The 71,594-nt window shown below is 37.1% G+C and overlaps 6 protein-coding genes and 2 long non-coding RNA genes across 10 annotated transcripts; 4 read left to right on the forward strand and 4 right to left on the reverse strand.

The window, feature by feature from the left end:
- The first annotated feature begins 11,175 nt into the window (after positions 1–11,175).
- LOC110874808 lies at positions 11,176–12,551 on the forward strand. The gene is made up of 5 exons (XR_002556232.2): positions 11,176–11,504; positions 11,584–11,849; positions 11,966–12,153; positions 12,276–12,333; positions 12,419–12,551. It is a non-coding gene; the product is annotated as an uncharacterized LOC110874808 (long non-coding RNA).
- Positions 12,552–12,635: 84 nt separating this feature from the next.
- LOC110876560 (lysine-specific demethylase JMJ706) lies at positions 12,636–15,595 on the forward strand. 2 transcript variants are annotated; one of them, XM_035977757.1, is made up of 6 exons: positions 12,636–13,132; positions 13,229–13,282; positions 14,170–14,447; positions 14,530–14,922; positions 15,002–15,108; positions 15,254–15,595. In XM_035977757.1, the coding sequence occupies exons 1-5, from the start codon at positions 13,071–13,073 to the stop codon at positions 15,073–15,075; spliced, it is 861 nt and encodes a 286-aa protein (XP_035833650.1). In that variant the 5' UTR covers positions 12,636–13,070; the 3' UTR covers positions 15,076–15,108; positions 15,254–15,595. The 2 variants fall into 2 exon arrangements, with proteins under 2 accessions (XP_035833650.1, XP_035833651.1); XM_035977758.1 differs by lacking the exon at positions 13,229–13,282.
- A 2,420-nt stretch (positions 15,596–18,015) lies between these two features.
- LOC110876559 lies at positions 18,016–26,165 on the reverse strand. Its single transcript, XM_035977093.1, has 3 exons — positions 24,821–26,165; positions 23,806–23,853; positions 18,016–19,060 (listed from the first exon to the last, which is right to left on the reverse strand). The coding sequence occupies exons 1-3, from the start codon at positions 25,833–25,835 to the stop codon at positions 18,264–18,266; spliced, it is 1,860 nt and encodes a 619-aa protein (XP_035832986.1). The 5' UTR covers positions 25,836–26,165; the 3' UTR covers positions 18,016–18,263.
- Positions 26,166–27,859: 1,694 nt separating this feature from the next.
- Positions 27,860–29,983, reverse strand: LOC110874807 (ethylene-responsive transcription factor ERN2). Its single transcript, XM_022123225.2, has one exon. It carries the CDS (start codon positions 29,330–29,332, stop codon positions 28,154–28,156), a length of 1,179 nt encoding a protein of 392 aa, XP_021978917.1. The 5' UTR covers positions 29,333–29,983; the 3' UTR covers positions 27,860–28,153.
- Positions 29,984–30,920: 937 nt separating this feature from the next.
- Positions 30,921–39,452, reverse strand: LOC110879125 (CSC1-like protein HYP1). Of its 2 annotated transcripts, XM_022127539.2 has the most exons (11): positions 39,166–39,443; positions 38,680–38,781; positions 37,931–38,251; positions 37,690–37,842; positions 37,494–37,557; positions 37,192–37,401; positions 36,893–37,081; positions 35,502–35,800; positions 35,142–35,418; positions 31,492–32,001; positions 30,921–31,412 (listed from the first exon to the last, which is right to left on the reverse strand). In XM_022127539.2, the coding sequence occupies exons 3-11, from the start codon at positions 38,209–38,211 to the stop codon at positions 31,263–31,265; spliced, it is 2,133 nt and encodes a 710-aa protein (XP_021983231.1). In that variant the 5' UTR covers positions 38,212–38,251; positions 38,680–38,781; positions 39,166–39,443; the 3' UTR covers positions 30,921–31,262. The 2 variants fall into 2 exon arrangements, with proteins under 2 accessions (XP_021983231.1, XP_021983230.1); XM_022127538.2 differs by lacking the exon at positions 38,680–38,781 and having other exon boundaries at positions 39,166–39,452.
- Positions 39,453–39,997: 545 nt separating this feature from the next.
- On the forward strand, positions 39,998–42,728 carry LOC110874805. The gene is made up of 3 exons (XR_004867638.1): positions 39,998–40,341; positions 41,514–41,579; positions 42,182–42,728. It is a non-coding gene; the product is annotated as an uncharacterized LOC110874805 (long non-coding RNA).
- A 1,373-nt stretch (positions 42,729–44,101) lies between these two features.
- Positions 44,102–45,247, forward strand: LOC110876558. The gene has a single exon (XM_022124726.1). It carries the CDS (start codon positions 44,102–44,104, stop codon positions 45,245–45,247), a length of 1,146 nt encoding a protein of 381 aa, XP_021980418.1.
- A 16,802-nt stretch (positions 45,248–62,049) lies between these two features.
- LOC110879124 (pectinesterase 31) lies at positions 62,050–64,792 on the reverse strand. The gene is made up of 6 exons (XM_022127537.2): positions 64,356–64,792; positions 63,357–63,461; positions 63,200–63,277; positions 62,923–63,110; positions 62,649–62,822; positions 62,050–62,564 (listed from the first exon to the last, which is right to left on the reverse strand). The coding sequence occupies exons 1-6, from the start codon at positions 64,593–64,595 to the stop codon at positions 62,402–62,404; spliced, it is 948 nt and encodes a 315-aa protein (XP_021983229.1). The 5' UTR covers positions 64,596–64,792; the 3' UTR covers positions 62,050–62,401.
- Positions 64,793–71,594: the final 6,802 nt, after the last annotated feature.

Here is a 71,594-nt window from a genome sequence, read left to right on the forward strand (position 1 = left end):
GCACTTAATTTCCTAAACACGTACGAAATTTTATCACAGAGGTAGTCAGAAAACAGAAACCTATAACCACAAGTCGAGTGTCGTTCGTTTTGCGTATCGGATAGCATCACATTGTATCGTCTAACTTAGTTGTATAGCGTAGCATGACACACTGGTTTCGTTTAGATCACATCAACAGGGATTTGAATCGAGATAGGATAGCAACAAAGGTCACGCAGATTGATAACAAATGGAGTAACCAACGAATCTTAAAACACGTAAACAGGTAAATCATATAAAATCAACGAAGCAACACTCAAAATCGGAAAATGGATTGTCTGCGGCTACTAGACTTTGACTAACCATGGCAATTTAACTATTCACAGTTGACTTGTCGTCACTTTCGACTCTAGGGGACATGTTTCTGCCTCGATTCTTGGGCATTATGCATGCGCATTCTAGGCCATACTCGTGAGTTCAGGTCATTGGAGTCCGTCAATTGCCTTGGCGAGATAGAATAAAGTCGGAATAACTGCCAAGGTTAGGGTTTCACCCCTAGCTCAGCAATTTCTTCCTTGTTTTAGGAAAATTTAGAGGAAAGTTTTCATCAAATTGCGGGTTTCAGCCCTAATTTGGTATAATTCTCCCCCGTTCGTTGATAGAAAATTGTACAAAATAATTGGCAAAAATTTGTAATTTAGGCAGGAATTCGCGGGTTTCACTCCTAATCCCGTCCAAATCACAAAATTTGGCTCGGAGTTCGGATGTGATGATAGAATAGAAGGAAACAACATAAAATAAGCACATAAACTTGGTCTCTTGGTTCCTAACTATAGTCTAGGTCTCTATGACAGCGATCCGGACTAGATCGTGTCTAACCTAATTCCCTATAGTTATGGCTCTGATACCAATCTGTCACACCCCAACCGATAGCGGAATCATCGGGGCGCGGCACTGAGCGAAACAGATTGTTCAGAAGTTTCCACAACAACTATCATACAATTCAGTTATATAACACGTCCCATACCGTGTCCCAAATAATAACAAGTTATCATAGAAATCAACTAAACAATATGGGAACTGTTCCGACAACTCAAATTCTTAGTTATTACAGACCGAATTAAATATTGTTTTAAGACTTCTAGACGACTAAATGTAGGTCTTACTGACTACAGGTGCCAGTACAAGATCTACAGATAATTATGACCCTGGAGCAGGTATATGGACACTGTCCTAAGGTCACAGGCTCCTAGAAGCTTATTATTGCCTCGCTTCCCTAGCACGCTAGTAGCTTAAACACCTGTCACATACGTTAAAATAAAAGTCAATACATATAATGTAAAGGTGAGTACACAAGTTTGATATAGCATATAGAGTTCGAATAGTTTACGCATAACCAAGCACGTACACAAGGGCAAACGATGCATGTAAATTATCAACATGGGACCATCGATACCAATGACTTCAAGTTGACTGTCCGAGACAGTTCGCGATACATGATTACCACCGTAATCCATGCAAGTAATTGTCCTTAGCAACCCCCGTGTGAACGGGTGCTGAGTCCAAACTATAGTACTATGTTGCTAAAGCAGGTAGATAGCACTCCACGTGTAAACATAATAAACAGCAATCATTTAGACAAGTAATACATGCAAGTAGGTTAGCGTTCAAATAGTTTGTGTTGTTTGTGAATTTGATAGATTACGTATGTAACACCCAAAAGTGCTGAAAGCAAAAAGGGATCGAGTATACTCACAGTGGTTGATCGGGGATTGAGAGGAGCACTGAGAATAGGTTAGCCTGAATAGTTCGATAACACAACGATGAGTAACGCGGAAAAGTAAACAATGTACTTGGATCGAGTAGGCCATTCGATCGGACAGCAGTTCGATCGAGTGGGTTGTTCGATTGGTTTGAAAGTCCGTTCGAACATCCATTCGATCGGCCGGCTGGCTCGATCGGCTGGTTCCTTCAAGTGGATTGTTTCTTCCTTTGATGTGAAGGATGTGTTTGTGTATGATGGTTTGTACTACCTTTCAAGTTGGCCGATCGAACAGCTGTTCGATCGGTTAGCCCAACCGATCGGTTAGCATTGCATTGTTTTCAAATATGTCACTCGATCGGTTGGCATGCTCGATCGGGTGACATTCCAATGTTTCGAAAAGTCTAAGTGTTTTTGAAGTATAGTATCTCATGATTCGAGCAGTAATGTTCAATCGAGTGGCGTAGTCGATCGAACAGTACCTCGTCAATACTACACTTTTGTGAGTTGGTGGGTCTAAGTGCTAGTCGATCGGTTAGCCTAACCGATCGGCTGGCGTAGTCGTTCGGTTGGGCTGTTCGATCGAACAGCCTAGCCGTTCGGCCAGCTTCTCGATTCGGTGAACCTATCACTTACACTTGGTTATTCCCGTTAATTGTTGATGTTTTAGAGATATTTTGACTACGAGTTGAACCACAAAAACTGAAGTCCCCACTTAGCCTACTGACTCGAGCAGGAATCACCCAAACTCGGTCAGAGACGGTTTGGAACCCAAGTTTAACGTTTAACCCGAAATCGGTATATCTCTCGGTAGAACCCGAATCTTGAACCATGTGTTTGTTTAGATTGATTTGTAAATCGGTTCAAGTCTCGTCTTCACCTTTTTGAGTGTAAAAGAGTTGAAAGATAGATGAAAACCCATCTTCCAATCCTTTTCCACCGTGAAATGTTAAGATCTTTGGAAGATTTTAGGTTATTTATGTGGAAATCAGTTAGATCTAAGTTATTCATGGTGGAATGATGCCAAAACTTAGTGTTCTTGAAGAACACATGATGACATCACCCAAGAACACCTAGATCTTGGTGATTTCATGGATGAAATTCAGATTTTGAAAGGTAGAAAGATGGAGAATCGATTAATGAACAAAAACGTACAAGGATTAGAGCGAAATACTTACTGGTTTGAGAGAAATCTGAGATTTAGTGAGAAGAAGAGGCTGGTCGGTCAGAGCTTTTCCAAAAGTGGAAAGTTTGACAAGGACAGCCCTATTTATAGGCTTCCAAAAGAGGAAAGGGTCAGCTGATCGAACAGCATCCCTGATCGAGCAGCTGCCCGATCGAACAGCCTGTTCGATCGGCTAGCCTGTTCGATCAGGTTGCCCTGTTCGATCGGCTTGCCTGGTTTTGAGTGTTTCGCGACGATTTTTGATATTTCGACTTCGATGAACGATGATTTGAGAATGATAGAATTCCTAATCAAATTACTTTTAGTCTCAACTACTATATCTAACATACGAGCATCCTTACAACCATTTCGGGTTCGATTTCCATTGAGTTTGATTCACCTTTGAGTCTTGATTGATTTGATTGATTCACCACACACTTTAACATAAAAGTAAACATGCACAAGTAACACATAAGGCACACACACACGTATAAAAGCATTAAAATTATCCACACTTGAGTTCGATGATTGATTTGATTAGCTTGATTATTGGTTGACTAGCTTTATTGCATTGTTACTTCCTATCATTCACAGTCGGTCGTTGATTCACAGTTCGATTATTGGTCGATTAGTTTGATTATACAACACTTACTCCAAATAATACGAAAATCAAAATGAAACTAAAAGGAAATTAATCTTTATTAATCTTTAATTCCAATAACAGTCAACACTTGACTTTGACTTTGACTTTTGGAAAACACGGGGTGTTACAACAACAGCTTAGACGCTATTACATGTAAGCCATGTTTTTACATTTTCATGTAACCTATCGGGCCGCAGGCCATTTGCAAATAAATAAACGAGCAATTCAATGCAATATTTTTTGTTACTACTATTACAAATGTGTGTTCCACTTTGCGGTATCCGCAAAAACAATTTGGCAAAATCTTTATTCGCGATACCCACGCAAAGTGCTAACCACACACAAATATTGTAATAAGCCTGCAAAAGGCAGAATATTAAGTGTCTATCCAGCTGGATAGACTAGTTTTTACAAAACATACACAATTTCTAAACCCTAATAAGGTAAACAATGGAATTGACGCATACTCATACGACAACGGTATGGAGTATACTCAACCCCATTCCCAATGGGTAGAGTCCGGACAAGTTTTTACTAAACTTACACAATTCCTAAACCCTAATAAGGTAAACAATGGAATTGACGCATATTCATACGACAAACGGTATGGAGTATACTCAACCCCATTCACAATGGGTAGAGTCCCGCATACACACGTTCAATCATACAAAAAGTAAAAACACTTGTACAAATTGAACAACAAACTTTATATTCAAAAAATTCAGGCACCCACGCGGTGCATAATGGATTTACATAAAGTTTCCAACATATACAAGAGGAAAACAAAAAAGGGGCACACAGGCCAGCCTAAACCCTATTTTTACCCACTGGTACCCGCGCCATCGTGGCCGCCACCAGCAGGATTCTCCTCTTCCGCATCGGCATATAGCATCCGCAACCGGTCCACATAATCCGCGGCCTCTAAACATTCGTCCAGTCTCTCTACACAAGAGAGAGACGTATCATAAAAGGAGGCAACAGCCGCATCAAGAAGCGCTTCAGTGTCCACGTCACGGAACCCGGACCGTTGGTCAGTGTAGCCGCCTTTGGACATGATGTTTATATGACCGACACAGCGACTATAACCAGCTTTGAAACCAGCATCACGAGCACGCTGCTTGATCAAATCTATGCCAGTTGCGGTTTCAGGAGCATCCATGATGGCCTGAACAATCTGCAACAAAAGAATAATAAGGTCATCATGTGGTCAACTTTTGATACAAAGTCACGAAATACTTACATGTGCAATGCCATGACTCCGCATCTACTCACGATCAGCCTCAAGTTGGTGGAACGAAGAAGTCAGAGCATCTCTGGCCTCAACGGCCACATTAGCCCGCTCTTCCGCTAAAGTCACGCGGGCTGTAAGGTCTTTAACCGCGACCTCCCGGGTCTAAACCTCAACCTTTCAAAAGCAAGAAACAGTTTACAAGACATCAGTAAACATTCTCAAAAGGCAGAAAGAAAAATAAACCCAGAAAAAACAACTTATACCTGGAGGCTCACAACAGTTTGGTTTAGTCGAGTGCGGTCAGCATTCGCCTCATCGAGGGCATTAGCAACACGAGCCCCCGCTTTCTTGACCTCTTCAAGAGCCTTCGCGGTCCGGGCCTCATCTTCCTTAGCCCTGCCTGCAACTGCCTCAGCCGCTGCCTTCTCCTTGGCCAAAGCAGCATTTGCGGCCTTCAGATTGGCCAACTCCTGGCGAGCACGAAACAGATTTTCATTCTGTTTAGCCCAAGATTCTTTCCATGTCTTGCGCTCAGCAGAAAGGGTTTCTTTCCAGCTTTTACGCTCCTCAGAAAGTAACTTGGCAAGAGTACGCACCTGTTTAAGCTCGGCAATCGCAGCCCATTCCTCAGTCTGCTTATGCTTCTCAAAAGCAGCCTTGTCTTTTTCAAGCTGCTCCGCACCTGCGCGAGCAGCCCTAACCAACTTCTCAGCCTCCGCCCGCATCCGTGCAGCTTCTTCCTCCCTCCGGCTCAACAACTTATAGTCTTCCATAATGGCATTTGCCACTATGGAACTCCCCACAAGCATGGTGGAGAGTTGGTTGATGCGAAGTTCAGGTGATGCGGCACGAGCGCGATCAACTTCAAACGGGGTGCCTAGACCACCCAAAATTTCCTTGCATGAAGAAGGATTATTGGAAATATCATCCCCCCGCAAAACAGTCCAGGGGGTCGATGATAACTCGTACTCCGCTCCGGGGTGTACGTGCGGTAATAGTACTCCAACTCCGACTCTCCAGGCTGAATTGGAGGTCCTTCATAACCCGCACCCCCGGATGCAGAACCAGAAACCTTCTCCGCAGTTGGAGATTTCTGCGGCTCAGCATCCGACTTCTGCTTCCTAGCATCCGAAAACCTCAAGTCCAACCCATCGCCATCAGTTGGGCTGATCAGGTTGTTGGAGAAATCCACAGTATCAAAAATCTGGGAAGCAGTCTTCTCCACCGACTTCTCCACCTCCACGGTGGGATCAGGAATCACCTCAACAAAAGGTGCCGCAGGCTCCTTTGGCACCCCCGCATCCACAACTGCGGTATACGAGGGAGACAAAGGAGCATCAAAGAAAGAAAATCCTGCATCTTGTGGTTCTGCAATGTAAAGAAAGCAATAACTATTAATCAACGAGTTGTGCATGCAAAACACTGAAAACAGTTATACTCACCAGCAGCAACCGCAGGTTTCTTTTGCGCCGGAGCAGCCCCTTTAAACTGCAGCTTCCGACGCTTTAATTCACCACCACCAGCAGCCTTTTGCTCTGGTTCTCTCTTCTTACCAACAACGGGGGGCACGCAGCGGTTCCACCCGCAGCCACACCATCACTAGAACACCCAAACCCTCAAGGGTATCAGATACTACCACGTAATCGGTATATCTGCGATAACAAGATCGATAGGTACCTGCGGCCTGAACCCTCAGTTTTCTCCTTACCACGACCCCGCGTGGTTTTCTTCACCTGCTTCCTCTCCACATGTCTTTGGGATGCGCTTTTCAAACTTACCCAAGTCCGCAAGGATAGCTGCATTGGAGAAATCAAGCAAACAAATTACAAGGGTGAACTTGGAAAACAAGTACAACTTAGAAAATACCTTTTTCGCCTTCTGGCACAGGTGCCTTCAACACATCACGTTTGGGTACGCGGAAGTTGCCAACAATTTCTAGATTAAAACCTTCTCGTAGGTTAACCGGAATCAACTCAACTTTGCCCTCGAAATCGGGCTCAAACATCCAACACAGACCAACCGCAGTCTCTGATACAACACATGCATATTACTACAAGGATAATGCAGCAAGGAAAACGAGAAAGAATAACAGGCTTACCACCACTCTTTTCCCGCAGAACGGCTCTTGCCTTCCTGTCCGGCCTAGAAAGCATCATCCGCAACACCCACAGCTGGTTGTTGTCTAACTTCTTGAGTTCAATAGGCCACAACCTAGAGAACCAGTCCACAGTCTTCGCGGTGGCCACAGGAATATCCTCATCAGTGACACCAATGTTGACATCCCGGAAAGTCATATTGGCGTATACCGTGCAGGCTTTAACGTAGAAGAACTTCATCTTCCAATGAGTCACACCCTTGGGAGGTGTCATCAACTTTAAACTCCCATGACGTTGAGTAAAATAAAAAAACCGGTGTTCACCGTCAACTGGTAAAACCGCCGAAAATTCTCAACAGTGATGGCCAAGCCATGGGCACGAAAGGTATACTCAAAGTTCCTGATTCGGAACATACCAAATGGACTAAGTTGGGAGATATGGAGATGGTAGTACTCCAACACCTCCGCAACAAACACCGTCACCGGCAACCAAAGGTTGCCTTCGGTGAAAAAATCTGCCCACAAGGTAATATAACCGGCCGGAGCATCGGCACCGGTGTCCCCATCTTGTGGGCCATTTGTACGGTGGTCATTAAGTTCTGAAAACCACCCCTCGACCACTTCAACACCGGTAACCCACCACCGAGAACATCACCGTCATCATCTTCGTCTTCATCAGCCGCCACTACCGGCTGTTCAGGGTTCTCACCCTCCACATTGTGTGGGTTCGATGGTTCAGCCATCAGAAATATAGAAGATGAACACTAAAAACTCAAAATAAACTCACCGGAAGTTCAGGAAATCTCTTCGGAGAAGACAAAGGAAATATTTCTCTCACCGGAAAAATTTTTGAAATTTCGAGCAAATAAGGGGAAACCACGAACGGTTTCCCCTTATATACTCATCGCAATTAATGCGGAGGGAGAAAACGAATCATCACGTTCAAAAAGGACCAATTATGCGGCAACACGTGTACATCAACAGTTCCGCTGACGGTTATCACGCGCGCGTGGCCGCCCACGCGCCTGACAAGAGAGACGTTTACACTCCTTGCTACAGTGCATTTAATGCCTCGGGCAGTGCAAATGTCTTTTCATTTCAGCACATGCCTGAAAAATCTCAACAACTTCCACCAACTCACACGTGTGGTCAGCCACGTATGCAACAAAAACCGACTACATTATCCAAATTATCAGCGGCATGCGGTTTTTTCTGGTATACCGCACCATAACCCATACCGCATGTCGTTTTTTTTACATACCCCATAAAATAGCCAAAAAATTATATCTTTCCATAGTTAAGGGGTATAAACATGTCCGCACATACCCACGAGCACACGTGGAAATGAAACACACGAGCCCTTTCAGGTGTGTCAGATACTCAGAACCAGCGTTGTTCTTTGGACTGAACCGCATCTCAGAAACATGTAAACCGCATTACCTTCATTCTCTTCAAGCTTCAAATCCCTCCTGTCCGGTTCACAACCACAGAGGGTGCATAAACAACTTCTTTAACGAGAAGAAGGAAGGGAATGTACGCGTACACACATCAGCAACCCTGACTCCTGAACCTTCAAGAGCCACATCCGAGCAACACACCCGTTTCAAGCGAATATGGGGTGACAAACCGCAGACACTCATGAGTCGCTGCGGACACAACCATAGCTTCCGCAAACGGTTGCTACGGAAGAGCCACAACTAAGTCTTCACATCGAGGAACGAAACTACTTCAAGAAAAACTCCTCGGTATTGGAGCGTGAATGAAAGTGGCTAAGGAAGAGGTGCAGACGAGATCCCCAGTACTCATACGAGATCTTGTCGAACAACAAGCGGCCGAACAGCGGTAACAAGTCTGCTTATGACTTTGTTACCCTACCTGTACGACGGATAGAATAAACAATGGTGGGCATTACCATGCCTATGACCATGTTTATTTGACCATTATCCAGATTCAGATTGTTCGACCAAACATGGCCAACAATGACGCAAGTACCCAACATTGTTCCCACGTTCGTGGCCAACAATGTCCAGCAAACGAGGTAACCGCAAAGGACGTGCGGTTACTTGAGAGCTAATCAAAAGAACATGAAAACCCCACAAAAGGGATCATCATTTCATGTCCAATTACTGCTGACGACCACACACCACCTCAGAGGTTGGTTCGAAGTTTGTGCAGGACAACTTCAACCACCATCTCAGAGGTTGGATCGAAGTTTGTGGACACTTCCAGCTCGATCTCAGAGGTTGGTTCGACACACCAACAGGTGGCACCCAACCCGGAAGACATCAGAAACGGTAGACCATACTACCGGATCAAAACTTGAGGCTGAGAATTTCGCATCAGACGAAATCTTCTCACCGGTACGGAAGAGGCTTCGCATGACTCTTCCAGATCTCCAGCTTGATTTACGAAGCGCAAAGACCATCTACATGGTCTAGAATCTCCTCCAGACTCCAAACTACCTTCTAGACACCATAGTCTAGTACTCATCCCACATGCAACTTGCATATGGCAGCAACACTAGACTGGGGGGACTTGAAGGGGTATGGTCCCAGATCTCGCGTCAGCATGACCGCGAGTGACCATTACCCTTATCAAAACCCCCACTAGCTAACAACCCACCTATGTCCATGCGGGAATGCACAGACACAAGGGTTGAATCCAAACTGCCCATTGATAGAGGAGGACTTACCTGGGATATGAGAGCGGTAGAGTGATGCGGCATAGCATCACATCTGGTGTATGAAAACGGAAGTACTCACAGCGATGCGACCTGGCACCGCGTCCAGTGAACACTTCTATCAATACAAGGAAGCTGGACAACAGCAACAGTCACCACAGGCGACGATGCGGCTGGCACCGCATCTCGCGTATTTCTTGATCACAAGCAAGGGACGCGGTAACATCAGATGTTACCGCAGGCAGCGATGCGGCTCGCACCGCATCCTACACGCCCAACAAGTGGGACTGACACCACAGTGCAAGTAGCACCAATGACAGTCATCTGTCAGGGCTACGTAAGTAACAGACTGACGTGGCGTAACCTCCACACCCGACAAGCCTGACACACCTGCAAAGGTGCAGCACGTCGTCAGTCTGTCCATCATCCTCCTCCTTCACTCCTCAGCTATAAATACCAACCCCAAATCAGGTTTGAGGTATCTCTTGACAACTCTCTCACTACTACTATCATACTTTGCTTCCCAAGCAGATTACTGATTCTCACGCCGGAGAGTGGTAATAAGGAGCACCCCCACCCCATCCTCCTTGTTACGAGTCACGGTTTGTTTCCTTGTGCAGGAGATCAACCCACCGGTGATCCAGCCAGCGATCCTCGAGAGGAAGGGATTAACCCTTCTTGACGAGATCAGTGAGTTAACCCTGCCCGGTTAACCATTGTTTCATCAGGTACCAATATTTGTTATTATGGTATTTTATCGATGTAAAACATGTGATGATTGCTATTCCATGTCTGTGTACTATACCGAACTATACCGATAGAAGGCCCACACCATAGATTAAAAAGGGAAACAAAGTTGTACATTAATAATGATATACCTACAAACGCATACTATTATAAACAAATCGTAGTATCTACTTAATTTCAAAATTTAGCTATGAATACATTTGGTTTGATGTTTCATTTGACATAACCGAACACTTGCGCACAAAAAGAAAACATGTGTCATATCCTTCATGCAGAACACCCTTTGACATGATTAATCCATGAATTGTGTAGGTATAGGATTTTGTAATCGACTCAGATGGCTTTTTGAATCGTGTAAAGGTCATTTTCATGTATTTTGTGGGTACACGAAATCAATAATCGGATAAGATACAAAGTTTTTTTGCTACCGCATCTCACTTGCTACCAAGCAATAGAAATTTGCTACTGATGTTTAGTCACTTTTTAACACACGAGACACTCCACCTTCTAACGCATGTCAAGATTTATAACGATTTCTTATTGGTCTTGAAGTTACCCAGAATAGTTTGATTACAATGAAATCACCAACAAATAAATTGTATATTAATGGAAAACGCTTAATGCGACGTGTATATTAGCTGATATGGCGAATGTATCTTCTATTTTTCATTTTTATTAACTGATCACTTTCAAAAATGATTTTACAATCTTAACAAACACCACATAGTATTAGGCATCTTCATTCTTCAGGATACCGTGCGACAAGAGGTTCCCTAATAAATTAAAAGGGAAATTATATATATATATGGAACCCATTAAGTGGAAGTTACCTTTCAAATCAATATTCACCATTGGATCTTGCTGAGATTAAATCTCAGCCCTTTAAACTCACAAAAATAACTTCTTTTAGGGCAGTTTGCGTCGGTTCCACTGCAGTTAACAAAAGGGTCTCCACGTTCATGTACCTGTGCGGTTTTCAAGAACACGTTCTCATTGCACACAGTTATTACCACTCCATATACTTCTCATTCACAATTCCTCATGCTCCTTCCAGAATACATCTTGATGTACCGTTAACAACAATCATCCCAACAACAATGGCGGCTTATAGATTGGATCGTTTAGCAATCTCGGAGATGATGTCGGCGATTCTGAGTTTCATTTTGTCCATAGATCTGCCCTAATTTCTTCATTATTCACAGGTAGCTCGAAGTTCTTCATTTAATTCATGATTTTGTGTTTGATTTTAGCTTATTTGTTAACAATTTGTGTTGATTGCAGATATGAAACGATTACGAGATGACATGTTTAGTAATCCACAAATAAAGCAACCTTTTGGCTCTTTGTGTGGAGACTGGAGAATAGTATGTTATTGTTTTTATTTTTGATTTTGTCGCGTTGTTAATTTTGATTAGTTTATTGTTTTTTTATTTGTTTTTTTTTGTTAATGTCGGTGGTTATTTTGTTTAATTGTGTGTGAATTTGAATTTTGTTGACTAATTAGAGTTGCATGCACCTATTCCAGCAGATTTGAGTATCATAAAATGGTAAGTAACTCTAATCTATTATGTATATTCAGTAGTAAATCTTTGACTCTTTTATATATGAATGTTTAATCGTGTAATTTCTTTTTTTTTTTTTTGTGTGTTGCAAATGTGTACAGATGATACACACCAATTTGACATCATCATGCCTTGGTGATATTTTTTTTAGTTTTTCTTTTGCTGTTTCTTTTTAATTTTATTTTCTACGTGATGTTTATCATGAGTGAATTGACCTGAATTCCCCATTTTCTTTTGAATTTGTAGGTATTGTTGTGATTATTGCCATACTTACTTGACGCATGATTTTGTAAGTCATCCGTTAACCATTTTTCATCTTTATCTTTAGATACTGTTAGTCGTTCTATTACTATTTGTGAAAACCTTGTATTTAATATATCTAATGTTTAGCTATTTGTGACACGGATCTAGTCTGTGTATCTAGATGGTTTAGGCAAACATGACTGCATAGGGTCTTTATGGATACAAGGTGAGCATTTTCTGTTATTGCATTAAATAAATGTCAACGCATGCAAGGTTTAACTTGTATTTATGTCTTCTGGCTTTGTATCAAGGTCTCTATAGCAATTTCCCTTATTCTTGGAGATGGGTTCTACAATTTGATAACGATAATAGTGCTCGCTATTAAGGTTTTCTTCAACACCTCCAGACAAGAAGATCTCCCTGTGATAAAGGACTTACCAGGCGAGATATTAGATATAATATTTCTATTCACATGTTATGTAAAAATGTACGTATTTTTTACACCAAACTATGCAACTTATGCAGACTCTAAGTTATCCACCTCACAACTGGAGGGTGCATGATTGTTAGCATGAAGTACAACTTCCAAATCCGACGCACCATTTGTTTTAGAAAATGGGATAGTTAGGCTAAACTTCCATTGGACTCAACAACCGGCTGGTAGAGGCGAGTGTAATAAGTTGGCTAGCTTGCAATCAACCATTTTATCTTTCATAGATGGGCTGGGGGAGGACAGGTGGGAGTGGAGCCTAAAGACGTCTTAACAGTTTTTTTGTTCAAAGTTTGCGAGACAGCATCCAACGGGTAATTTTTCAGACCTGTGCATTAATTATACGTAGAATAAGGTATCGGCTAATAAATACTGTTTATCCGGATGCCTTCCATCTGCATACATGGAACGGGAATATTGGCTTGAGATGACACGTGGCAGGAAGGGAATGGTTGAATATGGAGTAAACGTAGATGGGAGTGCGTTCTCATCTTCCTCTGATGATCATCTTGCAAACAGCAAATGGAATCTTAAGGTCTCATAGTTATCCTTCAGCAATGTGTTTGATTTCACTAACATTTATATACATCTAATAAGTGTAGTTATCATTTATTTCCTATTTTGGTTTCAGAAACTTCCCAGGTTGCCAAGATCAGAACTTCGTTTCTTCGAAAACGATATTCCAGTAATGTGATACTTATCTTTATAGAATGACTAAATTGCATTTTACCTTTACGTCCTTTAAGTTGTAACAAAGTTGCAAGCGTTGTCCTTTAATTACAGAAATACACTACACTGGATGTCCTTTTTATTACTATTTTTTATCGGGCGGTGTCCTTTAGCCCTAACCTGGTTAAATTTTTGGGTGAAGTCTGACCATGTGCCTCTCACATGAGGGTATTTTGGTCTTTTTACCTTTTTTCTTTGAACAATCTTATGGATGTCCTTTATGCTACTATTTTTATGGGAAGTGAAATGACCATTTTGCCCTCACATGAGTGGCACATGGTTACATTTAACTTAAAAAACTAACTAGGTAAGGGCAAAAGGACGAAATGTGCATAAAGTGTTAACATAAAGGACATATGGTGTAATTTCCATAGTTAAAGGACAACGCCTGCAACTTCGTTAAAACTTAAAGGACGTAAAATGCAATTTAGTCGTATAGATAATATAACAAATGTAAGATTTTTCTGCACATTTTTTAGGAGCATTAATTTTTTTCTTTTTGTCTTTTGTTTTGTAATGAATTTTTTTTCTTCATTTTCAGTCCCTCGGGATTGTATTTTTTTTTACTTTTGGCCCCTTATGTTTTGCCCCTTTTTGGTCTTTAAGTTAAAGCTTTCTCGTAATTTGAGTTTGTTTATGTTTTAGGCCAGGTTGCGGTATAGGTTCGCGTTTGTCTTTGCTTATTTTTACATCACGTGATGATACAAATTTGCATTTTTGTTTTACGATTTTTCCCGGTTTTGATCGTCGTTTCTTACTACTTGGCACGATTTTATGACCCCGCGCCCATTTTTGGTAACTTGGTTTCTGGTATAAGACTTGAACACGTCTTTTTTTTCCCAGCATAAATTATCATCACTATGGGGCACCAAAAACATGGTACGGAGTTCCCGGTAGTGCTGCTGATGAGTTTGAGAAAGCTATCCAGAATCATGTTTACACTAGAGAAATATTATCAACAAACGGGTCAGAAGGAGCCTTTGACATGCTTGCAGAAAAAACAGCTATGTTTTCTCCAAAGATCCTGTTGCAGAATCACGTTCCGGTTTACAAACTTGTGCAATTACCGGGGGAGTTCGTTGGCACGTTTCCTAGAGCGTATCATGCCGTTTTCAGTCACGGTATATGATATTATACATTCAGGAATCAATATGTTACTTTTCAAGTCAAAAGTTTGACCGACCAGCTTAACTTTGCATGCAGGCTTCAATTGTGGAGAGGCGGTGAATTTTGCAGCTCGTGATTGGTTCCCGTTTGGTGGGTCTGCTAATGAGCGATATGCATTTCTTCAAAAGAAGCCCATTATCCCTTATGAAGAAATTCTTTGCAAAGAAGCTATGCTTCTTTCCTCAAAAAATCCTAAAAAAGATTATACGTGTGACCCTGATGCAGATTTTAACCGTTTCGTCAAGGGCCCGTTTGCATCTCTTATACATAAATATGATGATGCAATATCATATCTGAAGTCGTTGGACCGATCACTTAGTATCTTGTCGAATTCGAAAGAAAGCGTTAGCTGCAGCATTTGCAAACGGGACTGTTATGTGGCACATGTTAATTGTAACTGTCGTGTTGATCCCATATGCGTTTTTCATGGTATACCTACAAGAAACTACTTTCTGTTAACCAGATTATTATGGAAGTGTTAACATGGTATTAAACTTTGGTTATACAGACAAAGAACTTTCTAATTATACTTGTGGGATGCACCGAACCCTTTCAATGAGAGGAGATCTACCCAAAATGTAAAATGTAGCAAAAAAGTTTGAAGAAGAGCAACCGGTACACTTCCAACTTTGTTTGTCGCAAAATTTATGTAGGGTATTGGTGGGTCCTGTGAGTATTCCTGTGACGGTTTCTCACGATCAACGAAAAAGATTTATGTAACTAATCTTTTTGTTATTATTGTTGTTGATATAAACACCAGGGTCACAAAGGAGGAGTGGGTGGGGTTGAATATGTTGACACAAAGATTCAACAAAGTAATGCAAGTGCAAGAGAGAGTAAGAGGACTAGAAAACAGAGAACATGTAACACTGGCAAAGTTAATGGGGGTACACATGTAAATATGACAGGGAAAAGGGGCAAATCTGGAATTTCACCAAGGATGAGGTCAGGTGATAGTAGATTGAAGGAAGTTAACAAGAAATGTAGAAAGAGGGCTTCTTAGTGCCATCTTGGTTCCATAATTTGCCACTGACAGTTATATGTAATTAGTTGTTAATTAAATTAAATTAAATTATTTTTATTATGAAGTGAATAGTGTGGTTAGGATTACATGCATGTATGATTATCCTAAAACGTTTATAAATATTTGTTGCGATGCCTGTTACCCAAAACCCGATCTAAGACTTATCTTAAAAACCCGATTTAATATATAAAAACCCGATTTAATATATCAAATATGTTACTTTTTAAGATTATAGTATATTACTATTATAGAAAAAGTATATCGTATAGTATGCTTTAACGTACGCGATGGCAAAATCACACATTATGTAACAAAAAATGAAAATCACATGTTTCAAAAAAAACTGAAAAATTGCATGTACATAAAAAGGGAAATCGCATGTTCCAAAATAACTCAAAATCGCATGTACATATATTCCGTTCTAAAGGAAGTAAACGGTTTGAGTGATTGGAAATCATCTATCATATGATGGCAAGGGGTTCTGGTTCTGATCTCTTATTTTGATTATTCTCACACTAACAAGATTTTTGTTAAAAGGTTATGAAGTAATAAAATGCTCACAAATTTTACATTTTCATGTCTATAGTTTTGTAAATGAAAAAAAAATGGTATTAAATGACAGTCTATGTCTATTGATTCTTTAAGTCGATTTATGACATTTTACTCATTTTGGAATATTTAGATGTGAAGAATTTAAAACTTAGAGGTATTTTATTATTTTATGATAAGTAATTTTTTTGTTAAAATCTATATAAAAGAAACTATATTCATTAGGTGGCATCAAAACATTAAATAAGAGGAAAGCTAAAAATACAACATTAATTGATTTTACATGTAAAGAAACTTTATATCTATACTTTATATTCCTTACTTTCATACTTGTATAACAATTTTCAGGTGGTTGTTGATGTGAAATATGAGGTTGCCTCTGACATTTCTAAGTGCCCCCTGTAGACGATGCCAAAAATACACCAAGTTTGACAAATGGGCACCATGCATCAAGTCAACAGGTCGAAAAAAGGCCACCTTTGAGGTTAAAGAGGACGATCCAAAAGCCGAAAAAGCTGAGGCAGTAATCCATGTTTGAATGTTATTACACTTTCTCCCAATGTTGCATGTCATTTACTTTTGCATTAAAATGACACAATTTCATGTTTTACCACTCTATCAGTTTTATTTTATATTGTTTTGTAGTTGTAAATTGTTTATGTTTGTTTTTCCTTTTATAAATTAAAGAATGGTGCTTTTGTTTGTAATGTTGTTTATATTAGTGTCCACTTAATGTGGGTGTTTAGGATAGCTTATTTTGAGACCCTTTTAACTTTTTGACTTTTAAAAGTTAATAAGTCATTTTTGTAGTGTTTGGAAAATGTGTTGAGAAGGATTTTTTTTGTTTGAAAAGAAGAAAAGGAGATGTAAAAGGAGAAACAATCTCAAATACCCTTAATATAGATTAGCTTTGTTTGTTAATTTGTTAGCGTAACCCGTCCAACGGACGGGTATTAAACTAGTTTTAAAAGGGTTGCAATTAGACCCTCTATGTTAAAAGGGAAATTGTGCGACAAGGGGTATCCAGGCTGGATGGTGTAGGTGGAGAGCAGCCACATGGGTATTGTGCGACAAGAGGTTCCCTGATAAATTAAAAGGGAAATTTTATAGGGTTGCAATTAGACCCTCTATGTTATACGGAACAGATTGTTGGGCCATCAAGAAAATCCATGCACGAAAGCTAGATGTGGCAGAGATGAGGATGCTAAGATGGATGTGTGGGCATACTAGGTTGGACAAGATAAGAAATGAGGTTTTTAGGGTAAGATTAGGAGTTGCTTGTATTTCAGACAAAATAAGGGAGGGAAGATTGAGATGGTTTGGGCATGTCAAGAGAAGGCAGATGACAACAGACTCGATTAGAATAGTTGAAACACTCACCGTAGATGGAAGGAGGAGTAGAGGTAGGCCGAAAATGACTTGGGAGGAGCGGATCAGGCAAGATTTGCACCTCTTAAAGGACATGGTCGATGATAGAACTTCGTGGAGACGTAGGATTAAGGTTAAGGACTTTTAGGAGGTTGGCCTGGTTTTTGGTTTAGGTTCTGTCTTATGAGTCTAGATTTTTTCGTTTTCTATGAGGTGTGATATAGCTTTCTATAAGTTGTCACTTATTCCCGTCGTCGTAGTTTTACTAACAACTACTTATTTATTTATGTGTTTATTTTTATTATTTTTCTTTTCCACATTTTTTTAGTAGTTGTGTGCTTGTATATGTTTTTCCAGAAGCTTATGTCTTGGTTATGGGTTTTTTGGAGCCGGGGGTCTCACTGGAAGCAGCCTCTCTATCCCCTGGGATAGAGGTAAGGCTTGCCTACATCCTACCCTCCCCAGACCCTATCAATAGCTGCGCTATAGGTAGGATTATACTGGGTATGGTTGTTGTTGTTGTTGTTGTATTCTTCAGGATACTATTAAAACAATTAGCAAGTGTCAATAAACGTGTAAGTTCGAGTCTAGTTAACATAGAAAATGGTAGGAAGATCAAGCGAGCTCCAGAGCGTCACTTCAACCCACATCACTTGCCTTACTATTTTCTACCATCACCTTTTCGGCTTCTTCATTTGCTCGACTTTGCATTTCGAACCCGCTTTAAGCACTCAGGTATACCATGGAAAGCATAAAGAGAGGCCGAGAACTTGTGCTCGTATATCATCCTTTTCATTGCTTCGCTTATTGTCAGTGGCTCTTCTTCTTCTTATTCCATTGGTTCCAAAGAAATTTCGTGAGTTATATCAAATGCAGAGAAGTTGCAAGCGGATCCAACTTCATCAAGAAACTTGAAATCGATTGTTTCTTCTTCTTCTTCGTCTTCTTGTATTACACTTCCGTCATTTGTATCTTCACTTGAAGATGGAGCTACCACTTGATCATCACAACGATTCACATGAACGGGTATAGATGATTCAAAGCTCGTGTTGCAGTAAAGATTGCTTGTGTCATTGATAGGGAGGCACCCATCAAGATCCCTGAGAAAGTCGGTAAAGCACATATCTGTGAACGCTTCAACGTTATCTCCAAATTCCTCTGGCCGTGCCACCTCATCATGATGATTAACGGTCAGCATAGAAGTACTTTGTGAAGATGCAGCTGCTGTTAAAGACCTATTCCGGGCTTCAAGCCTACGAAGAAGAAGTCTTGTGACTTTAGACGGAAGGGAGGATGTGGTAGAAAACGGTTGAGAAGGCCAGAAATTCGTGCGAGTGTTGGCTCCGCGTAGCAAGCAAGCGGCTTCATCATAGGCTCGAGCCGCTTCCTCAGCAGTGTCAAAGGTGCCTAACCATACTCTAATCTTTTGTATGGTGTCCTTGATTTCTGCAACCCATCGGCCAGATGGTCGTTGGCGGACCCCGATAAACTTACTCCGGGCTTGCCGGGGGCCGCCTAGTGCTGCAGTTACCTCTGCCTCTGTTAACATCCCACCCCAGGCAATGTTGAATTCAGGATTCTGTTCTTCAGCAGTGGCTAGCTTTCTCTTCCTAGCCATACCCCTCTCTAAAAATGTAAATCGTAGTTTTAGAAACCGAAAGGCGTTTAATTCGTGGGGTGGTTGAGTTTGTGATATGATAAGCAAAATCATGATGTGTTTATATAGAGATGCAGAAGGAGAAGAGCTTGTCAAATTAATAGTTAAGGGTGTACGGGGTGTAAGAGTGGAATGCATTCGGTGACCCCATTCACCTAAGGGGAACACCGCCGCCATCCCTTAGGTGAGTGGGTGAGGGGAGTGAAATGGGTGGGGGTTCACCGAAGAGAGGGGAGGAGAGAGGGAGGAGAGAGGGAGAGCTTGACCAATCAATGCTTTTCTTTTTTTTTTTTTTTAAAAAAAAAAAAAACCAATTCACCTAAGAGGGGAGTGCCGCCATCAATTTAGGGTGTTAGGGGAGTTTAAGAGGGGAGTTGACGTGGCACACGAGGATTGGTTGGGCGTAAGAGAGGGGACTCACCACCCCTTACACCCTAAGGGGTGAAGAAGTCATGATGCAAATGTCACATCTGTTTGTTTATTTTAATGATGTCTAAAAGGTGTAATTTGGACGGTTCCTCCTGACCTATTCATCAAGGACTAGAATAGAATAATAGAGGATTCAGGTATACGACCCTCCCTCATTTATTAAGTTAACCCTTTAGAGCTAAAGACTTCATAATATTTCTATTCAGGTGTAGCATCTCAGATTATTATCTATACATATAATAAAATAAACCAATGTGTGACACGTGTCATTAATTGAAGGCATCTATTTTTGGATTTTCCCGCCTTTCTTTCATATTTATTTTCTAATAATTTATCTTCTAATTTGTAGATAATATTAAATAGAAAAATGTTTTAATAATATATAATATTAACTTTATTTCTATTATCAGATATAAATTGTAGTAAGATTAATTATTATGTATACCTTTTTTCTTCTTCTCCTCCTATTCTATACAAATCGTAAACATACTTGAGATTTTTATATATAGTTTTTGATGTTACAAAACTTTTCTGGTTTATCTTATTATACGTATAGTATATATCATGATGCAATTAAAAAGATTATACATCTAAAAAAATCTTTATTTATTCCATCCCAAAAGAGATGTCCTATTAAAAAATAGAAATTATTCTATTATGATTGGCTATATTGCAATTAAAAAAAGAATCAAAGGCATGTTGGTGTATTTTTATTGTTGCTAAGGTGTATGAATCCATCTAATCTAATCTAACTTTTAATAATGATTCAAATTAATGTTATGTGGTAAACTCTTCTTTAATCTCACAATTTTTACTTATAGTTTATTTTATAATGGATATCACTTATTATAAATCTAGAAATAATTCTTTCATGATTAATAATAATGAATACCAGATTTTTTGATAAGTCAAATATTCAATATTGTATTTTATGGTAACTGTTATAATTTCAAGTTTAAATTCATACTTAAATTATCTCCCAACTAATTTTCATTATTATCCATAATTTTAGTCTTATGATTTAAAATCTTTTTATGTACGTCCTTTAATAACAAGTTTACTATTACTGTCCTACTTATATAATAAAAGAAACCAATAAAGGACACTTGTCATTATTCTAGACCATCTACTTGTAGATAATTATTATTTAATTTAAATTATTAAATTTAATATATGTTTCAAACATTTAGGAAATTACGGATAAGGTTCCATAAATTATCTTATTATTTATTTATATTATTAATTACTAGGTTAGAATTATATCTTAAAAATTGAAACAAATATCGAGTATTTTCATAACAAGGGTGGAGGGAACAATTTTCATGCTTAACAAATAATTTATTTATTTAATATATTTAAAATACAGGAAGAAGAATAATTACATTTATCATACTAATAAATTTATCCAAAAAACAACCATCCTTTTAAAATACAACTCAAGTCCAGATATTTAAATTTTAAAGTTGTATAATTTAATAATTACTGATAATTTAAACTTATCTAATTAATTTAAATATTATTTTGTAGCTAAAGTTTATCTAATTGGCTAATTGCTATATGCCTAATCTATACAGTTCAACAATATTTTTAGAACTAATAAATTAAGACCATTGTTATTTAAGAACAACTTGGGTTATTAAATGTATGTTCACGTCGTGAGAAAGACGATGATACAGTTTGTCTTCTAATCGATGGTTCAAATGCTTTCATATTTATAAACTTGACAAATATCACAAGTTTTGATCATACGTGACACAAAATTTTGTTCGGATATCATAAAAGCGTCTTAAAATATCGTTTTATAATTGTTAAATCTTCGTTATTAACTATTTGATATTTTTTTACTTAACCCGTGTAATACACGGGGTTATAACCTAGTACTAATATAATTGGATCTAAAAGGTAAAATTTGGACGCTTCTCCCCTACCTAATCAAGGACTAAAATATTCATTTCTTATAAACATTCATTCTAAAGAGTGTTTGACTCGTCTACTTTTTTATGGTTCCCCTTTGGCCTGACTTGTTCTTCAGGTAGCGATGAAGAAATGGGCGTGTTGGACCAACAAAATAACAGGTCAAAACGATGAGGACACGTCCGGTGGTTGGTTTAATCCACAAATACTTTTTACACCAAGTAGCGTGTTAGAAATGATCAGAAACACCATTATTCATCCACCATAAGCTAACCCCCTTTTGGATGTTCTTTCCTGCAAGGGTTTAGAAGGGAAATAGTTTATGATGTATAAATGGTGCCACGGGAGGTGGGATTAAGTTTACTTTGATTAGCATTAGAACTTGTAATCTGTGCAGATATATATGTACAGATGTAGCATGGATGAAAATATGGACGCTACAAGAAGAAACTCATCGCAATTGGCTTAGGCGCTCAGCCTATTGTTATTGTCATCATTGATCGATAATCTAATGGTGTTCAAATCCAGGAGGCAAAATGGGCTAGTAGCAACTAATCCTGACGTCCACATCAATTTAATATTACAAACTGGTACAATGAATAAAGATGAATACTTAAATAAGGCAAGTAATACATATTAGAGTGAATTGCAAGTTTTGTCCTTTATCTTTAGGCCATTTTGCAAGTTTTGTCCTTTATGTTTAAATTTGACGAGTTTTGTCCTTTATGTTTAAAAATCAAGCACGTTTTACCCTTTGGGCCTTAAAAATCAAGCACGTTTTGTCCTTTATGTTTAAAAATCAAGCACGTTTTGTCCTTTATGTTTAAAAAATCAAGCACGTTTTGTCCTTAAAAATCAAGCACGTTTTGCCCCAAAGGGTAAAACGTGCTTGATTTTCAAACATAAAGGACAAAACTCGTCAAATTTAAACATAAAGGACAAAACTTGCAAAATGGCCTAAAGATAAAGGACAAAACTTGCAATTCACTCTACATATTATCATGGTTTTAGAAAACGTTTGAGGCGTGCGCCTCAAGGCGCGCCTCGAGGCGAAACGGCCAAAAAACGAGTCTGAGGCACGCCTCATGGTGTTTTTAATGTATATGCGCCTCAGAGGGGCGGCTGAGGCGCTAAGAAAGCTGCGCCTCAGGGGATTTTGATAGTTGTTTTTGACTTTTTGTGTCAATTTCAAGCATTTCATGTCTTTTTTAAGTGTGTTTTTGATGAATCTGATGATGAAATTAGTTAGTATTATTATTTTTTTATAATATATATAATTTTTATATTTATTTATTAATACCGCCTCAGCCTTATGCCTCGTTTCGCCTCGAGGCTTACGCCTCGTGAGGCGAAGGGAAAACGCCTCGAAACTCGTTTCCGTTCTTTTAAACCTTGCATATTATACCTTTATATCATCAATTCCTAAAGATGATTAGGTTTGACTATATATGGTTATATTAAATTGTTCAACAGTTGTAAAATAATATACTTTTAATTTATGAAATGACATTATCATACTGCAATTGTAGGATAAGTTCATAAGTAAATAATTTAAGTTTTTGTTTAAACTTTGGAATGCTAAATCCCTCTCCTCAAATATTTGGACTACACTTTGGTAAAATGCCACATGGAGTGATGAGTTATTTTTCTTAATGGGCATTAGGCTTAAGATAAATACATTATGTAGGGGTTTGGGTTTAATGTTTTATTAGGAACAAATGGCAATTACAATTCAAAGGCATTCTGATTCCTCCACGTGGCATTTCATAAACAGAGTAGTGGTTACCCTCAATCTGACCATATTTAATATGTTTTAAAACTACATGGCTGTATATTCAACTCTACTATACAGTAGAATCTGTATGTAACCAAGGTTGGAGAACTCGCTAGTCGGCCGGTGAAGTGGGGACTAGCGACTACTCGGGATTACTCGGGATTAATCAGGATTAATCGGATCGGGTTTTTTATATGTAATTTTCAGTTTTATGTATAAATATATACATTTTTATAGGTAAATATTTTAAGTAGCTAGGTTTTAAATCTTACTCAACTCATTTATTTAAGTATACATGATTAATTGTTGGAATTCAAATGATTTGGTTGGAAACTGACCGGAATTTAGAGGTTTTGGCCGGAATATACAGGTTTTTTGCTGGAATCGTCGACTTTTGGCTGGCCTAGTCGGACCTAGTCGTGCCTAGTCGGACCTAGTCGGTTAATGGACCGATTTAAGAAAAATTACTCAGTAACTGGACGACTAGCGATTAATCGCCGACTAATCGTCGCCTAGTCGCGATTTTTACAACACTGTATGTAACTACCTCAAACCGGTCAAACGTCGTGTATTGAGCTAACAAAAGGGTTTACTGACCTGTTGAAGAGCTGAAATTACTAGGTATGATGCAGGGTATAACTTTCACTGCACAAAGTACATGTCACTGTAGCTTTATCATTCAGGATTTGATCAATGTAAATTTTGTGCAAGTCATAATTAATCGGGTGTCACAAGGTACAAGGTGTTAGCAGGAATTTTAGTAAGCAGAAACTGAGACTAGTACAACTGAATCATAGCAAAAATATTCAAAGAATATATACAGTGTGTACCATTAAGAACAAGTTAGTAATGGTTGCAAAGTAACTAACATTCCAGGAAATCAAGTTTCTGAAGAACATGCATTGAGAAAAAGAATGGTTGAAGATATACAATTTCATAGTACAATAAATACATAGTATTTACTGGATACTATTCAAAGACTTCAAGAAAAGAAAAGCGCTTGATGATATAATATTTAAATTACTATCCTCGGGAAATAACAAACAAGCTTACCCGTCACAAATCAGCCGTCAATGTATGTTCAACATAAAAAAGCTATTTTACATCTTAGACAACAAGAAAAGCCTAAAAAGAGTATTTCAGTCACATCAAACCAGGTTCGGGACTTCAGTCTCGTTTTTGTAACTACGATCAGAACAAAAGGAGTACTGAAGGCAATTTTGTAAGTAAAACTTTAAATCACACATATTCTATCCATCCATGCAGAAATGTATATAGACTACCGGGCCAAATGTGACGATAGTAAAGCACCATCACGTTTCAGAAGGAAGAAGTGGGGCATTGTGGCCATCAGTTCAATGCAAGGGCTTCAGAGCATTTCTCATGAATATCGGACATTGCTTCATCACTTCTATCTCATATTAAGCAAGTTGAAAACTTTGGTCCCAAATGATTAGGCAATTTGAGATTGTGATAGTAGAAAGATAAGAAAAAAAGTACTAAGCATCTTCATTCTTCAGGATTATGTTTATTTTCTCACTATTAAAACTACTAACAAGGCTCATTATTCATTAACTATATAAAGACTAAGCTCGAGTCTAATTGTAATAGCAAATGGTAGGAAGATCGAGGGAGCTCCAAAGTGATAGTTCTCCATCACTCACCGGACCCACATCACTTGCCTTGTGATTTTCTTCATTTGCTCGACATTGCATTTTGGACCCCAATTTTCGCTTTAAGCACTCTGGTATACCATGGAACGCATAAAGCGAAGCCGAGAACCTGCGCTCGTATTTCATCCTTTTCATTGATTCACTTATTGTCAATGGCTCTTCTTCTTCTTCTTCATCCCTTGCTTCTAAATCAATTTCTTGAGCTATATCAAATGGAGAGAAGTTGCAAACGGATCCAACTTCATCAATAAACTTGAAATCAATCGTTTCTTCTTCTTCTTCTTGTATTAAAGTCCCGCCATTTGTATCTTCACTTGAACTCGGAGCTACAGCTTGAACATCACAACGATTCACATGAACGGGTATTGATGACTCAAAGCTCGTGTTGCAGTAAAGATCACCCGTATCATTGATAGGTAGCAACCCATCAAGATCCTTGAGAAAGTCAGTACAGAATGTATCTGAGAATGCTTCAACGTTATCTCCAAATTCCTCCGGCTGTGCCACCTCATCATGATGGTTAACGGTCAGCATAGAAGTACTTTGTGAAGATGGAGCTGCTGCTAAAGACCTATTCCGGGCTTCAAGCCTACGAAGCAGAAGGCTTGCGACCTTGGAGGGAAGGGCGGATGTGGTTGAAAAAGGTTGACAAGGCCAGAAATTCGTGCGAGTGTTGGCTCCACGTAGCAAGCAAGCGGCTTCGTCATAGGCTCGGGCTGCTTCCTCTGCTGTGTCAAAGGTGCCTAACCATACTCTAATCTTCTGTATGGTGTCCTTGATCTCTGCAACCCATCTTCCAGATGGTCGTTGCCGGACCCCCACAAATTTCTTCCGGGCTCGCCGGGGACCACCTAGTACTGTGGTTTCCTCTGCTTCAGTCAACATCCCACCCCAAGCCATGTTGAATTCAGGACTCTGTTCTTGACCAGTGGCTAGCTTTCTCTTCCTAGCCATATCACTCTCTAAAAGTGTAATTTGTAGATGGTTGAGTTTGTGATACGACTAAGCTAAATCATGATGTGTTTATATAGAGATGCAGAAGGAGCAGAGCTTGTCAAAGGTGAAGAAGTCATGATGCAAATGTCACATCTCTTTGTTTATTTTAATTATGTCTAAAAGTTATAATTTGGACGGTTCCTCCTGACCTATTCAAGAACTAGAATAGTCGAGGATTCAGGCATACGACCCTTCAATATTTAATTAACCTTTTAGAGTTGAAGAGTTCATAGATTTTTTAAGTTGTCACATCTCAGATTATTCTAATAATTGGGCCTAAAAGGTATAATTTGGACGCTTCTCCCAACCTAAGCAAGGACTAAAATATTCATTCTAGAGAGTTTTTCGACCCATCTAAATTGGTTAGTAGTTTTTTATGGTGCCTCTTCGGCCAGACTAGTCTTTCGTGTAGCGATGAAGAAATGGATGTGTTGGATGACTTGAATAACAGGTTATAACGATGTTAGTATGGGTTGAAATGGGCCTGTCGGTTGGTTTAATACACAAAACACTTTTTCTACATTTTCACCAACTACATAATGTGTAGATATGATAAGAAAAACTATAATTTATCTATCATAAGTTAACTCCTGGATGTTCTGTCTTGCAAGGGTTAGAATGGGAATAGTTTCTGATGTATAAACAGTGACACGAAAGGCAACCAACGAGACGGGACCGTAGTAGTAAGTGTACTTTGGTTAGCATTTGCACTTGTAACCTGTGCAGATATATATGTACATGTGTATCACAGATGAAAATATGGACCAGACTGCTACAAGTAGAAAGTCACCGGAATCTATTGTCATTGTAACCATTGTTGGATAATCTAATAGTGTTCAAAGCGAGGGGACAAAATGTGCTAGTGGAAACTTATGCTGACATCCACATCTATTAAATATTACAAATTGACACAATTAACAAAGATGAATACTTAAATAATGCAAGCAACATATATTATTAATTCACTAACATGGTTAGGTTTGACTATATATTAAATTAAGTAACTGTAACACAAATGAAATAAGATAACTTTGTAAATTGTAAAATAACATCATCATACTGTAATTATAGTACAAGTAAAAAAAATAAATTTATGTTTTAAACTTTGAAATGCTAGAAGCCTAGAAGCTAGATCTCTCTCATTTTTTTGGGCTTTACTTTGGTAAAATGCCACATGGAGTGATGAGTTATTTTCTTAATGGGCATTGAGCTTAACATAAATATACTATTCAGGGTTTGGGTTTGATGTTTATTAGGAGTTAGGAACAAATGGCAATTACAGGTCAACTGCCATTCTTATTCCTCCATGTGGCATTTTATGAACAGATGAGCCGCTTCTGACTATATTTAATAAACTAAATGGCTGTAACTAAAAGGACCTATACAGGAGAATCTGGGCGTATGCCATCTGCAGTAGTTGCGGTAACTACCTCAAACTCGTCACACTGCATATTTATATAGAAACTATGATAATTAACCGATATTGAGCTCACAAAAGGGTTCACTGACCATTTGAAGAGCTGAAAAAAACAGGTTTAAGGGAAGGTAGACTTTCACTGCACAAGGTACAAGTCACTGTAGCTTTATCAGTTAGGATCTGGTCTTTTTTTTTTTTTTAATTTGTGCACGTCATAACTAATCATGTATACGAGGTGTTAGCAGGAGTGTTAATTAAGCAGAAATTGAGACTAAACAACTGGAACCCAGACAAATGTACAATGTCATAACATTATGAACAAGTTAGTAACGGTTGTGAAGTAACGGCCTAGGGAATCAACTTCTAATACATGGATCGAGAAAAAGAATGGTTGAACATATACAATGTCATAGTACATAAAACACAGTATTTGCTGAATACTATTCAAAGGCTTCAAGAAAGGAAAAACACTTGATGATATTTTAATACAAAAGTTCATATTACTATTATCTGGAAATAACAAAACAAGCTTACCATCACAAATCGGACATTATTGTATCTTTAATATGAAAAAAGCTATTTTACATCCTAGACAACAAGGAAAACCTAAAAACGAGTATTCAGTCACATCAAGCCTAGCTCGGTCTCGTATCTAAAACTATGATCAGAACAAAAAGAGTACTCAAATACTTAAACAAGTTGAAAATTTCGGTCCAAATGAATAAGGAAGTTGAGGTTGTGATAGTAGAACATTTGGAAACAAATTATTAGGTATATTCATTCTTTAGGATTATGTTTCTTTCTCACTATTCGAACAACCAACAAGTCTCATATACTATATAAACACTAAGCTCGATTCCTAACTAAAATAGTAAATGGTAGGAAGATCGAGGGAGCTCCAAAGTGACAATTCTCCACCACTCACCGAACCCACATCACTTGCCTTATTACTTTCAACCATCACAACCTCAACTTTTTTGGCTTCTTCATTTGCTCGACTTTGCATTTTGGACCCGAATTTGCGCTTTAAGCACTCAGGTATACCATGGAAAGCATAAAGAGAAGCCGAGAACTTGCGCTCGTATTTCATCCTTTTCATTGCTTCACTTATTGTCAACGGCTTTTCTTCTTCTTCCCTTGGAATCAAATCAGCTTCTTGAGCTATATCAAATGGAGAAAAGTTGCAAGCAGATCCAACTTCATCAATAAACTTGAAATCGATCGCTTCTTCTTCATCATCATCTTCTTTTATTCCACTTGCGCCACTTGTATCTTCACTTGAACTCGGACCCACTACTTGATCGTCACAACAATTCAGATGAACGATTGTTTCTTCTTCTTCTTCTTCTTCTTCTTCTTCGTCTTCTTGTATTACACTTCCGCCATTTGTATCTTCACTTGAACACGGAGCTACCACTTGATCATCACAACGATTCACATGAACGGGCATAGATGATTCAAAGCTCGTGTTGCAGTAAAGATTGCTTGTATCATTGATAGGTAGGCACCCATCAAGATCCCTGAGAAAGTCGGTAAAGCACGCATCTGAGAACGCTTCAACGTTGTCTCCAAATTCATCCGGTCGTGCCACCTCATCATGATGATTAATGGTCAGCAAAGAAGTACTTTGTGAAGATGCAGCTGCTGTTAAAGACCTATTCCGGGCTTCAAGCCTACGAAGAAGAAGGCTTGTGACTTTGGACGGAAGGGCGGATGTGGTAGAGAACGGTTGAGAAGGCCAGAAATTCGTGCGAGTGTTGGCTCCGCGTAGCAAACAAGCGGCTTCATCATAGGCTCGAGCCGCTTCCTCAGCAGTGTCAAAGGTGCCTAACCATACTCTAATCTTTTGTATGGTGTCCTTGATTTCTGCAACCCATCGGCCAGATGGTCGTTGGCGGACCCCGATAAACTTCTTCCGGGCTTGTCGGGGGCCGCCTAGTGCTGCAGTTACCTCTGCCTCGGTTAACATCCCGCCCCAGGCAATGTTGAATTCAGGATTCTGTTCTTCAGCAGTGGCTAGCTTTCTCTTCCTAGCCATACCCCTCTCTAAAAATGTAAATTGTAGTTTTAAAAAACCAAAAGGTGTTTAATTCGTGAGGTGGGTGAGTTGCTGATATGAATAAGCTAAATCATGATGTGTTTATATAGAGATTAAGATAGAAACGAGCTTGTCAAAATAATAGTAAGGAGGTGAAGAAGTCATGATGCATGTGACATCTCTCTGTTTATTTTAATGATGTCTAAAAAGGTATAATTTGGACGATTCCTCCTGACCTATTCAAGAACTAGAACAGTCGAGGCTTCAGGTATATGACCGTTATCTATTAAGTTAACCCTTTAGATTTGAAGAGTTCATAGTTCTTTTTCAGCTGTCACATCTCTTAGATTATTATAATAATTGGGCCTAAAAGGTATAATTTGGACGCTTCTCCCTACCTAATCAAGGAGTATAATACTTTCATTTATTTTATCTCCACCATTATAAACGTATTAATATATTCTGACATTTCCATATTATCACCCCATTTTTACATTTATTTTTCAGTTAAATCTGGTCAGTAGGGCAAAACGTGTGTGTTGGACAAAACTGTTACAAGCAGAAACTCGCCAAAATCTTCTTAGGCGCTCAAGCTATTGTTATTTTCACCATTGATGAATAATCTAATAGTGAATTTAAAAGCCAGAGTACAAAATTGACTAATGGCAACTAATGCTGACATCCACATCAATTTAATATACAAACTGACACAGTTAACAAATATCAGAACTTAAATTATGCAAGTAATATATATTATACCTATACATTATCAATTCATTAAGATGGTTAGGTTTGACTCTATATATATGATTATCTTAAATTTTTGACACAGTGATGAAAAAGATAGTTTTGTAAATTGTGAATAACATTATCATACTGTAATAAAAAATGAGTAAATATTTAATGCTAAATCTCTATCCTGAGATCTTTGGGTTGGGCTTAAGATAAATATGTTATAAAGGGGTTTGGGTTTAATGTTTTATTAGGAAAAATGGCAATTATAAGTCAAAGACCATTCTTATTCCTCCATGTGGCAATCCATGAACAGAGCGGTGGTTACCCTCAATCTTGATATATTTAATACGTTTTAAAACTACATGACTGTATATTCAACTCTACTAAAAGGACTATACAGAAGAATCTAGGCATATGCCATCTTCTATAACCACCTAAAACTAGTCAAACGACATATTCATATGGAAATTATAATAACTAATCAAGATTTAACTCACAAAAAGAATTCACTGACCTTTTGAAGAGCAGAAATAACAAGGTCCGACGCAAAGTATAACTTTAATTGCACAAGGTACAAGTCACTGTAGCTTTACATTCAGAATTTGATCATTGTAAATTTGTGCAAGTCATAATTAACCAAGTTACAAGGAACAACGAGTTTGCAGGAATTTAGTAAGCAGAAACCGAGACTTAACAACTGAAACACAACAAAAATATACGAAGAATGTATAGTGTGTCACAACATTAAGAACAATCAAGTTTCTGAAGAACATGAATCGAAAAAAGAACGGTTGAAGATATACATTGTCATAGTACATAAAATACATGGTATTTGCTAGATACTATTTGAGGCTTCAAGAAAAGAAAAGCGCTTGATGATATTATTTTTATTACTATCATCTGGAAATAAGAAAACAAGCTTACCCATCGTAAATCATACATTATTGTATCTTCAACATAACAAAGCTAATTTACATCCTAGACAACAAGATTACCTAAAACGGGTCAAGCCAGGTCCGGTCTCATTTCTATAACTATGATCAGAACAAAAAGAGTGTCGAAGGCAATTTTACCAGTAAAAGAGCACACATTCAATCCATCTGCGCAGAAAGGTATATAGACAACCGGTCCAGATGTGTTGATCGTACCAGGCATGTGTCAAACTTGCATAATGATGCACACGCATTTAACCTGTTCATGTCTCAGAAGCAAGAAGTGGGGCATTGTGGCTATCGGTTCGTCTAGAGAAATGAATCGGCTTCAAAGCTGGATCTTGATATGCAGTGGCTAGTCTCTCATGAAAATCCGACATTGATTCGTTACTTCTGTCTTTCTTTATCATGCACTGTACAACAAGTAGTATTTTTAGCGGACACAATCGTAACCAAAGTTTGTTTAGTGTGGATCATCATGTTTTAACAAACCTCAGCAGGATAACCCTTGAAGACCGGTAAGAAGCGCTTCCGGCAGTAGCTGTTAAACAAAAGAGTGATGATCGGGAGCGGAATAGTCAAACTGGAAGCCAACGGAAGTTTCTTCAGACCAAATATACCCACAGCAATCATGTGCATCAGTATCAACGAAAAAACCATCGAGTTATGCACAATTGGCCAAAAGGTTCCACCAGTCTCAAATTTTGGTGAATAAACATTCAGCAACTGGTGACGGTAAATGATGTATGCCAAACAGTAGTAAACCAGTAGAAATGGGAGAATTAACGGCGACAAGAAAAAGTATGTAATGCCAAGAAGTCCGAATAAGAGAATGCTCGGGATCTCACTGCTGTACGGCAGTGAAGGCAGTTCAAACTTTTCATCAGCTTTTGTGAAAAAAATTCTTCCCACAAAATTCGAAACAAGGGGCATCAAGCGCAAAAGTTCCGAAGCTGTACTAGTCCAGCCGTTTGTCACAACGTATGTTACGAAGAATGTAGCCTGTAAAAAAGGTGTTCATATATTACTATATTAGCATCATCTTCTAATAGAGATCTCACAATTTATAATAATATTACACTAGAAGCTATGCAGTTAATGCGGTAAAATATCGGATATCCGTCAAGGACCGATATTTGAGATATAGGTTATCTCGGTGAGATATCGGTAATTTTAATATAATGCAGAATTTATATATATAGCAATTTAACACCAATAATTCAGTGATATATCAGTGATATATCGGTTATATCAGTCAAATATCGGTGATATATCGGTTATATCGGTCCAATATCGGTGATATATCGGTTAAATCGGTCAATATCGCCGATAATATCGGTACCGATATTTGACACCGATATTTTACTAAGGGACCGATATAACCGATATATCACTGATATATCACCGACATCAACTGCATAGACTAGAAGGGTGCCCGTGTGATGCGTCGGGAAACACAGACACTGCTAGGGTGTGCATTGTTCGGTTGGTTCGGTTATTATCCACAACTGAAACCAACGTCATCGATTAGTCTATTTTATTAACCAATCGGTTTTTGGTTAATCAGTTCGGTTTATTCGGTTAGACTGACGGATTTTGGTTTGATTCGTTTAATTTCGGTTAATAGCCAACCCCAAACTTCGGCTTAAACTTTTGCTTAGAAATACATGAAATTGAGGTATAAATACATGAAATGTAAGTATAAATACATAAAATGGTGGTATAAATATGAAATACATGAACCGAAGGTATAAAAGCTTAAAATATATGAAAATATGAACGGTTCGGTTCAATTCGGTTAATTTTGGTTATACGAGGGTACAAAAAAAATCGATAACTGATTTTGGTTAATTCGGGTTTCGGTTAATCGGTTTTCAGTTAATTCAGTTTTTGGTTGATTTCAGTTCGGTTACGTCTCTTTTCGGTTCGGTTCAGTTTCGGTTAACGATTCAGTTATTGGTCACTCTTAGACACTCTTAATCAGGTAACATATCAAATTTTTTAATTAAAAAACTATAGCAATACTATACTCAAATTAAAGAAACTAAAATACTCGCTTTTATGGTGTAATTTAAAAAAAAAATATATTAGCGTACAAAAAAGTTATGAACATTTATGAATCATGGGGGTAGTTAGTTTTTTATAAGGGCATAAGTGTGACTACTACTAACTAATTATCTATAACTTTGTTAAAGATGAGGGGATTAAAGTGTAATTAGTGTTTGAAAGACTAATTTACCCTCATTTTGGGTATCTTAAAATGCCCTTGTGTTATGCATTATATATAACATACTAGGTTATGGCCCCGTGTTTTACACGGGTTGATTAATGAAAACAATATAATTTATTATTTGTAAATACTTATTAATTTTAATCTACTGTTGATAGTTTTGAATGAACATACATGATAAATTCATCCGTTGTCATTAATAACATTGAATTTCATGGGACAAACCTCTAATAACATTGAATTTCATGAGATAAACCTCCTAAAACTATAAAATAAAAAATAAAGTCATCTAGATTCACACCAACAAAATTTGGAAAAAGTTGAACTAAAGAAAGGAATATTGGATTTTAATAATCTCAACTATTCGCCGTTGGCCGCTAACAGTTCCAATTTCAAAAATAACTACTGATTGTCTCAACTATTAACATATTGCCTTCCAATGGACTCTGACTAACAGAACTCTAATGTTGTTAGTCTCCAGTCGCCAGAAAAAGGTTTCTAAAAGGTCCTATCTAAGGTTACAAAAAGGTTTTAAACGAAAATGTTGAGTAGCGACCCAATAATTGGGGCTTTTAGTATAAAAAAGTTCCTAAAATAAGTAATAAGGTTACAAAGAGGTTTAGGACAAAAAATTGAGTTTTCCGGCCAAAAATGCTATTCCAGCGATCAGAGACTAACGACGTCAGGGTTCTGTTAGTCAGGTTCCATTGGAGGCCAATATGTTAATAGTTGGGACTGCCAATGGTTATTTTTTAAGTTGATACTATTGGCAACCAACGACGAATAATTTTTATTATTGAAATCCAATATTCCCTAAAGAAATATGCAACTATCTTTACTCTTTTTTTACTCAGTTTTACTACAATTGTGTGCGTTACTTATTGAAAAGAAAAGTCTTGGTATCAATACATGCATCTCAACCCAATTGAAAATGTCCCCATTTTATTTCTTGTATTATATAAACTCTTGTATTGTACGGGTTGAATAAATATAATTTTATATACCAAATAATAAAAAAATTATATCTTTAAAAACCCTATGTATTATACAGGTTGAATAAATGTAATTTTGTATATTAAATAATAAAAAGTTATATCATTAAAAAATCACTCGTGTATTGTACATGTTGAATAAATCTAATTTTATATACCAAATAATAAAAATGATATATCTCTAAAAACAACGTGTATTGCAGGGACTGAATAAATGTAATTTTGTATAGCAAATAATAAGTGTAAGTTTGTATATCTTTAAAAGTCTCGTGTAATACACGAACTGAACAAATGTAATTTTATATATTAAATAATAAAAAATTTATATCTTTAAGAATCACGTGCGTTGTACGGGTTGAATAAATGAAATTTTATATATCAAAAAATAAAAAAGTTACATCTTTAAAAACCTGTGTTTTGCACAGTTTGAATAAACGTAATTTCATATACTAAATAATAAAAAAATTATATTTAAAAAAAAACCCGTGTATTGCACGTTTTGAATAAATTTAATTTTATATACCAAATAATAAAATAGATAAATATAAATGGAAAACAAAACAGTAAAAGATAAAAAGATAAAATTATTACATGTATTTTCACTTATATTTTTACATTAAAAATCTAAAACATCAGTAGATGCCATGAGTTACCTATGCTTATTTTATTATAATTCAATTTTATTATCCTATCATAAAGTAAAGACTGAATAAATATAAATGGAACAAAAATAGTAAAATATAAAATTCATATATTAAAATAATATATTCTTTATTTGAATCTTATTAACAAATAAACAAATATTATCTATATCTATTTGTTTAGGATATATTCTTTATTTGAATCTTATTAACAAATATTATTTATATCAATTTGTTTAGGGTAAAAGATAAAAAGGGTACCTAATAACATGTGTATACCTGTCCTGGAACAGCAACAGCTAATATATTTGGTACTTCCTTAGGCTCCAGAAAGATATTAACGCGATATAAAACCGATCCGGATAAAACGTTTGCAAAGAATATGTTCCATATGGTGAACCAGAGCATCTTGTTACATGCACTTTTCTCTATCTGACTGTTCGCCACGTACCCTTGAATAGACGATAACATTATCATGACAGGTGGCACCAGATATAAAAACATCTTGAGAATTAAACTCGGAAGATATCCCGTAATGACCTGACTTATAAACGCTCTGCAAGTCGAAGAGGGTAGGAAAGTAATTTCAACATCTCGATGAAGAAGATTATTAGAAAAATAGTTATAGTATACACTCACATATTCAATATGCCTTTCAGAAAAGGGAACCAGGTCTCCAACTGATCCAGATTAGTCAGACCCTGCACTATTATAACAGGAATGAAGAACAAAATTGTAAGAATAACACACGCGAAAATCACCATGACATTCCCGATCCATCTGCTTATGAACGATGCGGAAAAGAAAGGCCAGTATACGTCCTCCGGTTGTGGGGCCCGCTCAGTAAGCCACTCTGTAGGATTTTCTCCTTGTTGGACATGTAAAACTACCGCAGCACCAAGCCGTGACTTAAACGATACAAAAGCAGCAGGAACTTCCTGTTAAAATTGATCATTTAAACACAAATTGTTAGTGCATTTTGTGTGTCCGTTACTATGCGAATAGGCTAGATGGAGCGTATGTTGTATATGTATAGATTAGAGCATAGTCACATGGATCGCGGTTCGATCCGGTTCGCGGAACGAAAACGGGTACGTAGTTCGTGAAATTTTAAAATTCGGTACGAGGGGGTAGGTTCATTCGGAACGCCAATTTGGTACGCGGTACGGCGTACCATATAGTTTGGTACGTCGTATCGTATATAAAACAATTATTAGAATATAGTTTATAAAAAAATCCAATCTGAAAAACAAATTTGATAATCATATCCAAAATTCAAAAGCATTTCATAACCATAATCATAATTCATAGCATAGTCCATTAAAAAGGCGGGAAAAGTGTCTAAACACGTTTGCAATTCGTGCATCTATTGACTGGTACGCGAATCGAATCGTTCCGAAACGGCGAATTTTTCAATCGGAAACACGTTTTTCAGTGATTCGGAACGAGTATTGTGATAATCGGGTACGACCTTTTTTCCGATCTGGTTCACGAACCCAGGCCGAATGGTTCGATTCTGTACCCGATTCTGGTACGGCTGAACCGATTCGGGATTCAAGGGGGGATCTGCGTTTCCTGTGACTATGGATTAGAGCATGAGTTGTAGTCAACGCATGAGACATACGCAAGTATGTGACATACGTAGCGTATGAGACATGCGTGAGTGTGTGCTAACGCATGAGTCATGCGTTGTAGCTCCCAACGCATGACTGTGTAGTATAAATAGGAGTGACATGCATTGGACACCATAAGTTTTGGATTTTTGGAGTTTGAACACGCTTGTTCACTCCTGGTGCTTAAACGATGTAAACTCTTCCTGTAATAATAAATGTTGTGATGAAGCCGATATGCTGCCGAAATTTCTACTGAATTTGTTCTATCTATCCAAACTTCCGTCTCGAATGTATCTATACACTTAATCGTAGGATTCTCGATCCGTTTCACGAACTTCCACAAATTTATGTCAAAGTCTTATAACTTTATAAGCATAGCTTCCATTTAACATGAGGTTCACATATTAATAAACTCACCTTCCCACTAAGTAATGATTGTTGCGTCCTCGCATTATCTTCTAGTTCTTCTAACTTCTTTTCATAATACTCCACGAGATCGATTTTGGGCCGAAAAAGCCCAAGAAATCCAACGCGCCCATACCTTTGAGAAGTCTTTTGTGTTGACTTCAGATAAGCAAGCCTTCTACTCACCTTATCAGCCTCACTCTAGAATGAGATAATGATACAAAAAGAATTAGATGAGTGAAAGGGATCAAAGATGTTGACGATAGGATCATAATTTAACACACACGTGTAAGCTTCAAAAGGTCACTTACGATTAACTTCTGAATCTTGGTAGTGTGATACACCATGTAATGTGACAGATATAATGAAGGATAATATTCTGAGAAAAACTTCTCAACGTTCGCACTTAAGCTTTCTGCAGATGACTTTGGGATACCTCTAACCAATACAGTAAACTGGTCTGGCTTAGGCTCGGAAGAGTAATAGTACGCAAGCCTTTTCAAAGAAATATAACGATACTCCTGCAGATTATAATAATACATTAATTCCTCAGTAACCCAATGTGAAAAAGTTCAAGTATTTATTGGTGAAAATAGAATTTACAAATGATTACCAGATAAAGAAGATAGCAGACAAATGCAGTGAAGGCATATACTGCACCAAAGTGAACCCATAACCTTCAGAAACCACAGAAACATGCATCCATTAAAACAAATAATTATCTAAGATAAAACAGGTGACATCATGATTAAGATTTAAGTACAGAACGAGAATACACGATAACAAGATGGTGAAAACTGAAAACTCACTTTTTAGATCCATCGTTGACGTTTGAAATACTGAATGATTCCAGAGACTTGTTTGTAAAGTCAGAAAAATCAATAACTATCTGATTACCCATAAAATTGATTGGTAGAAGAGCACAAAGGCCAACTACCCCAGCAAAAGCAAATACTTTCAAACTGCAATAAGTAAAAAAGAATACATCGGTTTCTTGTGTATGATAGGATAACAAAATTTCAAAAGTTTTACAGTTTGAGAGTTGGTTACCTAAAGATAATAACGCGCATAAAGACAACACCATCTAAACCAGCGCGGCTGAGGAGTTCTTCTTCAGTGGGATGCCACGAGCTGCTCACCCAACCGGCAGAAGGCAGTAACCTTTCCAAGTTGAAATTAATTCTCGGTTCAAGTTTTCCTTCGGCAACTAAACGTGGCGCGTAAACGTCAGCATTACCAGGTTGTTTCCTCAATACGGAATACAGAGTGAAGAATAGGAAACATAAACCAAGATTTATTCCCACAGAAGTCAAAAGCGCAGAAAGAATCATCCTTCAGGATGCTAGAAACCGCAGCTACTAAGAAGTGTCTCTGTTTTTAACAGTCCAAAAAAGTACGATACATGAAAATAACAAAATCAGCTTCTAAAATAGGGATCAAAGTATTGGAAATCATATGACTGGTAAATCAAAAATGTTTCATAATCACTGAACAAGAAAAGAAATATTAACAATCGAAAGTGAAACAAATTTCTCAAGCAAGTTACATTATCAGCTAAAAGTGCATAACCCTAGAATAAAATCAGAAACTGAAAAAACTGTCCAGTGAGCTATGAAACCATGAAACCAACAAAAATAACAGCAATATTCCGTTTATACTTATCTCTTTATCCAAGAAAAATGGTAGTGAAGTTAACTAACAACTACGAAATGTACACGAATTTGCGAGCTAAGTTGGACTTGTTAATTTTTTTTCTTTTATTTCAATAAAAGTTTAATTGATGTTAGAAGGAAGATTACAATAAAGTGGCAGGTAAACGAGCAACAAGCTGCGCCGCAACCCTTTTGGATAGCAAAACCAATGCTACTATCGAAAATGCAATAACGGTGGTGTTAATATCCCTGTAAAACTAATAGATTTAAATCAAAAATCAAAGTAGAACAATCAGATGTCTTATGAAAGGAATGAAGAGTCAACTGAAACCCTAGACCCTAACAACAGCACTAAGTACAAAAAAAAACTGGACATCTAATTCCAAAAATACACATATATTTAACTACCGCTACTAACGACTTCAACCGAAATGTCAACAATTTAACAAAAACATCACCTGAATTAACGATAATTGTACGGCAACAGATACGAATTGAGATAAAATAGAACAAATTCAAAGCTAGTAACGATAACTACACATCAAATCCCTAACAAAAGAAAGAAAAACTACAGAACTGCAAATGAATTTAGCAATTTATGCAGAAAAGTTGAAAGTTGAGGAGATTTGTGACCTGAATCGATGATAAGTTTACGGCTATAGATACGGAAAGAGAAATGAAGGGAGGAATCTTAAGCTGAATTCATTTTTAAGCATCGTCCACACAAAATGTTAACCGACTCATATCGGAGTACGTGCAAGATTTAGAAAGGCTGCATTCACCGTTTAACGCCGTCAAATTGGTTTGGGTTTCAGTCGGTTGTGTGTGTTTCGTTACCCGTTAACGGATTCCGTGAGTTTGGAGATGCATTTATGATGAATTCGTTAGTTTTGAGATGTGCATTTGTGGTATAAACTTGTATCGCTCCCCGGGCCTCTTGTCTAAAATAGATAGCTAGTGTTCTTACCGGGTTTACAAATTTTTTTTTTTTTTTGGATGTCAAGTTGTCAACCCTAGCCCCTAACACTTGACCCAGGCAGGGGCATATCTAAACTTAGTGGTGGGTGGGCAAGCGCACTGTGACAACCCGTAACTTCGAGGTAAGAATCGTTCGTTTCGCTTTTACAAAATAAATATACACTTATCTTATCCGACGACTTAAATTTATATTTATTTAATTTATAGTGTGCAAACGTGTAGTCGAAACCAAATCCATCAACCTGAACCGTTTGAACCAAAGCTCATATCTCACTTGTCGATCTTATCCACCCGTGTAACTCGAACTTATGAGGCCCGGACCATAAGTTGATTATTATACATTTATATTAGTTAGTAGTTATTATTTTGTTAGTTGATTGTATAAAAATAATAATAATAAGCAACAATTATCTAATTCAATGTTGCACACTTTCATTTAGGTGCTCCCCATAGTCATACTCATTTATTTACAACCCATCCCTAAAACCCATAAATGTTCCCATATCTAGAGCCATGCCTTTGGTTCTAAACCACCCCAAGAATCCATAGTAATTTTTGAACATGTATGCATGTTGCCAAATCTAATTATGTTTCTGGTGGCCCATGTTACGTTTAACCCACATGCCCCATCCCAATAATTGCCCCACCCAAAGACCCATCTAATAAATATGCAAGCATACCCTAGAACCCACAACTTGAATCACGAACTACAACCCTAGTTCCCTCCCTCTCTCTTCTGTTTACGACAGTAGGAGGTAGAAGATCCGCTGGTCGCTCTCTTCCTCCTCGGTACACTCTATCTCACCGAGCTCTCTCTCCCTCTTCATTACGGTTAGGCTTGTCTCCTTTCTCGGTTGTTTATATGTGTGAGTTTTATGATCGTTAGGATAGTTTGATGTTATGATGATCGCATGTTGATGCTTTAGGCTGCTTATAGACATGATTACAATCAGTTATCTTGCATGTTTGGGATTGTCGATGTTAGTGTACGTGGTTAAATGATGGTCATGATTATGTGGGGTAAATCTGGTGGGTTAGGGGACTGAGTTAGAATCGGGTTTTGGGGCAAGAGTAACAAGAGATGTTATAAGTTGTAGTATGGTTATGACTATGTTGCTGCATAGTAGTTAAAGCTGAGTATTCTTGTTAATGTTAGCGAATTATAGTGATAAACTTGACATAAGTTACCAAAAACTTGCTGTGATTAATGTCCTAACTGAACGGGTTCGCTAATGGTGTGCATACGCGGTTCGGATAATGATAACAAGTTCTGTCCTGAACGTTACAGCCGACTTGTATCGGCTGTAACCGGGTCATAATATAACGAAATCTAGATTTTCTTGAGTCTATAACGTGTTATTTTAAAATATGAATCATATGGCACTAGAATCATAATTTTTCGACACCGTTTGATATGCTTAACGAATTATTTACGAACAAACACTGAAGCTGCGAAAATCTGCAGTAAATGGGTCATATGTTTTGGGTCATAACTTGCTGCGTAATTGGAGTTTTGATATGAAATTTGTACTGTAGATGGCCACTGATGTCGTTGTAATTCTCAAACTGGAATTTCGTCAATCGGACTTACGATGAATTTTAAATGATTTTTTCCGTGGACTGCAGTCAGAAAGTGACGAATCTGATTGCAGCCCGGTAAATGAATTTTATAAAATAATTGGTGATGAATTGGATCCCGAGATTTTGACACAATAATATTTGGGTCGTTTAACACATTCTGTAATTTTTTGGAAATTTTTTTATACACGAACTATTCTGGATAACAATCCGAAAACTGCCGAAAATGCACTATATGGCTGAATATTTATTGAAGAGTATTTTAAGTTTTTTTTGTGACACTTGTGTTGTCGCTAAGCAATGTCGTGGTAAATGCATGCATGATATTGGTATTGTATGATAAAATGTGCTACGTGCTAGATACGTGTAGGATTCGTGTTTCCGCGTGAGCACACCCACTAACCCTTAAACGGTAATCATGTTAGGACGTGATTGACTGGTTCCACCTTATGTATTTCTTTCCATAACTTAATCTGCCGAGCTAATCTAAGGTGAGTCCACACTTTCTACAAGCCATAGGATTCCCGGTGGTTTGGGAATGGGTTAACGTTTAATAAGGAAGCCTGCGTATTCTCCTTGGGTAGAATACGTACTCCCACCCTCTTAGGTGAAAGGTGACAACATTGAAACCTGTGTGTTCTCTTTGGGTAGGACACGTACTCCCACCCTATTAACTGAAGGGTGACAACATTGATAGACACTAGACAAAACTCTATCATTAAGTCCCTCATTTTATATCGACTTAATCGTCGGGCCAATGGCGAACGGGTCATTAGTTAAATAGCGCTATTAGGTTTGACAAGCCTCACACCGTGCCGCAGAGGACGGGCGTGGACTAATGGACTTGGGCACTAGTCAATGATGATAGACATTGACGCAGGGCGCATAAACATAACTACAGTCAGTAGTCGATATGGTAACGGGTCTACTGGTTAACATGGGGAAGCCCCCACTGGTTATGGTTTGGGAAACAAGGAATTGGATAACTCGTGGTTTTCGAAACAACTTATGGTTTTTGGAACAATATTAAACTGGACAACCAACTGTGAACTCGCTCGACATTGTTGTTGATTCGTTGTTACATGCCTTGCAGGTCGTTAGGTACTTAGCAGGAGCTTGCATAGGAGGTGTCGTTGTGGAGCATGGACATTGAGTGTTCATGATGAACTTATGAACTTTTAAACTTATGATTTGGGTTTGAACTATTTTCTTCCGCTGATAACATAGACTTGTTAAACTGTTTTGACACCAATTATATTGGTTGGTTTGGACTTTTACTTATTTAATTATATTGTTCAATATGATTGGTGGCTGGATCCTGGTCAGTCACGCCTCCTGCTGTGATACTCCGCTTGTGGATTTTGGGGGTGTGACACGCACCCCTTAACAAAAAGAATTAGTGTATTTTTGAGCAAAAATCCTGATCGCCTCCTTGAAAGTTCCCTCAAGTCCCCCGATTGCACCCCTTGAAATTATGATTGATAAAAATTCGAAGTGAATATGTTGGAGATGTGGCCGAAATTATTTTTGGGAGTTGGTTATTGCAGCGGTAGGTAGTGTACATATGTAGAAGATGATGTTTTTTAGTTTTTTTTTTTTTTTTTGAACGGCTAATTTCTTTAATCCCCTGTTGTCATACCTCAACCTATGGCAGAAACATCGGAGTGAGACGGAAATATGATTGTTCATAGTATCATAACACTAGATTGCGACAATATATAATTAATCAAAATTTCATAAAAAGCTAAAGTGAATACATTGTTCAACAAAACCAATCATAGACAAATTGTAGCAACAAAACATGTAACATAAATAATTGTTTATCATTAGGCGTGTTTACTATGTCCACCCTAACTGTGTTTCTTCATTTCATTATCTATCAACCTGCAACAGTTATTAAAATAATGATCAACAAATATGTTGGCGAGTATACAAGTTTGAATACATGGCATAATAAGAAAATGTTTTAACTGTGCTCATATCCAACATGATAAATATATACAAGTTACTAACATGATGTACGGGTGTAAGCTGTATGTCAAACCAGAGTTTAACGCAATCGTGATTACCCAATAACGTCGAAACGAAGAGGGTGTAATGTGTTTTTCTTAACAATACCACAAGAATACGGGCGGGGTGATGTGTAAAATGCAACATATAAATTACATCAAATAAGGCATAAAACTAACCCTTTTTAAGTCTCAATCCCAATCACGATCCGATCAGAGGCACCAAAGTGGTAATTCAAATACCACTACTAGTGCACCCTCCCAAGGGGTGAACCATGTCACCATGGACCCTAGTTTAGCCTCTGTTTTGGAAAACATCACTCGAGAGCTTAAGGAGATTAGAGCTAAGGTTGATAAGTGTGAGTACTGTCGAGGTGGTCACGACACGAGTGCATGTCCTTTACTAGTTGGTGAGGAGCAATGTGATTATTTAGGAGGAGGGTTTGGTAGAGGTCAGTCTAGCGGGTTGGGTAACAATAATCTTGGCTCGGGTTGGCGAAGTAATAATAATAATAATTTTAATAATAATAACAATTTTCGCTCAAATGGACCTCCTGGTTTTCAAATAGCTCAAAATCCAAATAGAGGTCTAGGTTCGCTTTTCAGTGGGGGTTTAAATGGGCAAGTTAAGGATGGGGGGTCAAATAACCAGGTTCAAACAGATCAAGGTTCAAGTTTTGATTTAGGGGGTAGCATGGAAAGAATGGAGTCCATGATGAGTCAACTGATTGTTAGGGATCAAAATACCCAAAAGAAACTTAGTGAACATGATCTTATGCTTAAGAATCACCAAGCTGCGGTCCAAGACCTTTCTAGGGTTGTAAGTGATATGTCTAGGAAGTTAGATGAAAGATTACCAGGTCAGTTTGCAGCTAACACCCAACCTAACCCCCAACGCTCATGTAAAAGCCATTACCACTCGTAGTGGCAGAACCGTAGGGAACCCGAGCGTAGAAGAGAGAGAGGTCGATGAGGATGGAGACATTATAGATGAAGTGATAGAGATGGAGGCTCCCGGCAAAGTGCAAAAGAGGCTAAGCCCAGCAAGTACCGCACAGCCCGGTGAATCTCAAAGTAAGAAGAAAGTTGAGAAAAAGCCCATAGACGTTAGACCTTCACCCTATGTGAATCACGCATATGTTCCGTTTCCCTCGCGCCTTAAGAATCAAAAATACTCGAGGGAATACGGGCAGTTCTTAGATATCTTCAAGCAATTGAAGATTAATCTTCCGTTTATAGAGGCACTCCAGTCCATGCCAAAATATGCAAAATTCTTGAAGGACCTTCTTAAGAATAAAGAGAATTTAGGTGAGTTGTCTAATGTCCCATTGCATGGAGGGTGTTCGGCCATCGTTTCAAATAAGTTGCCCGAAAAGCTTACCGATCCCGGTGTGTTCACTATTCCTTGTCTATTCGGTAGTCACACAAACACTAGAGCCTTAGCCGACCTAGGTGCTAGCATTAATTTGATGCCCTTTTCTCTCTATGAGAAGCTAGACTTAGGCGAGCTTTCACCTACTCGAATGACACTGTCCTTAGCTGATAGGTCCGTGAAACACCCGAGGGGAATAGTGGAGAATTTGCTTGTTAAGGTGGACAAGTTTGTTTTTCCGGCCGATTTCGTTATTCTAGACATGGAAGCCGATGAAAACATACCGTTAATTTTAGGTCGCCCATTCTTAAACACCGCTAAAGCTCTAATAGATGTCTCTTTAGGCACCATCACACTTAGAGCGGGCGAGGAATCAGTAGTTTTTGAGGTTATGAGTTCGAATGGGCATACTGACAGAGTGCGTTCGGTTTCGTTAGTGGGGGAGTGTGAGAAAGATGAGAGAGATGAGAAGAGGGATGTTAGTGATGCGAGTTTAGAGAAAGGGACAGGATTTAAGTGTGGGGACCCACCGGATAGAAAGTTAGAGGAATTAGAGGAGAGAGTGGAGCGTTTAGAATCTAGGATTAAGACACTGAGCAAACCTCAGTGTGGGGATAGATTTCAACATGGGGAATGTGGATTCAAAACGCTAGACGCGGAATTGAGAGGTTTTGAAAGAGATGAGGGTTTTCGGGTTGATTTGGGCGATACATATAGTGGTGCTACAGCCCGCGAGAGTATGTTTGGAGGTGAGTTGCATCTCCATGATCCTCCATAAGTATGTGAGAAGTTGCAATTCGTTTGTAGAGTTTGTATAATTTGTGTCTTCGTTATTTTCCGTTTTTAGAGTAGTTAGTATCGTTTTTGTTAGTTTTTTTTTTCGGGTCTTTGTTTGTGGTTTGAGTCGTTTGCAGGGGTACATCGCTAAAGATTTGCAGGGAATAATGCGAAAAGAGGTCCAGGTAAGTGTCTTGGACACTTAGCAACATTTGTGAGGGTTTTGGATGGGTGTGGAAATTTGTGAAAATTTTTCTAAGGCATGGAACTTGAAATCAGACGAAACATTCTGCCAAAACTGGCCCGTCGCGCAACGTCTAGCCCCCTCGCGTCACGCGAGGGGTGAAGGTTCAAAAATTAAATTGTTTCGACCCGCCGCGTAACGCGAGCCCCCTCCGCGTCGTGCGAGGCCTTCATGAACCGGTTCAATTGTGTTTTGGCCTTTATTTTGTATTTTGAGTCCTTTAGTTTGTATATTGAGTCTAAATTAGTGGTTTGGGTTGTTTTTAGAGTCGGTGCTGCGTTGGGTTCTGTTTTGCTTTGATTGTGCAGGTTCTGGATTGTACCACCCGTACTCAAGTTCCATTCGGGTGATTTCGGAACCGCCATATTGATTAACTCAAGCAGGCTAGGCAACGATCGCGAATGAAATGCTATACGATCGTTCGTGGGATTCAAGATTCGTACAGCTGGCACTGACTTTTGTCCTAACCAGCTAAGTCGTCTCCCCTTTTGTTGTTGTTGTATACTTTTATTTATTTTTCGTTTGCAGTTTTTATTTGTAGGTAGTTGTAGAGTCGTATTTTCGTTCTTGCATTAGGGACAATGCAATCTCTAAGTGTGGGGATGGGATACATGTAAATAGTCGAGTCTTATTTATAAAAAAAAAAATTTAAAAATTAAAAAATTGAAAAATCCAAAAAAATTGAAAAAAAAATAGAAAATGTCTTTCGAAATAAAAGAAGTTTGCAATTAATACGGAAAATGATAGAAAAAATGAATTTTTGCTCGGGGTCAAATAATAATAATATGAGATTATAATAAACCGAGTTTGCGTCTAGTTTGGGATATGTGGATAGGCCCGGGTTTTGGTTTTAAGTCCCTTTGAGTTAATATACCTTAAATTGTCGGTCTGCTAGTGGGTTCTCTCCTGGGAAATATGGGAAACTAAAACTGGCAAAAATAGTATAAGGGATGCCGTTATAAGCTAAGATAGTTAGAGTTTTTATCATATCTCGCTGAAAAAGAAAAAAAATAGAATAAAAGTGAGCTAGAAACTAAATGAAAGTAACACAGGCCTATGTAATCCGAGTTGGGGATAGCGACTCTACAGCCGGAATGCCTCTGGGATGTGTGAAATCGACTTGCCGAATAAAAGTACCGAAACCTATGTAATCTGTGATTGGGGATAGCGACTCTACAGTCGGAATACCGCTGGGTTAGGGAAAACATCGTCTAGTCTCACGAAAAAGAAAAAAAAAAGCAAGCTAGAAAAGAAAAAAAAATGAGAAAGATTAGATTTGATTTCAAATTCTCTTTATCTTGGTATAAAACGGTTAGGAATTGGTCAAATGACCGTTCTTTTAGTCCTATAAGCTTGAGTCGGGAGTAGGTGGACTGTAGATTCTAGCGTGAGACCCTAGGTAGACTGACCGCACTTAAACTAAATTTACATGATAAGGGTTTAGGATTGGATTCGGGTTTAAAGGGATAAGTATATTTGCAATCGCGGCTAACGCAAATCTTGGTTTTAATTAATTATACCTATACTTTTGACCCGGGTAATTGTTTGTTTCTGATTCCGTTGCATAATTCTTTTTCGGGGACGAAAAAAGAGTAAGTGTGGGGATATTTGATGTATTGCAAAATACATACTTTTATCGTGTATAGTTTGTACGTTTTATCGTTATTTTTTAGCTTAGTTTAGTTTAGAATTACGTGCTATTGATCTACATTGCGTTTTCCAGGTCTTGATACATAAAATGCTGAAATTGGAGCAAAACCGAGCTAAAGTGTCAAATGTCAAGTTCCGGAATCAATGTATAAAAGTGTTAGAATAATTTTGAAGTTTTTGGAAGTTGGAGCTGAGCTTAGAGGGAAACATTCTGTGAAAAAAGCTCAGTCGCGTAGCGCTAAGGTGAAAACATGCTCAGTCGCGCTACGCGACTGAGGTAGCTTTGACTTTGCTGACTTTTGGGGATCTCGCGTAGCGCTAGCAAGAAGGGGAGACCAGTCGCGCTACGCGACTGGTATGAATGACGCGCCTGATTTGTGGATCGATTAGGGTTTGCTATAAAACCAAGAATTATAATCAAAAACCCGAACGGACGAATTATTAAAGTTTTGGAGCTTTCGGAGAGCAACTTTGGAGCTATTTCGGAGCTTTTGAAGGCAAGGAATCATCGGTACGGGTTGAGAGTGAAGAATCGAAGATCAATCGGGTTTTCCAGTCCCTTGTTTGTCGATTACTTGTTTGATACTTGTTATGATGAATTCTTTATTCAATTACTTTGATTTGATTTCACAATTTAAGATGCTTGGCTAAACTGTTATAACTACCTAGACGAGATGAATGTTTGATATAAGTTTGGATTTCTAATGGTTTATTATTGTTCGCTTATGGATTGATTTCTGAAAGTAAATTGTTCTAGATTTTCTGATTTGGTGCTTATGCATACTTGACAATTGTTTTATAACTGCTTGTTACTTCATATGATCCTTGGTGACGGTCTTTATCACGTAATAGGGTTATATTAGGGTTCTTGATTTAGGTGAGTGTCTATATCACGTTATAGATCATTAATCCTTTAGGGTGAAAACGCGTAAGTAACCTTAGAAGTAATATTTGGTAATTTAATAAAATCAAGTGTTCTGCTTAACTTGTCGCTGAGAGGCTCGAGTTAGTTATTAGGTCGCAGTGTAATATATATCTAAGATAGGTTTTGAGAGAAGTCGATCTTATTTCCCTAATTGCATTTGTGTCTAGTAAACCAAGTTAGAACCTAGAATTGCCTTAGATTATCGCGCTGGGAGGTAGATAGTCATATTAGGGAACTTTTGGAATCGTTAGAGGACTGAGAGGAAGTCTAACAGTCGGTAATCACAACAGCCTTGTAGGATTTCCTAGGTTTCTTCCTGAGAAGGGTCGGGAAGTCTTAGCATTGAAATACCTTAAGGTTTAGTATCTTACGATCCCGGCTCCATACAACTTTAATACCATTAGAAGTCCATTCCTAGTCAAACTGGATTTGAGTCTAGGTAGTCTTTAATCTCATCTGAATACAAACTTCGTTCTTCGTTCGTGTCTTAGTTCTAATTTCATTATTTTAGTAGTTAATATAGATTTCCATAGTTTTCAGTAACCCCCCCCCCCCAAAACAATTAAACAAGTTAGTCGCGTCCGTCATTGTCTTATCAGAGTCTAGTTTACGTAATACATAGAGTCTTGCGGTTCGATACTCGGACTTGCTTAGGTTATACTACATTGACCGGTACACTTGCCGGTTGTGTGGTTTAGGTCTAGAGAGTCTGTTTTATAAATTTAAAGCTTTGTAGTGTCTAGCTTAGAGAGTCTAACTTAGTTAATTTTTTATAGTCTGTTTAGCACACATCAGCGTGATTGAATAAACAAGTTTAATAGTGTTGCGTGTTTTTGTATAAGTGTACATGTTGCACCCAAAGTGATTAAAAATGAAAAAGGGATCGAGTATACTCACAGTTTTGCGTAGAGTTCCACAAAAACCAAGAGTTGATTTGAGGAAGGTTGGAACACCGAAGTCACTCTGAAATGGGTAAACAGAAGTGTAAGTATTCTGTTGTAGAAGATGTTTGGATCAGAATGTAGAATACAAGAAAAATACGTAACAAAACGGTTAACAGAACCTTTTGGACGAAAGGGCCTTTCGTGCGAATGGGTGTCCCCTTTCGGACGACTGGTCTGTTTTAAAATGCGTAAAACTTGATTGTACACTGATTTAAACATAGATAGTAGAGTAGTTGTTAACCCAATTGAAAATAGAAGTAAAATGATAAAACAGCCAAGTGAGGACAACCCAGGTGTGCCAACACGACATGGAAAGAGTGAACTAAGTGTCGGAGGCTGGACGGGGTTAACTCACTTTGTGACTAGCAAACTGTTTGGGTTCATCATTGATGAACTGATATAAAACATGTGACAACTGTCAAATTTGCATGCATCCGTACAGTTAATTAACATTTAATTTGTGCTTAATGACTGTGCTTGATTACAACTGATGATTTAACTGCCTTTTGATTACTGTTGCCTACTTACATATGCATCATATTTTATTACTGTCACTCCATTTATTACACACAAACAATAGTGACAAACTTGATGCACAAAAGCACAGTTAGCACAGTGAGCGGATAACCCAGTAAACATGCTGACATTGCCAGCACTAGACAGGCATTGTTTCTGAGGCCAGTATGTGCCGGGAGTAGATTACTACACTAGTAGGGAGTGTAGGGAGGTGAGGACCATAAAACTGCGTCACCAGGTGATAGTTATAGTGACCGGAAGTGCCTAAAACACACTTTAATTACAAAATTCTGCACTAAACCCAAAAATTCAGCTTTTAACATAACTAGTAAAGTGCAAAAACTTGGTAAAATAGTTCTAGACACTTTCCAAAGTGTTAGTAATTTATTGTATCACTAAAAATAATATAAAAGGCGCTTTAAAGCTTCATTTAGCACTTTAACGGATCAATAACCAACCGAATAACCGGACTTTACCCGGAACATAAAAATATTGCCAAAGACATTGTTTATATTTTTCTGAGCTAGTTAGGGTCCCCGAACACCCTAACACACTATATAAATAACAACACACATAAAGCACTAACTAATACCATTGCTTTCCAACCAAATTACTTAACAAATATTTGGAACCAAACTAGCACCACACCCCCCCCCCCAACCGGTTATGGGAGGTGGGGACACCCCCATGATTTTCTTTATTATTTTATTTGATCTTGTAGATGGATAAAGGAACATTATGTACAAAGGTTAAAGATGAATTTGGTTTATAAGTAAGCACAAAGGTCTTGAACTTCACATTCACAAACCCACTTTCAACAAACTCTCTCTTCTCCTCTCTCCCCTTATGTTCGGCCGCCACCTTCCCACCACCATACCACCACCTTCAAGTCTTGCTCATACGATCCACACATATACAAAGGTGCAAGAGGTCCTACAAACAAGCCCGGTGCTTTCGAAAGTTCAAGAACCGCTCTAGATTTCTTTTACCCACCACATTTACATCTTGTTTCTTCCCTAGCCTTGAGCTAGTATTAAGTGTTTCTAATCATCATCTTGATCTTGTTTATGGTGGTTAAAAGGTGATTTAATGGTTAAAAATTAAGAACACTAAAGAACATAACTTAAAGTCTTGAACATAAGATGAATAAGGTGGATAAAGAGAAGATATGTGTGTAAATCATGTAAATCTTGTATGATTGTGATTATTTGATGTTGGTTGCTACTAAAAGTAGGATGGATCATCATCTAGACATACTAGATCATGTTCAAGAACATGAACTAGTAGTATGTTAGTGTTAGAAATATGAAAAGATGATGAAACCATCCACCATGAACTTGAAACTTGAATAAACATAATTTTTCTTGTAAAATGAAGATGTAAACTTGTGGATCTAAAGATCTACAAGTGGTTTTTCGAAAGAACCAAGCGGAAAATGCTAGTTTTGTTAAAATCCGGATATTTTATGAAAGAAGCACCTTTATAGTAACTAAACAAGTGTGTAAACACTTGTGTAACAATAAAATTTCGTAAAGAAATATTTTTGTAAACCTTGACCAGAAGTTGTTAAACTTCAAATTCTTTAAAAATAAAGTTTACAAGAAACTACACTTATTTTTAGAAATAACAAAACCTACTAAATGTGTTGGTAATTTACTACATATTTTTACAAAACCTTCAAGTTCATGAGTTTATGATTTATTCATATTTTGTCTAGTTTGATGAATAAATATTGTATATTGTTGATTGGTAAATTGGTTAATTGATTTTACAAAAAAAAAAATGATATGCTAAAAGCATGGACACCTCCATTTACAGAGGAAACTCTGGCGAAATTTTTCTAGAAATATAACACTCAGAAAATATTTTTCTAGTAAGTGTTTACATATATATTTTTAACTTGTTTTTCAAATAAAAACTTCGCCATGATTTTTATTACAAAAATAACCAAGTACCAGAGGTGGATTTTCGTAAATAAACTTGTTAAATATATATTTAGAATATATATTTTATAATAAGTCGCTTGTGCGATTTTGTGATTATTTTGTGAACTAGATATATATTATTTTCAGGGTTAAAAATAATATTACATGAAATATCATGAAGATACGACTTCCAAAATAATACCAACGCTCTCACAAAATAAATATTTAAGTTACACAAGTATCGTTGCTTTACGACACGCTAAAACGTAACTCATGTATGTTTCGGAAGATACTCTCATACGTATATTTTAATAAAGTATTATTTTGGGAAAATATACGAGGTAAAATATAACATTTTTGAGAAAAATATATATTTTGGAATTAAAATGTTTTAGACAAGTGATTAAAATATATTTACTAAGTGAGACTTAAAAATATATATTTCGGGATATACCATTACGCGATATTTTTGGAAAATATTATTTTGGAAATAAGAGAAGTGAAAATATGATTTCGTAAATATTACTAAGTGTAACATATTTTTGACAACGAGAAAATGTATTATTTTTTAGAGATAAAAATATATTTTCCTAGTATATGTAGAAAATATATAGTCTTTGAGAAAATATATATTTTCTGGGACAATACATGATTAAACAAAATAAGGGTTGTTTATATATATTAAGTGAGACTTGAAATATATGGTTTTGGAAATAATTAACATATTTTATTTGAAACAATACACCGAAATACGACGCCATTACTTGGCAAGATATACAAATACAGATACGAAAATACATATAAGGAATACCACATCCTTGGGAAGGAAATACGAATACTTGAGGAGTATTAATACAGAGACACTGCAAAACAATTATTCCAAAACTAAAAATAATTATTATAACTTGGAATAATGCCAGGTATGTAACCCAAAAACACAAATACTAAACAAAGGCACGGCCCGTTCGTCTAATAGACGTTAGTACACTGTAGGTAGTCGTGTTGACTGAGGAGACTTGGGTTACGCATACTGAAGACGCAATACTGTGAGTTCATGTCCCCCTTTTCTCTTTACTGTTTTCAGTTTTATAACTTCGGGGGTGAAATACATGTTACAATTATTACAGACACTTTTATACATGGTATGATTAGCTAAGAAATTTACTGCTAGATCACGTGAATGGATAGGCTATTATCGTAAGACCATTAATCCTTGTATAAGGACCGAGAGGCATGAGTGATAGATCTATCGGGTGTTGCGAGCCCCACACATAGGCCATCGTGTGGCTGCATGTGGTGACTATGTCGTTCCGCCGGAAGGACCGGTATGAAATCCGCATTACAGGTTTGAGTGCTTCCTAGGCCATGTCACTTATTAATGTATTCGCTACACATTAATCGATCTCTTTTTTCCTTATTTGCTACATACCAATAACATACATTTATACAGACACATTTTAACGATTTATACAGACTCACATACACATGAACTCGCTCAACTTTTGTTGATGTTTTTCAAACTACATGTATTTCAGGAAATTAAGTATGATTCTGGCGGGCGTTGGAGTTTCAAGTCATGTTAAGTATAAAGATGTCATCCATGGTCTTTGGGTTTGGCCAACGTGTCTTAATCCTGGACGAGACACGTCTTCCAAACTTTGGTTACAACTAATATCTTCTGACGAGTCCTTAGCGAACTTTTACACAATTCATATGGTTTGTAAAACTTAAATTCGAAGTCTACGTTTTAGACAATGTTATTATGTTTTAAACTCATTTTAGGGATGACGAGTCTTTGGTTTTATCATATAGTTGTTTGATATGGTTGAAAGCAATGATAACAAGTAAGTCACACCGTAATCACGCTTCCGCAAAAGTCAGTGTGTGACAAAACAGAAACGAAATCGAAAACAGAATATACAAAAACAATCGCATATTTTTGGGATATATTTGAAGCAGATTTTTACTCTTTGCTGGATCATTTCTATGTTCACGGGAAACTAAATCGGGGGTGTAACTCTAGTTTCATCACACTTATACCAAAGATATCAAGCCATCTATGGATCAATAACTTCCGCCCTATCAACCTAATTGGATGTATCTCGAAAGTGATATAAAAAATCCTCGCTTTGAGACTAAAAAAGGTGATTGGGTCGGTGGTTAGCAATGTACAATCTGCACACATCGAAGGTAGGAGCATACTCGAGGGCCCTCTGATTGTGAATGAAATTGTTTCATGGGCCAAAAAGGTTAAACGCAAGGTAATGCTATTCAAGGTGGACTTCGAAAAAGCTTTTGACTCTTTAAATTGGGGCTTCTTGGACTCGGTATTATCACAAATGGGTTTTCCGGCATTATGGAGAAAATGGGTATCGGGTATTCTCTCCTCAGCTCATTCCTCCATCCTTGTCAATGGTTCACCGACTTTAGAGTTCAATATCCAAAGGGGTGTTCGGCAAGGTGACCCTGCTATCTCCACTACTCTTCATAATTGCTATGGAGGCTCTTCATGTGGCTATGGAAAGGGCAAAGGTTTTGGGGATTCTAAATGGTATCAAAACACCAAGTTCGGGTCCAACTATCTCCCATTTACTTTATGTGGATGACGTCCTTTTCATGGGTGAATGGTCCGAGTCAAACTTCCATAATCTAGCGAGATTGCTTAGATGTTTTAACTTGACATTCGGGCTTAAAGTTAACTTCGTAAAAAGTCATTTATACGGGGTGGGGGTAGATAATGGGGAGATCTCCCGCATGGCTTCAATACTTGGTTGCAAAACGGGGGTCTTTCCATTCATCTACCTCGGATTACCGGTGGGTGCGAATATGGGACTCATAAAAAACTGGAGGCTGATTGTCGAAAAATTTGAAAACAAACTATCATAATGGAAGGCGAGAACACTATCATTTCGCGGAAGGGTGACTTTAGTCAAGGCGGTACTAGGTAACCTCCCAACCTATTACTTCTCTTTGTTTAATGCACCAGTGGAAGTGATCAAAAGACTTGAGAAAATCCGTAGAAAATTCCTATGGGGTGGGTGTCTTGACAAAAATAAGATTAGTTGGGCTCCATGGTATAAGGTTGTGGCACCATTAGAACAAGGTGGATTAGGCATTGGGAGTTTATCGGCAATTAATAGAGCGCTATTGGTAAAGTGGAGTGTGAAATTCAAAAACGAACCTTCACAACTTTGGGCGAGGGTCATAGCAGCTATACATTGAGGCTCACGATGTTATTCTTCTATTTCGTTCAAAAGAATGTTAGGCGGCATGTGGAAGGGTATAATGAATATGGGTATGGCATCGGGAAATCGTGCAGTCGAAGTGCTAGGCAGGTTGAAACTCAAAATGGATGAGGCGATAAGAGCTTTTTCTGGATCGACAATCGGATCGGCAATAGGGCTTTACGTGAAATATTCCCCAGTCTTTTCGCCATAGAAACAGATAAATTCTGCAAAGTTCGACATAGATATCGACTCGCACAAGGGGCATCGAGTGGGTTTGGGGTAGTGCAAAAACCTTATCATAAAACAGAGAAGTGGAAGAGTGGAATAATTGCAAAATGTTGCTTCATAATCATCACATGAGGCAGGGACTGGATGAATGGCTGTGGCAATCGGGTTCTGTTATGGAGATGTTTCGGGTTTGTGATTTACGGAAAGAACTGGACTACATGACTATCATTCCTGAAACAAGAATGCTGAAATGGAGTTGTTGGTTACCGAAGAAAATAAACTGCTTTTTGTGGCGGGTTGTGTTAAATTGTATACTGACATGAGAGGCTCTTGCGATAAGGCATGTTTCGTTAACATCTATGAGCTGCGTTATGTGCAATGGGGCAACCGAATCGGCAGATCATCTTCTTATCTCATGCGAGTTTGCTCACCAGGTTTGGATAGCGATCTCACAATGGATAAAAACTCCTCTGCCGAGTTATATGCTCAGTGTTATAGAAATTCTGGAATTCGTTGAAAATCTACAGTCTCCGAGACATTTTAAGAAGGCAGTGTACCTGATTATGGCGACGCTCTACTGGTCACTTTGGCTAGCACGTAATCAGCTAATATTCAAAGGAAAAGTTCCCCAATTATCAAAATTGATTGGAGAAATCAAAGCTCTCTCATTCCTTTGGATAAACTCACGGGTGGAAAAAGTCAAGCTGGATTGGAAGGAGTGGAGGGAGTTCAAGGTTGCTTGGTAATTCCTTTATGTCATAACAATGTGTGCTTTCGTTTCATGTTTGCTGTGTCTTGTATCTGTACCCTTTTCTTGAGTAGCTTGCTTAAGTTTTAATATATATAGCCTTTCTCAAAAAAAAAAAAAAAATCCAAGTACCTATGACTCATAGGTCCCTGGTACCATTTGGTACCTGTCATCATCCACTCCGGGACCAACAATTCAAAAACTATCCTTTTTCTTGACTAAGAAAATAACATTAAAACTCACGCTAAAAAATTATCCTCTCTCTCTCTCTCTCTCTCTCAAAAACTTCAATATGTAAAATGACGGGGAGAGGCGAGAGACTCTTCCAGTACCGGAAAAGTATCGGCCGGAATCCACAAGCTCCATTAACAACCTTCTTCGTTACAAATCTCCCGGAAGGAACTTCAAAGTCGTTGTTATGGAAGGCTTTTCAGCCGCATGGAGTAGTCAAAGACGCGTACGTGGCAAGGAAACGAGATGCGTGCGGGAACCTGTTTGGCTTCATCAGATATGAAGGGGTGACAAACATTCAACATGCGTTAGAAGGGATGAATACGGTTCGGATATTCGAAGCAAAACTAACTGTAACGATTGCCAAATATGACAAAGACCATAAGGAGTTTGCAAGGCAACCTCACCTAGACAGTCAAGTACATGTGAAACAGAAAGCACATGCTCCCTCGGTGAAACAATACGTTCCAAAATATGTTGCAAAGGATGTCACGTTCAGGGATATGGTGGCTGGAACTGGTCGTAATGGACCGAAAAAATCACTAATTTTGGAGGACAAGATCGCACCATATGACCATTGTATGTGGAGGTCGGTCATCGGGGAGGCCAGTGACATCCGAGCCTTGGGGAACATCAGATCTATGCTGAACACGGAAGGATACATGGATAGTCCGGCTTGCTACGTTGGAGGGTTAAATATTATGATTGTGTTCAAAGACAAGACTTCGGCGGTGGACTTTATGGAGAACAAGAGACATGTCTGGGAGCCAGTGTTGTCTTCAGTAATTTTGTGGAAAGGTCAAGATGTCCCTTTTGATCGGCTCGTTTGGCTTAGAATCCATGGGGTTCCAATATATCTCAGGGAGGGTAAGATCTTTGATAGAATTGGTGACATGTTTGGAAGAGTCGTGTGGAAGTCAGACTTCACATGGGCTACCAACGACAACTCGAGTGGGCTTTGCGGTGTCCTAGTATCATCCGGTCACCGAATCCAGGAAGAGATGGAGGTTGCATGGGGTGGAAAAAAATTCACAGTATGGGTCATAGAGGAAAACAATGATTGGGCGAAACAGTTTGCTGATGAGTTATCAATTTGGTCTGATGAAAATCACATGATGTCGGTGGAGTCGGTGGCAGATGATGAAGACGAGCTCGAAGAAGGTGAAATCCAGAAAGTGGATGACTCCGGTTCGCCGGAAAATGATTGTCCGGAGGAGGAGGGCAGAACTTCTCCGACGCACTACGAACGGATGCACGGGGCAACGAACGGTTGCCACAGAGATTCATTGGAAGCGTCACACAATCTCCAAAATTCTAGGGAAGAGCAAAAGACTCCTGGAAAAATCCAACAGTCACCTTTGGGAAGCGCAGACTCCATAATTAATGTTGCATGCATGGGTTTTGATAATTGTGAGGGGGTGACGGTTATTATTCCAAGGGGTGAGGGAGGGGGGCCCGAGGCTCTAGAAGAAGGGGAAATCCCTACCAATTTTAATTTGGGTGAGACTACTGAACACGTGCAGGAGGAGATGATTCGGGAACAGGTTTCGCCGCAAAAAAGCATTCACGATGGCAGAGAAGATGTGGGGCATGTCTCGGGTTACGTTCAAGCAGATGGGCCAGGTCCTAACAATACTAGGCCCAGTTACATCACATGCAGGCGCAAACGCGGTAAAAAAACCCAAGAAAAAGGCCCAAAACTTTTTTTTATCCCAGATCTTAATCAGGAGCCGGAGATTACCAACACTTCGGACCCTTTCAACCTCGAGGAGATCTTCCGAATGGAGGAGGAGGTCAACAGGATGAGGGAATTTGTTCCAAGTTGGAGTATGCACAGGGAGGCGTCAGAAGAAATTGTGGGGGAAGAGCAGGTTCGCCTTAATTTCGAGGATGAAGTCTCTCGTACATTGGAATTTGGGGCCTGTCTGGGGATAGGTGTGGATGGATTTGAGAATCACGTTAAAAAATTGGTGCATGGGGAGATGAAGATTAACCGGGATCAATGAATTTTATCCCAATCAATATTAATGGGGGTTTGGTGTCGGTTTGGGATCCGGATGGAATTGGTTGATTTTTGATTCCGTAGGGCTGATGTAATTGTCTTTATGTTTCTGTCGTTTTTTGTTTTTTCCTGTTTTGTTTCCCAGTTGCTAGCTGGCTTTATATATATATATATATATATATATATATATATATATATATATATATATATATATATAGGGAGCCGCTAGAATGAGAACCACCTCGAGTTGTAAGAACCGCGAGAACTATACCCCACGGAGCGCCGTTCGCCGCGATTTTTTTTTACAAGTAGATGTGTGCATTATAAACACGGCCGTAAAAAATCACGGCGAACGGCGCTCCGTGGGGTGTACTTTTTTACACCTCAAGTTTGGTGAAAAAAAAAGAAAAAAGAAAAAAAATTAAAAAACACCAAACTTGAGGTGTAAAAAAGTACACCCCACGGAGCGCCGTTCGCCGTGATTTTTTACGGCCGTGTTTATAATGCACACATCTACTTGTAAAAAAAAATCGCGGCGAACGGCGCTCCGTGGGGTGTAGTTCTCGCGGTTCTTACAACTCGGGGTGGTTCTCATTCTAGCAGCCCCCTATATATATATATATATATATATATATATATATATATAGGCTAGGAGTTGGCTAGAAAGTCCAAATTTTCTAAAAAGTGTAGAAAGTCATAAAACACTAAATTGTCAACCATAAAACACACCAAAAACCCACAAATAACAAAATAAAGATTAATAAAACATCATATATGTGGGTTGTGTTTTGTGTTTTGGATGATAAGGCTCTGATAATCGAATAACAAATATTATTGTGTTTTATGTGGATTGGCATGTTGTGTTTTATATTCATAGTTCTACAATTGTGTGTTTTAAGTTTTTATGAACTATTATGGTTTGAATATGGTGTTTTAGTAATTTTCACTCTGTTATTTGTGGGTTTTAGGTGTGTTTTATGGCTGAAATTAGAGTGTTTTATGACTTTTTACACTTGTTAGGAAATTTGGACTTTCTAGCCGAACCCCACCCTATATATATATATATATATATATATATATAAAAGTGATTTGCCGTTCAAAAAAAAAAATTAAAACTCAAGGCAAGATATAACTAGTGAGAAATTCCACATTTTAAACCTGACAATAGTTTAAAAATATGTTATATCATCTTTAATCATATGATTTCTTACATTATCAATTAGATCTTATGTCTATGTCGCTGTCGCGATTTGACGAACATAGTACTTAGTATTCACAAAGTCATATATCCATAGTAATAAGTTTTGACAAGATAGTTTTGTAATGCAATTATTTTGTCATTCATACACATTAAGTCACATTCGATTATATAGCTACAAATATAGTCCTAGTAAGAACACCAAATTTATCAATATAAAACACAAAGCACACACTTTTAATTATTACATATCGAAAAAAATAAGAACACCAAATTTATCAATTTAAAACGCTAAGCATACACTTTTAAATATTACATATCGAAAAAAATAAGAACACCAAATTTATCAATTTAAAACGCTAAGCACACACTTTTAATTATTACATATCGAAAAAAATAAGAACACAAAATTTATCAATTTAAAACGCTAAGCACACACTTTTAAGTATTACATGTCGAATAACAATTTCGCAGTGTACATATTATTAATTACGTTCCATATATAATGTCATTCACTTTTAGACCATAGGTAATGGTTAATGTCCACTAAGGGGCATTTTTCACCACATCATCATCATAATGCCCTTTTAAAAAAGGTGTAATGGTTAATGCCCATTTCATTTATTACTTTCCATTATTTTTCTTCTCTTTGGTCATTATTATAGAAATGCCCCTCACTCTTCATGTCCCTATAATGCCCATGAGTAATGGTGTAAGGGCATTATCAAAATCTTTCATGCCATTATAAAGCCCCATTACATATGGTCTTAAGATTAGGTACTTATAATCAATTAATGCACATTGAGATATTTGTATTAATTATTATTATTTAAGGTGTTAACCAGGGATCAAATAACTTAAACGTTTCTTTTTTAATAAAACTGATCCAGGTGATCAAAACTTAAATGAAGGTTTTTAACGCTTTACTCCAACCAAGGATCAAATAATTCAATGTGTCTATTTTAATTGATTCTGGACGGGTATATTTTCCTTCAAAGATTTTAAACCGATTAAATGGCATTTATTACGTATGAATTTTTTTTGGGTGTTACATGTATGTATTATAAATACCATTAAACAATAATAAATGACGACTAATTATATAAACAGCACATGCCAAGGATTTTCATATACCAAGAATTACAAGTGTGAAGAGTTCTCTACATAAAACATGAAGAAGGCCATTTCATTCACGTTTGTTATCATCACCGCATTATTAATCAACACAGGTATGTCTTCTATTCTGTGAGACTTCCATATTCTTTTTTATTCTTCAGGATTTTATTTATACATATATATAACGTAAAAGCATCAGAATTGATGATATAAAATCTAAAAATAGACTATTTGATACATATAAACTTTTTATCCAAATAAATATACTCTTTTTACTATGTGTAATAGTTTATCTTTTGAGGTAAGTTTATTATTTTTTTTAAATAACATACGCTTTTAAAAACAATTAGTATCAAATAGTAAACTTAAGCTTAAAAAAAGGTATATTAAATACTTAAAACAGTTCTTGGATTAATTTGAATGATTTTTACTCATATATATACACGCATCAAAATTATTTTTGTTTTTGTTATTGAAATATATTTGATTAGGTTAACAAAATGCATTTTATTGACAGTGGTTGGAGTTATCAGTAAGAGTGAATGCACTAAAAACTCTTGTTTGACCGGGCCAGCTAATCCAGAGATTACCGACATATGTGAAGTTAAAGGATGTAATAATAATGAGGAGTGTATCGAATATTGTGATCCCAATCCTGAAAAGTTTTGTAAAATACTACCTGGTAAACCTGGACCAGGTAAAAAACTAGGTGTATGTTGTTGCTGGTGAGCTAAGGATGTAAATTACTAGTAATAAATTCTAAAACAAAGAACACTTGTTTATTTTTTCCGCTGTCATTTGTTGATGGTTGAGCTATCACTACTCTCTCTTGACATATTTCCACAATTTCCTTTGAATTTATAATTGAATGAGTGTCACGAATTATAGGGTTTAGTTGAATATATACCATGTGAACACATAACTATAACATAATGGTAATCTAAGCAAACACTAAAGAATCTAATACCACAAGTCACCAATCTAACTAATATTTATTGAATTGTTGACGGTATTGTATACCGAAGCCGCAACGACTTTTCCTTTAAAACAAACTTTTTCGATTTGTGTTCTAATGGTGGTCTGTCTATCCATACCTCATTTTGTTTTTGTAAGGGATGATAACCAAAATTACCGAGAAATCATATTATTCAATAATAAAATCAACAAAACATATCACTATTCGCCCCCCGATGGTTTGGGCCCTGAGCCGTCGCCCATCCCGCTCACCTGTCAATTAACGGTTAACCAACAAATTATGTTAGCAGGACCTTATTGATTCAAATCAACAACCCTACGGACTTGATTGTTTAGTTTTGTCAAACAGGGACTCAGTATCAATGGGTGTTAACCACAAGTACTAAAATTGTAGTTTACTCTGTATGTTACAAAAATCAAATTCAGGGAAGAATCTTGCAACTTATAATAGTACAATCAAATTCAAGAATCAACATTTTTGTACACCTATGTATGTTAGTTATTGTAAATTGTGTCATTTGTCTTCAATAATTACAGAAAACGTACTCGATGTTTACAAACCCTTGCAAGTTATGTCCTTTAGCCCTAACTCAATTACTGTAATTTTTTGTGGTTAAATCTGACCAAATAGACCCCCACATGAGGGTATTTTGGTCATTTTACTTTCATGTGAGGTCCATTTGTTCAGATTTAACCACAAAAATACCCTCATGTGGGGTCCATTTGATCAGATTTAACCACAAAAATTAACTGAGTTAGGGCTAAAAGGCATAACTTGCAAGGGTTTGCAAACATCGAGTACGTTTTTTGTAATTATTGAAGATAAATGACACAATTTGTAATAACTAACATACATAAAGGACGATTTTTGTAATTTACTCAACACATCTATGCCTTCTATTATACAATACAATAATATAAGTGATCATACAATCTCAATCTCAAGAAGATGGATACCCGAAGTAAAACCTTAATTATCAAGAGGACAAATACAACATTACGACAACGTGCTAATAACAATATAACTGTTATACCAATTCGACACTCATCTTTATTCTCTAGATTAACGATGGTCATAAAACTTGTGTCACAAAATCTTGCGTGGCAATTCACTATCGAAATCCTTTTAGTTGATTTTGAAACAAATATTTTTCAAATTGGTTGACCATCTTCGTTATTTGTCAAACTGACTTTCGGTAATTAAACCATAGATAGATACGAGGAATTTAAGCAGAATAAGGTACTCGAAGAGCCATTCTTTGAGCCAGCCAAGGCCTTTCTGAGTTCGGGTCAATGAAAGAATGCATCAGGAACTGGTCAGCTTCTTCATCAACTAATTCTCTCGCCCATGTTACACGTTTATCTGCGCAACTTCCAGGCCCAAAACATCTGCATCGTTCATAAAACATTAAAACATATCCTTATCTAATAAATAGTAATTATTTTGAAAGATAAACTTCTATGTATACACACCTGTACTCGTAAAAGCAAGCAGATCTCTCATTCTCGGTTTTGCCCCAGTTATTCCATCCATGGTGCTTGATACATGCATCCATATACGTGTATGCAAAAACCACCCTCCCAAACGGTCCCCACGGCCGCCCAAGATATGAATATTGTGTTCCTCCGTTGCCAGTAATGACACACCTATATAAACAAAATCCCATTATTTCATAGCGTTTATGAATGCATATGCATTCGAAGATCAAACAAATGTCGATAACTGAAAGGTGGTTTGAGTGCAAACCTTAAAAACACATAACCAGTTGTCTCTTGAGAAGATTTTCGACTCTGGGCGGTTATAAAGCCGGCTGATTTGCAGTGAATGTGACAGTGCTCCAGCAAGGCAGTGCTATTCCCGAAAATGAAGTCCACACTTCCCTCAATGTAACAATCTTTTAAATATTGTTTCCCGTGATGCAAATATAAGGTATCCTGCAAAAAGATTAAAGCTTTAAATAAATCATAGTTTGTTTGATTAACTTTTCAGCTTCTAATACAAATCAAATAAAGACAGTTGTTACCTGCCACCCAAGAAATCTGCAATTGTAGAAAGCACATCGATCAGCCGTCACTCTGATAGCCACAGCCTGCCCAGAGCCCTGAATACAAGAGTTAGTAAGAATAAACAACCTGAAGTACAGCATCGTTAATTTTCAACGACGGAAAAAGATATAAAACCTCGGGAGCAGAGTTCTCAAACGTGATATTTTCAGCAATGAAGTCCTCTCCTTCCACAATGGTACTACCACATCCAAACGTTCCCGTTCCAATCAGTCGTGCTGGCTGCATATACATCGATTACATAAACACATCAAACTGGTGCAAATTAAGAAGCCTATCAAATTCTAATATTCTATTCGTAAATACACAATGTTTTAAGCAACTAGTTGCAAAGTATAGCAAGAACAACACTTAGATTAGAACATCTTTGCGCAATATTTTATTCTCTCGTCATACATTTTTAAAGTATTAGTAAAATCTACCCGTTTATTAATGCACACCACAGATCAAAGTCATCAAACTGCAGATAACTTGAATTCCAATTCCAATCAGTCATGATGGATGCACACGTTCAATTGGTGCAAAGCCACTCAATAAATGCAGGTTTTTTCGGGTTTTTGGCAGGACAAAGTGACCCGATAAACAACCCATATAAGATTCAGGTTTTTGCGGTATTCTCTAATTCGGGTTCGGGTTGGGTTGACAGCCCTAGATTCAATTTGTAAGAAAGCTAGCAATCTCCAAACAAGTAGCAGCAAAAACATGATTGCCTCAACGTTAAATTCATTTTTAAATCCAGATCAGTTAAAACCACAACAAAATTCGTGATCAAAGTGAACCGACAAAATGAAACCCCAGATCAATCCATCAATAAACACACAGAAACATATAACATGATCAGTTAACTAACTGCTTATGAGCCGGGAAAAAGTGACCCGATCGATAACTAACCCATTTAAGTTGCAATGGCTTCGAATTCCAGTCGGGTTTCGGGTAAAAACATAATTGTTTCAGCATTACTTATGTAGATCAGTTAAAACCGCAGTAAATTTGCAATCGAAGTGAACCGACAACACGAAACCCTAGATCAATAAACACACCCTAAACATAAAAATACGATCAGTTAACTAACTAACTAACTGCTTATGAGGAGAGTATAAGAAGAAGAAAAAGGACCTGGTGGTGATCAATTTTAGTGGCGGTATTGTTCCAGGTTAGGAGAGTGAGTTCAGGGCTGATTCCGGCGACGGTGATGAGGTTTTTAGTCTTGGGGATGTAAACAGGCTGCCGGTAGATCCCCGGAGAGAGACGGATGACAGTACGGCAAGTGTTGGAGAAGGGTACGGTGTCTATTGCCTCTTGCAATGTCCGGTAATCGCCGGTACCGTCTTGGGCTACTGTTATTACTCTGGCCATTGATCTTGTTTGGATTGTAGAGATAGCGTGGAAGATGATGATGATCTTGATTGAGGAAATGATAAGAAAAATGGTATGGGATGCTTTTTATTAAAGAATTGAGGCCCTGTTTCTTCTGCAAGATGGTAGATTTTTGGTTACAGTTTGACAGAAGATGGTAAATTGCAGGCGGTTTGGGTTTATGCTATATTCGTCTAACGATGAGGATTGTCTAGGTTGATTTTTTATTTGTAAAATAACTAGTAAACTAAACCTGCTTTACGCAGCGGAAACTCCGTCGGTATCGACTGAGAAAATCCTCAGAAAACCTGATTGAGAAAATCCTCAGAAAACCTAATAAAAAGTTGTGATACGCCTAAACGATATCAACATGTGTTTTATATTGTAGAAAATCATAAAAACGAATACCGGTACCGCAGCGATATTGCTTGGTAGGAATCACATCTATTCGCAATAGTATCAACACTCGTCTAGTCTATGATATAAAAAATATTTTTAATACAAATTTATACCAAGGTGTCAATGAAAAAAAAATTAACACACTTGTGGATTCAATTTCTTTTTAAATTAACGAACACTAATTATTAGAAAAAAAAAACATATGAAAAATAAATTAAATGAGTTAAAAGCGTATATAACAAAAACTGGTACTGGTTCCAATAATAACGATACTTTTACTGATGTTGTTCAGTCGGAAACGGTTCAGCTTGTCACGACACGTATATGGTATGTCAAGTCACTAAAAACGGTTTATTTTAAATACAACTTCGTTGTTGTGTGTGTCTATATATATGTATATATATATATATATATATAGAAAGTATATCGTACATTACGGCTTAACGTACTTCACGTACGACAACATGCGTGATTAATGTTTTCAATATGCGTGATTATTGTGTTTCAACATGCGTGATTTTGGATTTTTGAGAACGTGCGTGATTTTAAAATGAACGTGCGTAATTACCTATCGTACGCAATGTACGTTAAGCCGTAATGTACGTTAACCTTCATATATATATATATATTTATAATTAACAAACCTCAAATATACATGCACTACGCATCGGGATAACGCCTTTGGTAGTAGCGTGTTGCAATGGCTTGTTTTTGAAAATCCATACAAAGAAAAAACACACTTAATGACGATACATTCGGAAAGCACAAAAACTTGGGTAGTTGTAAAAACGAATATTAAGAAAAACAAATAAAAGAAATTTAATATTACAATATTAATATTTTAGTGAAATAGGAAATGGATAAAGATAAAAAGATAAGCCAGAAAACGTAAAAACAAAAAACAGACACAACAACAAAGTTGTATTCAAAATAAAGCGCTTTTAGTGACTGGAGATACCATATAGGTGCCGTGACAAGTTGAACCGTTTCCGACTGAACAACATTGGATCGAACGCCGATACCTATAATAATTAGTTGTGGCATTTAACTTTAACTCCTGAAACGCCGCAACATTCTACTATAAAGCCATGTGAATACCATATATAAACAAATAAATACGTAAGTTTAAAAAATAAAAAATAAACCAGTTGCCAGCTGTCACGCAACTGGCACGGTTTCTCATTGTAATTATATAGAATTTTATTGAAGGGGGTATCTAGCTACCAGCCACCACTCCATATCTTACAAATCAACTAGACTATCTGATCTGATATTCTGATGTGATTTGTTGGTATACAAATGCAGAGGGCGATGAATGTGACTATATACCCGTATGGATATGCTTGTATAGGGGCGTATAGCATAGTGTATGTTATGGTGTATGACCATGTACGCTAACGAATGTGATGGTATACAAAGCATTGAATATGATGATATACACCCATACAACACATGATTAATTAATTGATGGAGCGATGTAATTGGTATAAGAGTGTGACCCTTAGAAATGAGTGTTGTATAACACGGCCCTTTATTAAATCACAAGTTATAAATGGATTTGAGTTTAAATTGCATCCACGTCATATTTTATTTTAATCCGAAGTTCTCAAGTCTGGAATTTTGTCGTAATGGTTAATTTGAGATATGGTTAGTCGATGCGGCTGAAGGTCCGTCAGAGTCATGACCGCTATCGTTGGAGGTTGGACGAGGTACGGTGGAGGTTGAATTGAGAGATCGTACGAGTTGAGGTGGTGGATAGAAATGTGTCCGGCTTTGAAGTTGGGGAAAAGAGGAGGGGAGGTGGTGGATAGAAATGTGTCTAGCTTTGAAGTTGGGGTAAAGAGGAGGGAGAAATTAGTGAGGTTTTTAACTTTTTATCATATTAACGTGGCAACATTAAAATAAAGAAAGTGATGATCAGCAGATTATTACTTTTCAATCCCACCGTTAATTATCATATATTAATGGTTAGCAATCTGCTAAGTTAATGTGAAATCATTTTACTATTTTTTTGTTAGAAAAGAAAAGACTAAATAAAAATCACATCTCACTTATGCTTACGATCGCCATGTTCCTTTTGTAAAAAACAATCAAAACAAAACCAATACCTATATTTGAGTGAGGTTTACTTTTATTGTTGCTTGTTCTTGGAATTGACCTTAATGTAGACGTATAGTGCTTGTACAAGCAAAATGTAGTGACTGGTACCCATATCATGATATCAATCATTTGTGAGTTTGGCGTTGTAGATGGTTAAAATTTCATCATGCCTTGAAGACTTAACTCATATCACTAGTTCTTGGTTTGGAATTTGCACTCTCCAAATACTGACTAAGACTATCTAAAATGGATATCAATTTGAGCATGTGTATTATGTCATGACAAATAAGTTCCTTCTACCTTAACCTAGATCAATGTATGACCTTGAATCTAAATTTTATAGAAGTCGTAACGTAGGGGTGTTCAAAAAAATTCGAATCCGAAACCGAATCCGAATTATCCGAAAATCTGTATCCGAATTATCCGAATTTTCGGATATCCGAATTTTCGGATATCCGAAATTTCGGATAATCCGAAAATTCGGATTCGGATAGTGATATTGATTTTTTTCGGATACTTCGGATATCCGATATCCGAAATTTTAAATTATTTTTTTATTAGTTTTTAATTATATAAGAATAAATCAAATAAAACCCTAACTTTCATATATACACAACACGTTTTTTCTCAGCCGCCTGCACCTACTTTACGAAGTCAAGAAGCCTTTCCACAAAGGGTTTCCAATTTCCATCGAAGTCAACCGATTCGAAGTGAATGAAGGTTGAAGGGCTTCAATCAAAGGATTTATATTTTGTTTTGTTCCATTCGAAGATGATTAGGTAAGCCTTAAGGTCCGAAATCGCGTAAGCCTTAAGGTATATTTATTTGTATCTATGGTTTTGTTTACTTTTTTGTTCTACCTTTTTTTTAATTCTACCATTTTTAGCTCTTGAAAATTCACAACTGTTGACAGACAAATGGATTGAAAACAACTTTGAGACATTTATAGCATTTTAATGTGTTCACTGTTGTTGCAGAATGATTACAGAAGCAACATTAGTTAATTTGAGTCTTAGTATTCAATGGATCATGTTTATTTTGCAAGGATGGATTTTAATGTAATTTCTTTTAACATCTGTTGTTATATTTGCTGCATTAGAAAGATGGATGATTGTTTAAACTTTTATTTTAAATTTTTTATTTTAGAATTACGGATATCCGGTTCGCTATCCGAATCCGTATCCGAAATTTCGGATATCCGAATGATATCCGAAATTTCGGATACGGATTCGGATAGTGAAATTGGCTATCCGAAATTTTCGGATATCCGAATTTCCGGTTTTGAACACCCCTCGTAAGTCCAACATTCAATACTGTGAACATGTATGTCTTCTCTACAATCTTTCTATACTAATAAACAAAAATCCTTTTTGGATGGTAATTTCTCACCCTTTAATTTTTATTTATCTCTTTTATAAAATAATAATAATATTATACATCAATTTAACTAAATCTATTTATCTCTTTTGTTTTCATAATTTGAAATTGATTTATTTTTTAACTCTAAAGTTTCAATCTTTGCAAATTTAAATCTAAAGTTTCAATATTTGGTATTTTTACCCCTTTGATTAATTTGGTTTTTCACTTCTAATTTCAAAAGTTTTCATCTTTTGCAATTTAACACCTTTAATATTTTTTTTTACTTTCAACCCAAAGCTTTTCATCTTTTGCAATTTAATCTCAACATTTTTTTTACTTTCAACGTTAGTCTCTTATATACTTTTCATCTTTCATAAGTTCTCCGTTTAACGTCCGTTAACACGCCGCAACGTGCGTGTGGGGTTCAACGGTTTTTCATCTATTTTTTTTCATGTTTGAAATGTCCGTCACAGCGCGTCTATTTTTCCCCGTTTGATAGGTCTGTCGCAACGTGCGAGTCAGAGATCGACTTACTTATTTTTTTCTCGGTTTTACACACAGGCTCGTGATCATGTGAGAAACATTTGCCTTTCATCTAACATGAAATATAACTAATAAATCTCCCCGCCGCAAAAGAAACTACTTTGAGGACACATGTCGCTTTATGAGGTGTTCTCAATTAAAATTTATAGAAGAGATTTTAATGATAAAGATAAAGATAACTGATAACCATATATTAAGTATTAAAATTAAAAGATTTTGATGATAATAATAAGGATAAATGATAACCATATTTATTTATATACTCTTAAAATCAAAGGTCGGTGCAACCGACAAATTACATATTTGCCCCTATTTAATACCTAAAGGGTCTACAAATCTGAAGCAAACGTACATCCATATCCATACAAAGATTTGATGAGACTTATGATGCACACAGCTAGGCCATAGCCCATAGGCCACTATTGCCTATATATCCTCCATCCGTACGTGATACCCCTGGCCATTTATAATAACATGATTAGTTAGTGTATATTGCTAATCTATTTGTATTACGGTTATAAATGAACAAATGTTTAGCAAACACTTTGTAAATTGTTCGGTGAAGATGAATAAATAAATTTATGTTCATTAATTTAATAAATAAGTCCGTATTTGATATTTTTCACCAGTCTTCGAAAACACCCGTCGTCTTTTCTCTGTCGGGTTAGAACTCCGATCATGCAACCAAGACAGCCACCAGGGCTGGGATCCAACCACCTCTTTGCCTCAAGCGGCAAGCATTTGCCGATTTCTCCTCTCTTTCTTCTTTGTCGATGGACATCATCATCTTGGCGGTGGTCTTTGCCGTGCGGACAAGGGGTTGCCGAATCCCCTTGCCTAACCCACCCTCTACACCTTAGCAAACTATTCTTTCAACACTTTATTAGAATTTAGATTCACAACAGGTAAAAGTAAAGCCATTTGAGACTGCATAAGCATTGAGTAACAAGTTATAAAGCCTTTTAATTTCTATTTTTACATGGATTTATAATAAATATATCATTTTGTTTTAATATATTTTATATTTTTAATTAATTAGGTTCTAACTTAATTATTGCGTTATCCGGTTCGTAAATCCACTCTATCTGTTTTCTTTTCTTTATTATATTCATAACATTTCAAGGTCGTTTAGCCTATGTAGTTTAACGTGTTAGCGGCCGCAACGCGCCGCCGGGCTAAAATACTAATATTAATTAATAAAATTAAAAACTATATATTAACGTTTTTATTATTTATAAAGATAATGATAGTTTTAATTATTTATATAAAAGTTTATAATCTTTATCTTTATTTACTATCTAATAACCGATGGGTAATGAAACTGATGACGAACGGAACTCACTTAAGAATTATTTTCAAATTCTAATCAATCACAAGTAGTTCAAAAGGAGCAAAAAAAAAAAAAAAATTGGTGTTAATTCCTCTGCTACTACTATACTAACCCAATCAAATATGAAAGTAAAACTATAACATCATACAATCAATCACAAGTAGTTCAAAAGGAGCAATAAAATTATTTGTTGTTAATTTCTCTGCTACTACTATACTAACCTAATCAAATACCGAACTCCAAAGTATATATAATAATACTCTTGATATAACTTTATGATTATATATAAAAAAAACAAACATTTATCTTTATCTAAATCTACCTTAAAAGTATTCTAAACCCACAAATAAATTAAACAATTATAAACTTATATATAATCCTTATTATTAATGAAATGACTTATTTAGATAAATTAGTAAAACAAAATGTATCTCTTTTATAAAATAATGATAATATTATACATCAATTTAACTAAATATATTTATCTCTTTTGTTTTCATAATTTGAAATTGATTTATTTTTTAACTCTAAAGTTTCAATCTTTGCAAATTTAAATCTAAAGTTTCAATCTTTGGTATTTTAACCCCTTTGATTAATTTGGTTTTTCACTTCTAATTTCAAAAGTTTTCATCTTTTGCAATTTAACACCATTAATATTTTTTTTACTTTCAACCCAAAGCTTTTCATCTTTTGCAATTTAATCTCAACATTTTTTTTACTTTCAACTTTAGTCTCTTATATACTTTTCATCTTTCATAAGTTCTCCGTTTAACGTCCGTTAACACGCCGCAACGTGCTGTGGGGTTCAACAGTTTTTCATCTATTTTTTTCATATTTGAAATGTCCGTCGCAGCGCGTCTACTTTTCCCCGTTTGATAGGTCTGTGGCAACGTGCGAGTCAGAGATCGACTTACTTATTTTTTCTCGGTTTTACACACAGGCTCGTGATCATGTGAGAAACATTTTGCCTTTCATCTAACATGAAATATAACTAATAAATCTCCCCGTCGCAAAAGAAACCACTTTGAGAACACATGTCGCTTTATGAGGTGTTCTCAATTAAAATTTATAGAAGAGATTTTAATGATAAAGATAAAGATAACTGATAACCATATATTAAGTATTAAAATTAAAAGATTTTGATGATAATAATAAGGATAAATGATAACCATATATTAATTAATAAAATTAAAAACTATATATTAACGTTTTTATTATTTATAAAGATAAAGATAGTTTTAATTATTTATATAAAAGTTTATAATCTT

Source organism: Helianthus annuus, chromosome 9 (genome assembly GCF_002127325.2).
Source record: "Helianthus annuus cultivar XRQ/B chromosome 9, HanXRQr2.0-SUNRISE, whole genome shotgun sequence".
Classification (NCBI taxonomy): Eukaryota; Viridiplantae; Streptophyta; class Magnoliopsida; order Asterales; family Asteraceae; genus Helianthus; species Helianthus annuus.

What these genes read in the sequence shown, in the direction of transcription:
- LOC110876560 (XM_035977757.1), top strand. Translation starts at nt 13,071, where the DNA reads ATGGGAGTGCGTTCTCATCTTCCTCTGATGATCATCTTGCAAACAGCA. An exon ending in TCTTCGAAAACGATATTCCA is followed by an intron (nt 13,283 to 14,169) that starts GTAATGTGATAC and finishes TTTTTTTCCCAG; the next exon opens with CATAAATTATCATCACTATG. An exon ending in TCATGCCGTTTTCAGTCACG is followed by an intron (nt 14,448 to 14,529) that starts GTATATGATATT and finishes CTTTGCATGCAG; the next exon opens with GCTTCAATTGTGGAGAGGCG.
- LOC110876559 (XM_035977093.1), bottom strand. Translation starts at nt 25,835, where the DNA reads ATGGCTAGGAAGAGAAAGCTAGCCACTGGTCAAGAACAGAGTCCTGAA. An exon ending in CCTCGATCTTCCTACCATTT is followed by an intron (nt 23,854 to 24,820) that starts GCTATTACAATT and finishes TACTTTGTGCAG; the next exon opens with TGAAAGTTATACCCTGCATC. An exon ending in TAATTTCAGCTCTTCAACAG is followed by an intron (nt 19,061 to 23,805) that starts GTCAGTAAACCC and finishes TTACATTTTTAG; the next exon opens with AGAGGGGTATGGCTAGGAAG.
- LOC110874807 (XM_022123225.2), bottom strand. Translation starts at nt 29,332, where the DNA reads ATGGCTAGGAAGAGAAAGCTAGCCACTGCTGAAGAACAGAATCCTGAA.
- LOC110879125 (XM_022127538.2), bottom strand. Translation starts at nt 38,211, where the DNA reads ATGATTCTTTCTGCGCTTTTGACTTCTGTGGGAATAAATCTTGGTTTA. An exon ending in CTGAAAGGCATATTGAATAT is followed by an intron (nt 35,419 to 35,501) that starts GTGAGTGTATAC and finishes TTCGACTTGCAG; the next exon opens with AGCGTTTATAAGTCAGGTCA. An exon ending in CTGTTGCTGTTCCAGGACAG is followed by an intron (nt 32,002 to 35,141) that starts GTATACACATGT and finishes CCTTTTTTACAG; the next exon opens with GCTACATTCTTCGTAACATA.
- LOC110876558 (XM_022124726.1), top strand. Translation starts at nt 44,102, where the DNA reads ATGGAGGCTCCCGGCAAAGTGCAAAAGAGGCTAAGCCCAGCAAGTACC.
- LOC110879124 (XM_022127537.2), bottom strand. Translation starts at nt 64,595, where the DNA reads ATGGCCAGAGTAATAACAGTAGCCCAAGACGGTACCGGCGATTACCGG. An exon ending in CTAAAATTGATCACCACCAG is followed by an intron (nt 63,462 to 64,355) that starts GTCCTTTTTCTT and finishes ATGTATATGCAG; the next exon opens with CCAGCACGACTGATTGGAAC. An exon ending in ACTGGTTATGTGTTTTTAAG is followed by an intron (nt 62,823 to 62,922) that starts GTTTGCACTCAA and finishes TTGTTTATATAG; the next exon opens with GTGTGTCATTACTGGCAACG.